General features: G+C 40.4%; 1 protein-coding gene and 3 pseudogenes across 1 annotated transcript; 1 reads left to right on the top strand and 3 right to left on the bottom strand.

Moving 5' to 3' along the window:
- Window positions 1-5,650: 5,650 nt before the first annotated feature.
- LOC101607890 (olfactory receptor 4K2) lies at window positions 5,651-6,604 on the top strand. Its single transcript, XM_004670151.2, has one exon. The coding sequence runs from the start codon at window positions 5,651-5,653 to the stop codon at window positions 6,602-6,604; it is 954 nt and encodes a 317-aa protein (XP_004670208.2).
- A 38,615-nt stretch (window positions 6,605-45,219) lies between these two features.
- LOC101599237 lies at window positions 45,220-46,344 on the bottom strand (annotated as a pseudogene).
- Window positions 46,345-55,265: 8,921 nt separating this feature from the next.
- LOC101598937 lies at window positions 55,266-57,042 on the bottom strand (annotated as a pseudogene).
- A 3,828-nt stretch (window positions 57,043-60,870) lies between these two features.
- On the bottom strand, window positions 60,871-64,293 carry LOC123462865 (annotated as a pseudogene).
- Window positions 64,294-72,089: the final 7,796 nt, after the last annotated feature.

Raw genomic sequence — 72,089 nt, 5'->3', positions numbered from 1 at the left:
GGTCTCTGGAAAAGACCCTCCCCTCTCCCATGTCCTTCTTCCCATGTTGTTATCATTTTCTCTATATGTCTATCCTGTCTCAAGAAGTGCCAGGATAACAAGGCGGTAAGGTATGCTTATTATCTTTGAACCTATGTCTACTTGACCAGAGATGCCAGTTATGGTCACATTATTTGATAAAGCAGAGTCATGTGAAGGTGTCTGTCTTTTAATATTACTGTGATTTTTAAGGCAGAATATATTAGTATAAAAGAGGAGGAAGAAAGGCAGGAAAAAAGAATCCTGAATAGAAGCTTTGCTCCAATAATCTGCCTCTAAATTATATATCTACAATTTATGAATAGCAATTTAAATCTTAATCAAATCACTTAACCCTTTCTCAATTTCTGCATGTGAAAAATGATAATGATAATTATAAACACTTCATGGAATTGTTATAATATTAGTGTCCAACACATACATTTAATTAACTAAAAGATAATATTAATTAAAATATAATTAAGCATTTCTGGTAGAGTGTGAAACATAGTGATTATTAAGTAAGCTGTAATGTTTATTGTCTACTGTCCTGATTTCTGAAAAGCTTCATGGGGCATTTCCTCACAAAACCCAGGGCTACTTGTTAGACCTGTGATTGATTGGCGTTCAGGGGCACTAGGACAATTGTAAGAATAAAAATCCAGTGTGTTGTTGCTTGTTGCTGTGACTGACCTCTTAATGATGGAGTCAGCCTGGTTTCTTACTAGAATAACATTCTCTCTTTTTCTCTCTCTTTCTTTTTCCCTTTCTCTCTCCCCCTTCCTCTTCCCCTCGCCCTCACTTTCTTATAAAACAGAACTGATGATGAGGTTTCAAAAGTATAAGTCTGCCTTTTTTTAAAGATTATTCATGGAAATACTGCCAGTTTTCCTTGCCCTTACCTTCTCACCACTTTTTCCCATTTAGGAGTCTTCTATATGGCAAGTGAGTTATTCCTGAACAGCTCAATTGACTTCCCAAGGACTAGCTTTTAAGAAAATTTAACTTTTAACTACCAAAGTACAAAATGAATTACAAACCAGAAGTTTTTAATATTTTATTTATTTATGTATTAAGGATTATATATATATATATATATATAAGAGAGAGAGAGAGAGAAAATGGGTATGCCAGGGCCCCTAGTCACTGCAAAAAAACACTACATGCATGCACCACTATGTGCATCTGGCTTTATGTGGGCATTGGAGAATCACACCTGAGTCCTTAGGCTTTTCAGGCAAGTATTTAACGGCTGAGCCATCTCTCCTGTCCCAGAAGTTTTTAATACCAGAAAATTAAAGTCCAGGAGCAGTGATGTAATCAGATCAGAGATTTTCATTAGGTACCATGGTTATTGGAAGAATTTGACCAGGACATTTAGCTATCTCTGAAACCATGAACACCTCATTGCTTCTATTAATTCTATTATATTCTATATTCACATAATAATGGGATGACAGTAAGATAACAAAAAGGTATGCATTTAAAGGATAATTACTATAAAAGCATCTTCATTTCCAACTTGCCCTGAATCAAATTTGCTGGCAAATCACAAAACACAGCAGAACAGAGCAAAATAAAACAAATTAGCAACCAAATGAGCAACAATAATAAAATAGCAAAAACAAGCCCAAGCAAATCCTGTCTCAAATGCTTACAAGTTTTAAGAAGAAAAACCATAGGCTTAAATTGCTTATTCTCTGGGAAAAAGAAAGAGGGATCAATGAAAGAGCTGTGGAGACTTAAAAGATGAGAATAAGATTACTGATTTTATTTTTAAGTCATTACATATGTAGAATTGCCTCAAACTTTTATGTAGCCTAGGGTGGCTTCAAACTATAATCTTCTTGCTTCAGCCTCCAGAATGATAGAAGTTCAGCTTCATTGAAAATTTTGTAAATAAATATTATAATATTATTTTCTGAATAGATTCATGAAAAGAAAATCCAAATACATTGACAACTGGCTAAAACATCAATTCTCAAATTATTTTTCTTGTTAAGTTTCTTATAAAGAAGTGTGGTGGTTTGATTCAGGTGCCCTCCATAAACTTAAGTGTTCTAAGTGCTAGGTTCCCAGCTGATGGAGATTTGGGAATTAACTCCTTCAGGAGGCGGTGTATTGTCTGAGGCTGGCTTATGGATGTTATAGCCAGCAACCCCTTGCTAGTGTTTGCCATACTCTCCTGTTCCTGTTGTCCACCTTGACAAGGGGTGATGTCCACCCTCTGCTCATGCCATCATTTTCTCTGCCATCATGGAGCTTCCCTCTTGAGCCTGTAAGCCAAAATAAACCCCCTTTTTTCCCCACAAGCTGCTATTGGTTGAGTAATTTCTACCAGCAATGTGAACCTGACTGCAACAAGAAGTTTCATCAATTCCCAGTTATATTTAAGATGTGACACCAATTTTGAGACTATCCTCAGTTTTAAGATGAGTGGAGGAAACTTAAAATAGGAGCAGTAAGGAGCATGGTTAAGTGATTCTTGGTGTCAAATCCTTGTGTGGTATTGATGATTTGATGCTTAAAGTGCATCCACTCTATGACCTGTCAGTTTTGTTTAGCATGTGTGTTCACTGTGGGTTTTGAACAATATTTATGAAAATTTTCTACATCTTTCTCACTTACACCTGACCTCATCAGCCCATATAAAAGACAACGTTGTGAAGTAGCTCAGAAGAGGTAAAGTACAACAGGAGACTCCACTTAATTTAAAAGGTGTTTAAGAAATTTAATGTATTTGCACTAGAGACCATTTTTACGAAGTCAGATACTCTTGTAAGTAGATATATAGCACCATGAAATTAGGCTTAATATTCTCCTGTTAGTTTCATATTTATAAGGTTTATTGACCCACAGTATTAGGCTATTTCTCTATTGTTGTGATAATAAAATATCTGAGCATGCCCAGACAAGTGATTGACAAAGAAACAGTAAGGAAGGAAGATAAAGGGCTCTATAGTGAAGGAACTAGAAGAGGGACTGGACTACCGGCTCACTCAAGTTGTCTAAGATTTGTGCTTACATCACCTATATAATCTTGTATTGGATTTATTTCTTATGTGTGTGTTCCTATGTTCCTAAAGCTTTTATTAATTATTAATTACTATTTCTGTTTACTAAGTAAATGTCAGTCTGTATCTATCTACTTATCTATCCATTTGTCTATTTACTTATACTGCCCTATACATATCTATTCATCTACCTATTTATCAATCTGTTTGCCCTTCATTCCTATATTGATTTTATTCTCTTTCTATTTGACTTCAAAAAATCTTCTCCCTATATATTCATCTATCTGTAGTCAAGCTAAAAGAATATTATAGAAAATATTATGCAAAATTTTATAATATCATACAGTTATCTAACTATTAGTGCTTAGATTAGTTAAGTTCTATGAGTTAAATGTTTTCTACCTGTAGCTCCCAGAATGACCAGAATTCTCTCAAAAATATGTGGTCCTACTTCAATAGAGGAAGGAAGAGCTAATGAGAAGTTAACTTCTATGCTAGACTCTGTCATCAACAAGCTGTATAAGCTTGAGAAACTAACATTTCCTGCTGCTCAATTTTATTGTATGAAATGGATTTGAGAAGGTGTTCACTAATTTCAAAAACCTGTAGTTCTTAGGCATATCAAAGATGCTGACAGACTTCCATTTCATGGGGTCTCTGAGTCAAATATTATAGTCTTCCAGGAGGAAATGGCTAAGACCCTTTAGGAGCTCACTACAATGTGGCTTTGAGTATAAAAATGATGCAGTAGACATGGTATCAAAGGAACTCATTACTGCTTAGAAAATAAACAAAACCCATACTTATAACTGAAAGATTTACATACTGCTTATAAATAGCATAATCTTGGAAAGGCTACTATATCTTTATGTCTTAGTTTCATATTTATAGAAAGGACTAGGTTATATTTGTTGTGCATGACTCTGTTTCTTGATTCCTTAATGCATGTATGTTTAAATATATATTTAGTATATAGAGAAATCATATATATTAATGAAGTTCCAAGAGTTTAGTGTGCTATTTGAAACTATTGAACTTACTCTATGGAATGTAGTTTAAAACTATAGAATCTACTCTAGGGAAGTAGGGATATACTATATTCTAATTCTAATACAAAACTGGTTTGTAAAGGGGCTGGGGAAATGGCTTAGCCATTATGACATTTGACCGTGAAGCCTAAGGACCAGGGTTCAATTCTCCAGGACTCACGTAAGCCAGACGCACAAGGGGGCACATGTGTCTGGACTTCATATGCAGTAGCTAGAGGTCCTGGCATGCCCATTCTCTCTTTCTGTCCATCTCTTTTTTGATCATAAATAAATAAATAAAATATTTTTAAAAATGGTTTGCAAACATTATGAATAACAAATAGTTTTATTTACCAAAGCTCTCTACTTCTTTTGGATTATCTAATCAAGAAGTCATTTATTAACACTTTATCAGCAATGAAATCCTACTGCAAATTTAGTTCTCAGTGTGTATATATAGTATGGATGCCGGAAGAGAATCTACTCTTTGTTGTCATGTATGGATCGCTCAAGGGGAAGAATGATCAAATATTAGTGATAATAAATTGAATTTTATAAATTATAGGTCCTTACAGAGTAAAATATTGATTGTGGATTTTATTATTCCCTTTAGTAATTGCTATGTTGGCTATATAACAATTGATATAAACAAAACTCACTGACTGCTAATTATTGAGGTTATTTTGAGAAAAATTTTGTGATGAACTAATATATTTCTTGTAATGATGTGATCATATAGACTTACTGACTCAGGAGGGTGAATACTGAAAGGCTATCATTTTTTTTGTGAGAATAGTTGAGGAGTATGATCAGTTTTCCTAGACTTAGAGGCATGGCTATTCACTTTCCTCTTGGACTCTGTGATAACTTTATTTCTGAGAGTATAGGTCATTGGATTCATAAATGGAGTAAATAGAGTATAAAATACTTAGAGCAGTTTGTCTATTGGGAAACTTAGAAAAGGCCACAGCTTTGTGCTTCCTAAGGAAGTTTGCAATAATTTGTGGGTGACAAATGTGGTCAGAAGCATAGAAGATCCAGAGTTCTGAATATCCAGACAGACTACAGAGTATGAATTCAGTCACAGTTGACTAATGTTCCAGCCCACTCCAATTTTTGCAATAACTCTGACATTTCCAGATGAGATGAGAACTGGGGAAAAATACAGCAATGAAACTCAAAGTAAGATTTGTGTATGGAATGAATATTTACTCCAATGGCCTTTCTAGATATTTTAAATGATTCAATTAAATGTTAAGCCTGATAACTTATCAATTGCTCTGACAAAAATGTAAATATTCATAAAAGATAAAAGAGTATTCAAACATTTACTTCTTTGTCTAATACCATTTAGTAGCAAAAAGATTATTCTCCATATATTTTATTTGAAGAATAATTGTGATACCTATAATATTCTATAATTTCCTTTGATATTTACATATCAGATGAGAAGGATGAAAAGAATAGTATGGGTAAGGTTTCACAGGGAAGACAAAGCTTGTGAAACTAGACTCTTAAAAATGGAGCTCTTCAGTTAATCATACTTTCTCATACCATTTTTTTTTTGCAGGCTTCTACCTTTGAACCCAGATGATGGACAAGGCCAATCAGTCTACTGTCTCTGAATTTGTTTTGTTAGGACTCTCTAATTCTTGGGAACTGCAGATATTTTTCTTTGTGGTGTTCTCACTTTTTTATGTGGCAACAATGCTGGGTAATAGCCTTATTGTCATCACAGTTACAGCTGACTCCCACCTACACTCTCCAATGTATTTCCTGCTTACCAATCTTTCCATCATTGATATGTCTCTTGCTTCCTTTGCTGTTCCCAAGATGATTACAGACTATCTAACTGATCATAAAACTATCTCTTTTGATGGCTGCATCTCCCAGATATTCTTCCTCCACCTTTTCACTGGCACAGAGATTGTTTTACTCATGGCTATGTCTTTTGACAGGTATATTGCGATTTGTGAGCCACTGCGCTATACTTCAATCATTAGTCCCCAGGTGTGTGGTGCCCTGGTAATGGCTTCCTGGATTGTGGGAATCATGCATTCAATGAGCCAGGTCATATTTGCTCTCTTGTTACCATTCTGCGGTCCCAATAAGATAGATAGCTTTTTCTGTGACCTTCCTGTGGTGTTCCAGCTGGCTTGTGTGGACACTTATGTTCTTGGATTCTTTATGATCTCAACAAGTGGCATAATTGCTTTGTCTTGCTTTATTCTTCTATTTAATTCATACGTGATTGTGCTGGTTACTATCAAGCATCATTCCTCTGGAGGAGCATCTAAGGCCCTTTCCACCTGCACAGCTCATTTTATTGTTGTCTTCATGTTCTTTGGGCCATGCATCTTTGTCTATATGTGGCCACAAAACAGCTTTGTGATAGAAAAGATCCTGTCAGTGTTTTATATCATCTTTACTCCCATTCTTAACCCAGTGATATATACTTTGAGAAATCAAGAAGTAAAGGCAGCCATGAAGAAAATGAAAAACAGGTTTCTAAGTTTCAGGAGGGAAATTCCTCATTCTTTATAGTTTCAACTTTCCCAGTAGCAAGAGTCATAGATTTTATGACAGACAGCCTGAACAATGCTGCTCCTAGTTTTTGTTTTTGCATTCCATATCAAAGTTTAGTTGCCCAAAATGTTTATTATCAAATATTTTTATGGTAGCATGTATAAAATATATTTAAAATTTTAGAAAAGCAAATTAATGGAAATATTTCTTGCAAAAAGAATGATTATCTATAAAAATATCAGAAATATTTAGGTAGGATATTCAATATGAATAGCCAATTCATTAGAAAAGATAAATAATAAGAGCAAGTACAGATTAGAGAAGAACTGAAAGATAAAGCCAAACACATACAAACAGTAACTGAATTATGAAAGATTGTCCCAAAGTATATAAATTGGCAATACTATATAATCCTTAGAAATTTCAAACTGCTGTAAGAAATTCATGCCTACCTCCCCACCAAAAAAAGTTATTTTCTATAGCCCTAAACCATTCCTACTTCAAATTAAACCAAAGGATGATATTTTACTAAAGAAATCCCTGCATATATAAATATGAAAATGTGGAAATGATGTAAGTACAAATTCTCCACCATCCACCTATAGTAATGCTGCTTGGATAATGCAGACTATATGGACAAGTAGAACAGTTCTCCTAGTCAGAAAATCCTATGAAGTGAGTTCAAAGCTGTATGTTTTGTTTCATACAGGTACTATTGAAACTTAATTCATGGGTAGTTAAAAGCACGATTAAATTAAGAAAGAGGTTATAAGGAATGATGCTTTAATATCTAAGTGTTGTGTTGCTTTATTAGTTATTTCCTTTTTATATTTAAATAAAAACAACCTCTGCCTGCCTCACAAACCACAGTGTTCAGTTGTGGAGCAAACAACACAAACATGAACAAAGGAATGAAATCCACAAAGCTTCTGTTCTCACTGGACATTGAGAAGCCAAACAGCCAGAGAAGAAAAAGCAAGATACCACAGAGACAGCTCGGAACCACCTCCTACTCCCTTTCATGCTGCTTGAGTGACATTCCTGAGAAACATGAAACTAATTGTGATAGTTTGAATAGATTGACCCCAATATATTCAGTGTTTTTGTAGTTTGTAGTTTGCATCTTCAGCCACCTTGCTGGAGGCAGTGTCAATGGGAGGATCTTTCTTTTTTTTTTTTTTTTTTGGTTTTTTGAGGTAGGGTTTCACTCTAGCCCAGGCTGACCTGGAATTCACTAAGGAGTCTCAGGGTGGCCTCGAACTCACAGTGATCCTCCTACCTCTGCCTCCCAAGTGCTGGGATTAAAGGTGTGCGCCACCACGCCTGGCTACAATGGGAGGATCTTAAGGCATGGTGATGGGGGTGAGATTTCAATCTAAAGATATGCAAAGTGTGCCTGGCTAGAGTTCCTGAAGTGTGCTGTGCTGTGCTATGTGGCTTTTGGCTTTTAGGCTTGTGCTTCTCTCTCTGCTTGGATCTGGGAAGGCAAGCCAGCTTCTTCTGCCATTATGGAATTTCCCCTGGATATGTAAGCTTCAGTAAATATCCTTCCTTCATAACTGTGCCTAGTCTGGAAGTTCATCTCAGCAAACCTGAAGCTGTCTGCTACATTAGTCCTTAACATTTTTATTTTTATTTATTTTTGCTATTGTCATATTTTTTATTAAATATTTTATTTCATCCCTTGTTTACTTTTTCTGTTAGTAGCCTTTTCAGAGATTGTTTAAATTGACTTATGAAATTGTACAGAGCAGTTCAAATACATATAACTTTTCATTTTTTCCCTCTCCTGTATTTAAGGTACATTATTTATTGACTAATTTTGTCGACCATATTAGTCTTGCTCTGTTTTCATGCTCCCTTTTTTCATTTCTTTCTATTGCTTCTCATTTTGCATCTGCTCTTTCTTTCTCTTTTATATGTGTAGGTATTTATGTGTGTGAAAGTGGGAATGCATGAATATACATGTGCACATGGAAGCCTGAGGATAACTTTCAGTCATTGCTCCTCAGGAAATCTGACCACCATTTTGGGACAGGGTCTTTTTTTGGCCTGGATCTCACTAATTACGATGGACTGGCTGGCCTGTAAGATCCAAGAATGTTCCTGTTTTCACCTCCCCATGCTGGGAGGTACATTCCAAGCATGTACTTCCACACCCACTATTTTTACATGGGTTCTAGAAAGAAAGAATAGGTCCTCAAGCTTGTTAGGCAAGCACTTCACTAAGTTATCTTCTGAGTCCCATCTCATTCCTTTCTTCCCCTTCCTCTATTTCCTCCATTTCTTCTTCCTCCTCCTCTTTCTTCTGCTTTCTTATTCTCTTTTTGAGGCAGGCTTTCCCTACTGTTTAGATTGACTTGTAGCTGTGCATTCCTCTCCCTGCTTCAATATCCTGAGTGCTGGGGTTGTTTTAAGTTAGCTGACCACATTTCTATTCACTTTCTCATTTCACTCTCTTTAGCTGGCATATCCTTATCTTATTCCTTCTTTACTATTCTTCCTAACATTTGCTTTTTCCCTTTTTACTTTTTTGTCTTTTGCTTTAATACTAATCATTATCCTTATTGTCTTTTTGTTTTCTTTCCATGTCTTCTCTTAATAAGTAGTGTTTTTGTGTAGTGGTTTAAATGTGTGGTCTCATAGACTCAGAATTGAATCTTGAGTCTCAAGTGGGTGAGGTCCTAGTTGGGAAGAGGTATGACACTGGGGATGGACCTCGGACTCCAGCCCTGAGGTGTGTTGGGAGGCAGATCTCAAGTCCAGTGTGGAGAGCAGTTTGAGCTCTGGGGGTTTTAAGCTTGCTTGTGTTTGCTGGCTGTTTGATGATGTCTCTCTGCTATGCATTCATAGGAGTGAGCTATCTTCTTCCTTCATTGATCGTGTTTACCTGGAACTTTTAAGCCTGAAATAAAACTTTTCCTCCCATAACCTGGTTCTCATTGGATGTTTGTCCCAGCAATGAGGAGCTTACTGTAAAACTTAATATACATTATATTGACCTTGACCTTTTATTCCCCAAAAGTTACTAGTATTAAAGGGGAGACTTTTTCATAACTGCCTATTACTATATATTTCATTGCAGGCTTATCTGTCTGCTGTGGTTTTGTAGTGGCGTGCTCAGGGTCCAAGAAAGTCCTTAACACCAAACCATAGGTTCATTTCTAATTTTAATCAAAGAATTGAATTAAAAAGACTGAGAAGGATAATTGTTGAATTATCATATTTATTGAGGAAAGTACAGAGTCAAGGAAAGGCATCCATGTGGCTAGAGATCTCATGTGGAGGGCCTGAAAAAAACTGCAGAAAGAAAATAGAGAAAAGAAAGTTCAAAGTACTGCTGCCATGTGGGGAGCTGGGAGGGATAAAGAACCTAACTGGGGAGTAAGAGCTAGGGGACCCTCCCAGCTAGGGCTGGGCCAAGCCTGCCCTCATCTAGCCAAGGGAAAAACTCACCCACAGCTGGAATTTTCCAAGTGGTCAGAGAGCTTGCCCTCTCCTTACAAGGTATTTATGACCTTATGGTGGTGGGCTCTCTTCCTGCTCAGATGGATTAGAGGGATAGCTGGTTGGTTAGGGCTAGGGGCTAGCTCAGGAAGAGGCTAGCCCTGATACCAAGTTCTGGGGGTTGAATGTCACCAACTGTAATGTTTAAATCCTATTAAAGACCTCCCTCCCTGGGGGAGTCCAGGTTGTTTGTGGAAAAACAAGTCTAGGGAACTAGGCGAGAGATAAGAATTCAGAACATCTTTGATTTCTAGCAAGTACAGACTCTCCTGCCTACCCCCTGTTTTCTTTACTGTCATAGGTCCTGTCACCCTAACTGTACTCCCTTTCATTACCCCCTCTCATGAGAAGACATTAAATGCTGTTAGAAGACAGGGGGTGATGACATCAGATGTTGAAATACTTCTGGCTAAATGGGGGTATAGAAATATGGCAGCCAGAGAGTCTATCTTAGAGAGGGGAAATATTCTTAATAACCTGGAAAGTATATTGATGGAGCGTAGGAAAATAGTCTCGGAAGAAAACACTGGGGTGAAAGAATAAAAGTCAGGGGTTATTGAGAAGTGAGCACACAGTGAACTGGTCACCTTTAGTGCTTTCCTTATTGTGGATTTCTTGGCTGTGGGAAGCATCTGAGGGAACCAAGTTGATGGAGTTAGATTATCTCAGGGACATCTGAGCATGGAGCTGGCTGAGATTTTCTTCCAGAACAGTTTATTGAATGGAACAGTATTACATGACATAACCTAAATCTGTTTCTGTATGGTTTGTAAAACAGATAAGATATTAGCAGAGTTATCAGAAATAGATACACAATATTTAGCCTTGATAATGGTGAATATATCATATATTTTTTTAAATTTTATTTATTTATTTATTTGAGAGCGACAGACACAGAGAGGAAGACAGATAGAGGGAGAGAGAGAGAGAGAGAGAATGGGCGCGCCAGGGCTTCCAGCCTCTGCAAACGAACTCCAGACGCATGCGCCCCCTTGTGCATCTGGCTAACGTGGGACCTGGGGAACTGAGCCTTGAACCGGGGTCCTTAGGCTTCACAGGCAAGCGCTTAACCACTAAGCCATCTCTCCAGCCCAAATATATCATATTTTATATAATAGCCTTTCACAATGGAGCTTTTTAAATTTGTCTTAGAGTTAGCCAGGGCCAAAGTTTGGTACCATTGAGTCATTGGGTGAAAGTAGGGGCTATACAATGTATTTTTGTCTTCAGGACTTATTTAATGTATCCTAGCATAAGTTAGAAGGGACTCACCATTGTTCTCAGTAAAAGGAAGTCTTTTTACATTAAGTGCCCCCTGGTCAGAGTCATCCATATATATTTTAGGTTTGAAAATAACCCTCTTGATATCTATGTTTGATTTTTTCTTATAATAAAACTAGAACTATTAGAGAGGGGATCAACATGTATTAAAGCCTTGTTTGTTTCCCTTTTGGAAAGCTCTTGTTTTGTTACTTAATAGGCCATTCATACAATATTTGAGATATCCTTTTATCTTTGGTTATACATTTCTGAGTGATTAAGACCAAGAAGATAGCCAAATTTTAATCAAAGATTAATTTTGGAGGTCACTAATGGCTCTCCAAAGGAGACGTTAGGGACCCAGGAGTAGCCCTATAGCTTCTCTGACACTAGTGTTGTCTGTTAGAATGAGCCATGGCTGTGATGGCCAAGTAGTTTTCCCTTCTTTGGGAAGCCAGAGGGACTGAGTTCTTCTCAATTATGACTCTCCTGTTTCAGACTGTACACTGATTTTGTTTTGTTTTGTTTTGTTTCTGGGTCTTCATATCCACCCTGATCAGGAAGGCAGGTGACTTGCCAGGAAGCCAGTGTAGAAGTGTCCTATTATCTCCAGTGGCCTGAGAGCAGGGACCAAAATATTGGTTTTTTTTTTTTTTTTTTTTTTTTAAGCTCCAGTGAATCCAATTGGCTTTGGTGTCTACAGAGATTATTAGAGCACTTCAAAGGGAAGTTACACCAATCTGGATGGATGTACATATATAGCACATTTGATTACTGAAAGAGATCTAGTTAAAGAATAACACAAGTAGCTGGGCATGGTAGCACACACCTTGAATCCCAGCACTAGGGAAGCTGAGGTAGGAGTATCGATTGCTATGAGTTCAAGGTCACCTTGAGACTACATACTGAGTTCCAGGTCAGCCTGGACTAGAGTGAGACGCTACTACAGCAAATAAAAAGGCGGGGGGGGGGGGGGAGAATCACACAAGCACAAGAGCTTAAAGTCATTTGTCCAGCCTTTTTAGGTTCAGTTGTCCTTTGGCAGCCTAGGCCATATCTGAAGCATAGAAAGTAGGTACATCTTAATCTTTAAATATCTAGTAGCTATAAACATAGGCAGAACCTGTTACCACTCTTGAGAATAATATACATCTTAACCAATTAATTTAACCTAGAAATTGCCAGAAAAAAGACAAGTAAGACATCATGAATAAAATACATAAAAATAAAACTAGAGCCGGGCGTGGTGGCTCACGCCTTTAATCCCAGCACTCGGGAGGCAGAGGTAGGAGGATCTCCGAGAGTTCGAGGCCACCCTGAGACTACATAGTGAATTCCAGGTCAGCCTGAGCCAGAGTGAGACCCTACCTCGAAAAACCAAAAAAAAAAAAAAAAAAAAAACCACTAAAATAAATAAGAGAAAGACTGATTGAGGGGGGAGGGGATATGCTTGAGAGTGGAGTTTCAAAGGGGAAAGTGGAGGGAGGGAGGGAATTACCATGGGTTACTGTCTACAATTATGGAAGTTATATATATATGCTGGAGGGATGGCTTGGCGGTTAAGGTGCTAGACTGTAAAGCCAAAGAACCCAGGTTCAACTCCCCAGGACCCATGTAAGCCAGATGCACAATGTGGAACCTGCTCCTGGAGTTTGTTTCCAGCAGCTGAAGACCTTGGTGTGCCCATTCTCTATCTCTATCTGCCTCTCTCTCCCTCAAATAAAAGAAATGAATAAATAAGTAATTTAAAAAATATTTCAAAAATCTAAAAGGCTAGAGAAATGGCTTTAATGGTTAAAATCACTTGCTTGCAAATCCTGACAAGCCTGGTTTGATTCCCCAGTACACGTGTAGACCAGGTACAGAAGGTAGTGCATGTGCCTAGAGTGCATTTACAATGGCAAGAGACACTGGTACATGCGTAATCACTATGCTTATCCCTTTAAAAAATAAAAATATTATGGAAAATAAAATAGAAGCTTGAGAGATAGCTCAGCAAGTAAGACTATTGCCTGCAAAGCCTAAAGACCCAAGGTTTTTCCCCATTACCCACATAAAGCTCAGTGATTAAAGTCACTTGCTTGCAAAGTCTATTGATTCTGGGTTCAGTCAATTCCCCAGCCATCTATGTAAAGCTAGACAGACATTTGTAAAAACAACAAAGAAAAGACAAGAAAGACAGTATAAAGCCTTAGCACCTTCATTTAAAAAATCTTTGATTAGGGCTGGAGAGATGGCTTAGCAGTTAAGCGCTTGCCTGTGAAGCCTAAGGACCCCGGTTCGAGGCTCGGTTCCCCAGGTCCCACGTTAGCCAGATGCACAAGGGGGCGCACGTGTCTGGAGTTCGTTTGCAGAGGCTGGAAGCCCTGGTGCGCCCATTCTCTCTCTCTCCCTCTACCTGTCTTTCTCTCTGTGTCTGTTGCTCTCAAATAAGTAAAAATTTAAAAAAAAAATCTTTGATTAGTCCAGATACCTGTGTGGGTACCAATTACCCAGAGAACATTAGAAACAGAATCACATAGCTGGAAATTATTTCTCTCAGATGAGTACCATTGTTTGAGCATGAGGCTGTACCCTAAAATAGTGAATATGCTTTGTGAGTTAATCAATTATGTTATAAGCACTGGACTTGAGATGCCAGAAATGAGGTAGTTACTTTACATATAATAGAGCAGAATCTGGTCATTGTTGAAGCAAAACAGCTAAGCTCTGATACAACCCTTGACAAATCTGTTTTGAAAGAGAAAACACTGTCTGACAGCTAATGATTTTAGCTTAATTTTGGATAGCAACTGATCTTATGTATAATAGGGATTATTATTAACATAAAAAAATTAAATGTCTTACCCATGATTTAAAATTGGTAAAGCTTAGGCAAGCTATCCCAACATATTTTACCTAATAGGAAAAATTAGGGTTCTTTTTTTCTTGTTTTTAAGGAAGAGAGTCAAATGATTCTTTAAAATTTATTTATTTATTTATGTGTGTGTGTGTGTGTGTGTGTGTGTGTGTGTGAGAGAGAGAGAGAGAGAGAGAGAGAGAGAAAGGGCACATCAGGGCCTCTAGCCACTGCAAACGAACTCCAGATGCATACACCACCTTGTGCATCTGGCTTACATGAGTCTGGGGGAATCTAACTGAGGTCCTTTGGCTTTGCAGGCAAACACCTTAATTGCTAAGCCATCTCTCAAGCCCTTTTGTTTTTTGAGGTAGGGTCTCATTCTAGACTAGGCTGACCTGGTATTTACTAAGCTTCAGGGTGGCCTTGAACTCATGGCAATCTTCATACTTCAATCTTCATGTGTTGGGATCAAAGGTGTGTGCCACCATGTCCAGCTGAAATTGAGGTTTTTAAATCCATTTTTACAGGAGTCCTAAACCAATTTTTTTCTGTTTTCTCCCAAATCAGATGGGGTCTATGTGCTTCCTGGAGCAAGTAAGGTCCAAAGTAGAATGTATATTTTCATCCGACAAGGCCAGTTCCCAAGCCTGATTACCCCCAGCATTCCCCCATCCCTCTATATATCTTACATCATGGCAGTGTCATTGTCAAGATAGGCCCAAGTGTGAAGAATCCCACACTTAATCCTGTCTTGACAGCCTAAATGCTCATCTGGGAGGGGGTGTTTTCTGGAACCACTTTTGTTCTCTCCACTTTATGGAAGCCTGGAATATGGATCCCCCACATCTGTAAATGTTTTAGAATGGCCTAGGGACTAGAGGGTCTTGTTTTAAAGATAATCTCTAGTTTTATTACCTTAAATATATGGATCTTTTCCTTTGTTGACAATTGAGAGAGTGATAGAAGAGAGAGATCACTTATTTGATGTCTTTTCATTGTATCTGTTTGTATTAGTCAGGGTTCTCTAGAGGAATAGAACTGTTAGAATGAATTCTCTTAAAAGGAGAATTTATTGGATTGGATTATGGGAGTCCAATAGCAGTTACAGGCCCAAGAATCAGGGAACCCAGTAGCTGCTCAGACAACAGTGGCCAGAAACCTCAGCAAGCTCCAATCTGGCACTGAAAGCCTGGAGGCTTCCTGAAGACCCACTTTTCATTCCACGTGGATCTTCAGTTGACACTGGTCTTCGGTCTGTGCTGGTCTTCAATCCACTCTGGAAGGCAGCAAGCAGCTCTGGCAGCCAAGTGAAAGGAAGGGGCTCTTTCACACAGAGCTTCCTTATATAAAGTCCCCCTCTGAGCGGGCTGCCCGCACTGGGAAAAGGGCTCAATCTGGGGGAAGGACTTTCTCCTTCAGTTACTCCTTCATGGAAGCAACGTCAGAGACCCCCCAAAAGGGATTTTTGTGGATTACTGAACAGATCAGGTTGACAACACCTTACCCATCACAAGTCCACCCCTTATCAACTTGACACCAAACCATATCTCCATACATCATACTTAATTTCCAACTGAAAACAGTAACAAGTTAATAATTCTGCCTAACATGGTATAACTATGACACGTACCAACAGAAATGCAAAATCTTCCCCCCTACACAAAGCAAGGTTCCTTGAGGAATGCTTAGCCTCTAATATAATAGGTCTAATATAAAGTTGACAACAGCTACTTAGTGATATCATCTTAATATTGGTGTAAATATGTACAAACACTCCATATCAAGGTAGGACAGAAACATTACAATTACTGTTCTCATTTTTGTAACAGGTCACATGTCCTTAGTTGGTCTTTGTAACTGCATTCTGCTACTTCCCATTTCATATTTCCTCCACCTTCAGCAAGAACCTCAGCAGGTCTTTGTTCTTTCCCTGGAGAGGTGAGCCATACCTTTCATTCCTGAAGGATCTGTGCCATTTATCACACTACCTCAGTTGCATTGTTGCAGATGTCCATTGACTTTGATAGCAGGGCATAATAACACAAGAGAAGCCCTAAAGGATCTCCTGCACTCCAGATGTACTCTTCCTTACCTCCATTGTGGAGGAGCAGTCCAAATCCCCCTGCTTGGCTGGTTCAATCACCCCTGCTAACAATGTAAATCTTTTCTTAACCTGTTGACTAGAGGTTTTCAGGAGTCCAAAGTGACCAGGGCAAGTCTTAGCTTCCAGTTCAATGGGATGCTCTTTGTGCCTCCTGGCAAAAGCACTCCTCCCTCTGGCACCAAGACATCTGGGTCAGCAGAGCATAAGGTTGCAGGAACAGGAAGCAAAAATTTAGCTAATGAGTTACTTGGGGTGCTGGTAAGTGGGACCATTCCTATTTCCACACCTTGATTCCTAGACCCATGAATCTGGGCTATAAGAGAAACAGTACCATATATAGAATTCTGATTCAGAGCATATATGGCCTGCTGGGGGACACTCCTGAAGCCTTCCAGGCTATTGGCACCTAGTTGGAGCTGTAGCTATTTCTTTCTTTCTTTTTTTAAAAAATATTTTGTGTATTTTTATTTATTTATTTGAGAGTGACAGAGAGAGAAAGAAGCAGTTAGAGAGAGAGAAAGAGAATGGGTGTGCCAGGGTCTCCAGCCACTACAAACGAACTCCAGACGCATGCGCCCCCTTGTGCATCTGGATAACATGGGTCCTGGGGAACTGAGCCTCGAACCGGGGTCCTTAGGCTTCACAGGCAAGCACTTAACCGCTAAGCCATCTCTCCAGCCCTGTAGCTATTTGTTTAAAAGGCCATTCCACCATTCTATCAATCCAGCAACTTCAGGGTGGTGGTGCACATGGTAAGACCATTGAATTCCATGATCATGATCCCACTTGCCATACTTCCTCGGCTGTGAAGTGAATTCCTTGATCAGAAACAATGCTGTATGGAATGCCATAATGGTGGATAAGCATTCTGTAAGCCCACAGATAGTAGTTTTGGCAGAATCCTTACATGCAAGAAAAGCAAATGCATACTAGAATAAGTGTCTATTCTAGTAAGGACAAAATGCTGCCCTTTCCATGATGGAAGTGGTCCGATGTAGTCAACCTGCCACTAGGTTGCTGGCTGGTCACCCTGAGGAATGCTACCATATCTGGGCTCAGAGTTGGTCTCTGCTGCTGACAAATTTGGCACTCAGCAGCAGCCATAGCCAGGTCAGCCTTAATTAGTGGAAGTCCATGTTGTTGGGCCCATGCATAGCCTGCATCTCTGCCACCATGGCCATTTTGTTCATGGGCCCATTGGGCAATGACAGGGGTGGCTGAGGAAAGAGGTTGACCACTATCCATAGAAAGAGTCAGCTTATCTACTTCATTAGTAAAGTTGTTCTCTGATGAGGTCACTCTCTGATGAGCATTGGCATGAGACACAAGTATCTTTATATCCTTTGCCCATTCAGAGAGTTCTATCCACACATGCCTTTCCCAGATGTCCTTCTCGCCAATTTTTCAATTGTGCTCCTTCCATGTCTTGGACCATCCAGCCAAACCACTGGCCACAGCCCATGAATCAGTGTATAAGTACACATCCGGCCATTTCTCTTTCCAAGCAAAATTCATAACCATGTGCATTACCCAAAGTTCTGCCCATTGTGAAGACTTCCCTTCACCACAGTCCTTCAGAGTTGTCCCAGAAAATGTCTGTAATGCTACAGCTGTCCACTTCTAGGAGATACTGACATAATGTGCTGAACCATCTGTAAACCTTTCCCTCGTCCTCTACTCCTCAGTCAATTGATCACAGGACACACCCCATCATGCCATAGGTACATGCCTGGGGACACAAAGCATTGTTATAGAAGTAGAAACCACAGGCATTTGGGTAACTTCGTCATGTAACCTACTTGTGTCTTTAGGGCCTGTTTGAGCCTGATCACATATATACAACTTCCCCTTGATGATGGGCTGCTGCTATGCACATCCAACTTTATGGCCTGGTGGGTCAGATAACACCCAGCTCATAATGAGCTCAGGTCGCATAGCCACTAAGGCCCAATAGCAGGACAAGAGCTGTCTCTCAAAGGGAGAATAATTGTCTGCAGATGATGGCAGGGCCTTGCTCCAAAATCCCAAGGGCCTCCATTGTGATTCACCTATGGGGGCACACCAAAGACTCCAAATGGCATCTCTGTCTGCCACCCACACCTCAAGTACCATCAGATCTGCTGGAACATGTGATCCAAGGGACAGACAGACTGTACAGCAGCCTGGATCTGTTGAAGAACCTTCTCTTCTTCTGGGCCTCACTGAAAACTAGTAGCTTTCTGAATCACTTGGCATATGGGATGTAATAAGACACCTAAATGAGGATTGTGCTGTCTCCAAAATCCAAATAGGCCCACCAGACATTTTACATCTTTCTTAGTGGTGGGTTCGAGTTTAGACTTGTTGCTCGTCAGAATTATTGGACTTGGAGATTTGTCATTGACTAGAGTAAGGCGTTTGACGTTTGCCCTGTTTAAATCTTATATTGGCTGATACTTTGTGGTCATGGACTGAAAGAATTAAGTTTAAAGGGTTTATACTATGCAAAGAGATCTAAAGGTTCCATGCATTCCCTATGAAAATTACAATAACATTAGTGAATTCCCTGTGAAAATTATAACATTCTTCTCAGACAGGATACTCACCACTGCTAGTAGGAGATATTTTGGACATTCTGATGGGTGCTCTTGGCCCTGTGCCCACGCTGTCTATGCTTTCACCTGCCTGTACCCTGCCATCACCTGTAAGCTGAAACCTGCAAAGATTCAGATCATCACACAGGCTGGGACCACTGGTGTGGCACCTCTAGACTGAGGCTAGTGGGGTCTCGGGATCAAGGCCCTGAGGGGACAACAGTGGACGTGAGATTGCATCAGTGACCTTTGTGCACTGTGTTTTAGGGACAGGAGTTTTGATGTGTGTGCATTGGGTGGGGGGGTGCGTGAAGCAAGGAAAGGATGGCAGGAACTTGCAAACTTGTCAGGGTGTGCAGCGGTGCTCCTCCTTTCTGGAAGTTGCTCTCACCAGCTGCTCAGGCTGCATCTCATAAGCCCAGCAGGAGAACAAGGAGCAAGGGTGGTGGAGGAAGGGGAGGCTTGGCGAGGACGTGGCCAATACAAGGGAATGAAGGGCGGTAGGGTGCATTTTTTTCCTGCTACCCACTGTGCACACATGCACACACAAACTCTCATGCACACAAACACACACATAGACACATGCACATGGACACACACACAAGAGCTCACACATACACCCAACACACTTCAGATCCAAAGTACAGGCTTGAGAAATGATCTCTCCCTCTTTTCTCTAGAGAAATAACTACCATTCAGGCAGGCTTCTGCCTCCAGCAGCTTCCAGTAAGGTAGATTCTAGTTCCTAGGTGTTGGAATGGGATTCAAAGCCTCCCCTGTTAACCAGGATCCCTCTTTGCCTGAATCCTATACTTCAAGCAGCATGAGCTTTGCCTAGAGCAAGTTGGGCTACTCATGCACTTATTACTTTTTGAGGAGATAAAGACTGTTCCAAGGCAGAGCCGAGAAAAAGACGCTGCTCTGGTGCAGTGGAGGACTTGCTCTCCTTATAAAAGTGGCTTGTGAATATTGGGCACAGCCCCTAGGCTCAAGGTTTTCTCACTTTTTGAGACAAATCCCTTGCCCAGCTTCCCTGCTGTCACTGGCATCCTTTTCTCTCCTTCCCACCATCCCACCACCCGCACTCCAATGTCTGGGTATCTCATCCCAGTGGCCAGTAGGTGTTTAACCCGCCTCATAAATACAAGCTAGGCTTAAGGAAGTTTGATGACTGCTGCAGTGTTACCCTAGGCTAATTGTGCCTGGCCTGGAGAGGCACCTTCTTAAACCTTTGAGCAGCCTGGGATGTAGTCTGTCTGCCAGGGCCCAGAGAGGCAGGTTGAATTGGCCAGAAGTAGCCAAAGTGGATAGTGACAGAGGCCAACCTGCCCTGCATCCCTGCTTCCCTGCATCATTGGCCAAGGTCCAGGGGAATGTCCTTACTGCAGATCTGCAATATCTGTAGATATGACTGCATTAAGGCTGATAGTGTTGTAAGCCAAAATAACCCAGTCATGACTAAGAAGTGAGGCTGGAAACTAACTCCTGGGAAGGCAGGCAGCAACTGTCTAAATAGATGGACCATTGTGGCAGTTGAGCTATGCTTACACTTGCGTGGACCAAACAGGTGAGGCTTCCTACCAACACCAGTAGTGTCAGTGTTCCCAAGCCGATCCTATAGACACAGGCAATCCCAATGTACCATGTAAGTAACAGGGGGAGCATATACTCTTTAGCCAAAAGAGCAGCAGGGTTTTGTTTTGTTTTGTTTGTTTTTTAAGAAAATTGTTTCCCTTCAAAGTCTTTCTGCATCATCAATGGTGAATTATATGTATGGACAATGAATGGTGAATTATATATATACATATGGACAAAGATAGCACATTTTTTCATTGTTCAATACCAATTTGATAAGAGCATGAAGCTAGCAATTTCATGTTATTTGTTACCTACTGTGCAGAGTGTTTGATTTGCAAATGTAGGACTCTGTCTCCCTTTTATTTCAGAGGACAATATTTTCCTGGAAGACCAAAGGGCAAAAATGAAAAGGTGTGAGGTCTGTTGTTTGACATTTAGAACTAAGTGTCTGGAAGTCTTCTCATGAAATATTATACTATTGTAGTAGTTAAGTGAGCACATTCAACTTCAAGTTTTCATACTTCAGAAAATTAACATGACCACTACTTTCCAAAAATATTCTTTTAAAACAGAAATACTCTAAATGTTCAAAGAAGATTTGCACAGTAGCTTCCCTTACAACACATAAGTTTAGTTTGTTTAATTATTTTACCCTTGTGTGTATTATACAGAAGGTTGGTTTGAATGCACCAGAGATGAACTGCTTGAAGGATCTGCTTATCTTTGTTAGGTTGAAATGGGCTTCCCAAAAAGGAGTCAGCAAAAGAAAAACAGGATGGCTACAGGGAGATATAAGGAAATGGATCATCCAAATTCCTCAAGAATGATGCCCCAAGAACAGGATTTACCACCTCTTCTTTTCTCTTACCAGGTCACTTCTGGTCTCACCTTGACATCAAAGATTTACTGCCCCCTATCTCTCACCAGGTCATTCTTGGTCTCTCCATATGGCTAATGTAAAAGAACAGACATTTACTTCCCTAACAAGAAATTCCTTCCCCTTCCTCACCTTCCCCCAATTGCAAAAACCTATAAAGCCCACTGTCTGTAACCCCAAACTGACTGCTCTGCTCTGGAGAGTCAGTCTTGGCAGCTCATGGTTTTCCCTCGAATAAAAACTTCCATCTTTGCCTCAGAGTGGTCCTTGGTCACTCCTGAACCTTACATGTGGTGCCATGACTCAAATAGGCAGGCTTCTAATTGTCTTCTTGGGTGGCCAGACCTCTTTTTCCCTGACCAGACCACCAAGCTGCAATTCGACCTTCTGAAGGCCTCAGACCATCTCTGCCTGATACAGGCTCTCACACCCATCACAATTCGGCCTCACTGTTCTTCCCTTCCAGATCTCCTCCCTTCTCAGTAAGTGCCCCTCTCAGGTTGGCCTGTTTTGGGGTTCATCCCTCCTCGTGCAAACATATCCTCAGCAAAAGAAATACCTCTGGAGGGATCACCATACCTGATCTAAAGCTATATTACAAAGCCATAGTAATAAAAACAGCATGGTACTGGCATAAAAACAGGAGTATAGACAAATGGAATAGACTTGAGGACCCAGACCTTGGGTCAAGCAACTATAGCTACTTGATATTTGACAAAGGCTCGAACAATATAGACTGGAAAAAAGGCAGCACCTTCAACAAATGGTGCTGCACAAACTGGATGGCCATATGCAGTAAACTAAAACTTGATCCACACATTTCACCATGCACTACACTCAAATCCAAAAGGATCAAAGACCTCAATATAAGACCAGAAACTCTAATACTACTGGAAGAAAATTTAGGAAGTACTTTCCATGATATAGGAATGGAAAAATACTTCCTGAACAAAACCCCAGTAGCTCATGATCTTAAACAGTTACCTAACCTATGGGATCATATGAAGCTGAAGAGTTTCTTTACAGACAAGCATATAATAAGCAAAGCCAATAGATTACCCACAGAATGGGAGAAAATATTTGTGGGTTATCCAACTGATAGAGGCCTAATCTCTAGAATCTACAAAGAGCTCAAAAATCTAAACAGTAAAAAGTGAAACACCCCACTCACAAAATGGGGCAAAGAGCTGAACAGGCAATTCACAGAGGAAAAAATACAAATGGCAAACACACACAGTGAAGAAAATGTTCATCATCCCTAATCATCAGGGAAATGCAAATTAAAACAACTTTGACATTACACCTTACCCCAATAAGGATAGCAAACATCCAAAAATCAAATGAAAATAAATGCTGGTGAGGATGTGGAGAAGCAGGAACACTCATCCACTGTTGGTGGGAATTACAACCACTTTGGAAAGCAATATGGAGATTCCTGAAAAAGCTGACTGTAGAGATACTAACAGACCCAGTTATTCCCTTACTGGGCATCTACCCTAAAACCTTCAAACTACAGGCCAGAGAGACATATTGTGATTTTGTTCTTAGAAAACCTGAAAAATCTCCCCATGTCTTAAAAAATCCACTGCATACAATGTTAATATCATTTATCTAAGCCTGATGTAATAGTCATAAATATTTCTTTAGTTAAGACTTAAAATTGTTCAATGGTAAAAAAGTACTTATTTAAAAAATTACTTTGTGTCTGTCATACTGTCTTTAATGTAACTCAACAATTACCAAGTTTTATTTTATTCTTGAGCTATATATAATCATCCTCAGTCAAGGTTTCACTTAATAATTGTCTCATTTCTGATATCTTAAGTTCATTGCTGATAGAGATATTGATACTTAAAACATGTTTCCTGCCCTAGGAAAATAATCTTAAGCTGTTCTATTTCCAGTTTGGGGGGTAATTGGTATTTACATTGGTATATAGACTAACCAAAGTTGCTTTCAAACACAGATGCTAAGTTTTTATACTGTCTTGTCTTCTTCCTGACATACAATATATAGATTAAATCAATGCCTTAAAGTTGTTGATAAAAATATTGTTTTCAGGGCTACTAAAAAGTTCTACCTATACTTATAACTGACAAATACTTAAAAATAGAAAGTGTATGCTTTCTATGCCCCAGATATAGCTTACACTGTCACCTGACAACTAAACTTAAATATTAATCAGAATGATTATAAACTACTGTGTCATTCTCTAACCAAATCTTCATTGCTAACCAGACTTGCTCTGTACCCTTTTTAACTAATCTTTTTTGCTAGTCAGATATGAACAGTCTCTCTGAGTGAGTAATAACCACATGTATAAGCCAAAAGCAATTAGAAACACTGGAGTCAATAGGATAACCAATATTTTGGTTCCTGCTCCTGGGTCAAGAGGTCACAGGAGATGATGGGTCACTGGAACTTATCTGTCTTCTTGATAGGATAGGATGTGGAGACCCAGAAATGAGTTCCAAGTCAGTGTATTTGTGACAGGAGAGTCATACTGGAGGAAAATCAGTCCTTCAGGCTTCCCAAAAGAGGGAGCCACTTGGTCAGCACAGCCTTAACTTATCCTAGCCGGTGACAATGCTGAGAGTCATAGAACTCCTCACAGGTCCCTGAAAGTCTCTCCTATAGAGCCACTACTGACCTCCAAAATATACAGTTAATTCTGGCAGCCTACATGGTCTTAATCACCCAATGAGAAAAATACAACTACAATATAAACAATAATTACAATATTAGACTCAAACATTAACTCATGCCTTCTGCCTCTGCCTGACCCTGATTAACTTCACCTACCCTTAACCAAGATCCTCCTATTTGCTATTCCTCAGGCCCCCTCTTTCCTTAGCCCTTACTCTATTTTATCTAGGGATAAGTACACTGCCACCTCCGTCACTCTCAAACTTAAACTCTCTTGTGTTCCTGCTCTTCCCCGATTCCAAAATGCCCCTCTGCCTCCTCTTTCCCCAAGACCTCTATCTCTTGCCTCTGAATGCTCATCCTCCCTTTACACCTGATGTTTTGACAAGAATAATAAGCTCTTTTATTCTCCCTTCTGTCTTCTCACAGGGTGCACAGAGCCCATCTCCCTCACCTTCTCTATAACAGGTGTCTGCCAGCAACTACCCAAAATGCCCATATACAGACAGTTATGGACATCAATCAGGCTTATGGTAAGCTCCAGGAAGATCTGCATGACCTAACCTTCTCCACCACCCCATGAATGTCCATCCTTAATTCTCTCTCCCTGTTCAATCAACTCAGTCTTACCAATCACACTACCTGCTTCTTGTGCACTTCTGTCTATTGCCCCCTTGTTATTATAGTCCTTTGTACAATGTCACCTCTACTTCAGATACTCCCTGCTTCTGGAATCCCCTCTCCAAGCTTCCTATCCCACTCTCTCTTCCAAATCACCTTGATTGTTGGCATAAGGACATCTCTCAATGCTGGTCTAGAGCTTTCAAGAATAACTCTATTGTGACAAACCACACTTTGCCTAAGGGAATTTATTTTTGGTGTGACTCCATGCTGTATACTTGCATCTCTCTGAGAACACACTCGGTCCCTTGCACCCCAGTCACTTTGGTACCTAGCCTCTCCATGTTTATAGAGGGAGAGCTGGGAATCCTTCTTCCTAAGCAGGCCTGTGATGATAGGGTAATCCTGGAAGCCTCCATAGCTGCCACAGGACTGGATACAGGAGGCCTGAGCCTCAGCCTAATCTCTTATGAAAGGCTCTCTACAGAACTGAGCATTCCAGTCTGGAGATCCACTGAGACCCTATGACTGCTACAAGAACAATTTACTTCTGTGGCCTCCGTCGTGCTACAGAACCATCAAGCCTAGACCTCTTGACAGCATTTTTCTGAATGAGAAATGCTGTTACTATGCCAACCCATCAGGCAAGGTAGAGGTTGAAATTAAGAAACTAAAAATCCTGGCTGACCAGCTTCAGGTAGGAATACCAATCCCCTCGGAGTCAATGAACATCTTTGGAACAGTTTGGTCCCGGCTTTTGCCACTCCTAGAGCCTATATCTGAACTACTCTTACTACCTCCCTGGCCCCCTGCTGTTGGGAGCTATGAACCAAACCTCCGCCATGTTGACAGAAACCGCCATATAGCAAGTTAAGTTTCTATTTCCTCATCTAATGATCTATTACCAGAAATGAAGGAGCCGTTACGCCTGGGTGACAGCCTTTCCTGGTGCTGCCGGTAATTGATGAAGAAACAAAGAAATTACATTTAACCAGTAACCCTGTGATCTCTGGCCTGGTTATGATTCCTTCCCCCTACAACCCTATAAAAACCTATGTGTAAAAAATAAACTTCGAGACCTTGACAAATACCTAGCTTGGTCTCCTTCTTGTGTCTGTTTGCCTCCCCCATTCAGGTTGGCTTCTCCCCGAGTCCTTGTTCAACTCCCCACTGGCTGGGCACCCTGCTTTCTCAGATGCATCCAAAATCAGGTGGACCAATTCACCCACCTGAGATTCAACCAACTTTTACTACCTGTCCCTCCTTATCTCCTGCCAGCCTCTGGCCACCAAGAGCTGACTCATCACCTGCCCTGAGGGGAGACTCAATTGACCACATCACCCAGCCTGTCCCATAAGAGCTTGTTGACCCCTATGCTCAGCATGAAGACACTATAGAATAAAAGACAATGTCCCCTTGTCATTAACAAAAGGCTAGAATGTTAGGTGAAAATGGGCTTCCCAAAAGGGAATCACCAAAAGAAAAACAGGATGGCTACAGAGAGATATAAGGAAATGGATAATCCACATTCCTTAAGAATGATGCCCCAAGAACAGGATTTACCATCCCTCCTTATCTCTCACCAGGCCACTTCCGGTCTTACCCTGAGATCAGAGATTTACTGTTCCCCTACCTCTCACCAGGTCACTCCTGGTCTCTCCATATGGCTAATATAAAAGAACAGAGATTTTATGCCCTAACAAGAAAATTACTTCCCCTTTCTCACCTTCCCTCAATTGCAAAACCTATAAAGCCCAATATCTGTAACTCCAAGCTGACTGCTACACTCTTGAGAGTCAGTCCTGGCAGCTCATGTTTTTCCCTGAATAAAAGCTTTCATCTTTGCCTCAGAGTGGTCTCCATGATCCTTGGTCACTCCTGAACCTTACAATCTTCATGCTCTTAAGGACTTTAAGCAAAATATAAGTTTATTCTCTCATTAGTAACTCAGATTCATTACTCTGCTCCTGACAGTTGTTTTGAGTATCTTAAAAATTACTCAGGCTTGCACTCAACCAGAAGGGCTCCAGTTAGCATTGAACTGTAGGTTTTCTTATTCTATAGCCTTCCCTCCACCCTGATCTACACACTGGTGCATGTAGTGATGTTAGAAAGGATTGCATAATGTTGTAACCCTGAACTCCCACCTATGATATATAGCAAATACATAATTTGCATTATCATTATTGCTGTCAAAGTACAGATATGCCTTTTGCTTATATAATAAAAAGATACATTCTTTGGAAATTTCATTTTGTTTACTTAAATAGTTTGACTTTGGATTTTAGTATTTGCTGTTAGAAGCTGCCAGTGACAGGTAGGAGACAGAGGGTGCACAGCATGATTGCATCTAATTTTTGCTTTACTTTGGCTAGAGATTTAGAAGAAAAATAATATAGAAGACAGAAATCAGGATACAATACGCAAACAGGAATAAACAGGACAAAATTCCTATATACAGTAAATAAGGGTGAAAATGATTTGCATTGAAATGTTAGACTATGCTGCAATAACCATTTTTTTAAAACAATCTTATATATACAGAAATCCAGGAGGTTTCATTGTAAGGAGAGCCACAAACTAGTATTTTAGCCTCCTGATACCATGTTTTATATTCTGTGGAGGGGTTATAAAGAGAGCAAAATGTTATATTTCTCTACATTTCTTTATACTTAGCCTAGAGAAATAGAGAAGTCAGGAGGGTCTGTTGATGGCAGACAAACAGGAGGCTCTGCCAATGGCAGGTAAACAGAGGCTCTGCTGGGATGAATAGCATTTCCTGGGGCCTGCGTTGTTGAGTAAACTCCTTAACATAAGCGGGACTCCTGGTCACAGGCCTGCCTCACATCCCCCAGGTGGCGCTTCCTCTAACTGACCAATAGATCTGTTTACAAGTTCCTTTTTTTTTTTTTTTTTCACTTTTATGGCTGTAACTGTCACATGTAAGCTGTGATTTAGGGTTTAACTTCCATCCTGTTTTTCTTTTTCTTTTTTTTCCTAACATCATATGGTTATTTCCAATAAAAGCTGACACTGAACAGTTCAAGGCCACCCTCCTGAGATTCCCTCTGAGGCAGATTTGGTATACCAGGCCTTCTTTTTGTTTTCTTTTTTATCCAATAAAACTTTGCCTCACATTCCATGAGTTGAAGGTCTTACTTGTGGGACACCAGACCCCATAACAGGGTTAGATAATTTGATTTAATTGTCCATCTTACCCCACAATCCATATTGAATTCAGGCTCTTGCTGCTAAATTTTCTATGCTATTAGCAGAATCTTTAGACCATTCAAAAGCAAAACAATAAGATCAGGAAAATGAAAAAATAAGATAAACTTAGCAACAGAGTAATTCTTAGTTTTTGAAAAGGGGAAACTGGAATCAAAAAAGCAAATCTGATTATTATTTATTTATAACATATAAAAATATTTCTGAGGCTTTTTCATTCTTAATACTACGTAAGTCAAGCATTGAAATATCTCAAACTATTATGTCAAACTCTCAGAGGACCTTTTAAATATACAGCTAGAAAAACAGAAGGTTTATATAGAAGAAAAGAAATGGCTGTAGCTATTTTTTTTTAACTCAGTAACAGGCAACAGAAGAAAAGTAATTGCTTAGGAAAAAAATAATTTGAGTATAGAAAAATTTAGAATCATATATATATATATATAAAATTATATGTTATTTATAACTATATATAATTATATATATATGATATATAATTATATAATTATAATTATATATAATTATATATAATTTCTGATGACAGTAGATTTGATTTTGAAATTGAAATAATCTGAATTCATAGAGAAGTGATTTTACATTTTCCAATGGTTAAAAAGACATCCCAGTAATCATTTCTAGTTTGTCTTTCCTGTTACTGTCAGTTTAACTGCAACCTTCTTGGAGTCTCAAGGAAATGAGATGGCAATTGAGCCACAGATCCAGAATCCCAGTGAAAATTAAGCTTTATGGTAACTGTAGCATTTGCTTCTCTTGAACTTGTTTCCTCCATAAATATAATCAAAGAATTTTGTTCACTGGATCTTCTTATTGATTGTAAAATTACTAATGTAGGTCTCATTGATTGAAGAAATAGTTAATTGCTTTGAATTAATTTTTAAAATAGGAAAATCATACTATATATTCTATTACATGAATTTTTTATTTGGGAAAGGATACTGTAAATGAAACAAATGACATTATTAAGCATTATGCTGAGTCAACCATTCTGTCTTTATTAAACTGTTAGATACCTTCTCCTTGAGGGATGGTTCTTAGACTTTAGTACACGTCTGAATAAGAAGGGCCTATTACAACACAAATTCCTGGATGTTAACTCTACTGGATCTCAGTCTACAAATGCAACCTCAGAATGGGGACAATAATTTTCATTTCTAACAAATTCCTGGCTGATTCTTGTCTAAGAAGTTTATCTGAGATCCACTGACCTATGCTTATGACAGAAGATTCTGAACACTGACAGGGCTTTAAGTTCACTTGTCTTCAGCTAACTTGCTTATTTTTATTGGCACATATGAAAAAATAAGAAAAAGTGAGCCAGGTATGGTGGCACACACCTTTAATCCCAGCACTTGGGAGGCAGAGGTAGGAGGATCACCATGAGTTCAAGGACACCTGAGATTACATAGTGAATTCCATGTCAGCCTTGACTACAGTGAAACCCTATCTCCAAAAATAAAAAAAAATCAAGAAAATAAAAAAGCATATAAAAGTATTCTTGTGGGCACAACAGATTTATGCGAAAACACACAACTTACAATGGGGGGGGGGGCTGATGTACAAGCATTTGTACATCAGGAGGAGAGGAAGAAAGCATGGACAGAGTGTCTTTATTTAAGTCTGTGTTCCTTTGTTTGTAAATTAGTCATACAATTTTCAAAGGATTTCCATAGGGGTCGATATAAGATATGTTACATACTGAATACTGGTTTTAGGTTATCTAATGAAAGGTGGCCATTCCTGTGAAAACAATCTCTATGCTTTCAAGTTCTCTACCACAGACATATAAAATATCTTGGCAATTTCCCCAACAAGTTATGAAATACTTGTATGTTCTAGTTATGAATGTTGACACTGCTACACATGTATTTATGCCAAACTCTACAGCTTGTGTGTATGTGTGCACACATGTGTGCACATGCATACGTGCACAAAGGTCTCATACTGCTGCAAATGAATGACTTTCCAGTTTTATGTAGGTGGCTGGAGAATTAAACCCAGGCCAGAAGGCTTTGCAAGCAAGCCCCTTTAACTGCTGAGCCATCTGCCCAGCACCTTGTTTTTTCTTTCTTTCTCTCTTTCCTTCCTTCCTTCTTTTTCTTTCTTTCTTTCTTTCTTTCTTTCTTTCTTTCTTTCTTTCTTTCTTTCTTTCTTTCTTTTTTTTTTTTTTTTTGGTTTTGAGGTAGGCTAACAACATATAGCCCATGCTGGCCTGGAATTTTTCCTGTAGAACAGGCTAGTCTTCAACTTGCAATAATTGTCCTGCCTCAGCATCTGAGTTCCGGGATTATAGTGTGTGACACCACACTGCACTAATTATTTTGAGAAGTGTGGAGGATTCAACATAAGGCTTACAGCATTCTAACCAAGAATTCTAAAATTGAACTATATCTCCAACATTATATGTGTGAGTGTGTGTGTATTCTTTCTAACCAAACATTCTAAAATTGAACTATATATTCAACATTATATGTCTGTGTGTGTGTGTGTGTGTGTGTGTGTGTGTGTGTGTGTGTGTTTTAACCTAGATTAAAGAAGAAATGCTTACAAAGGAATAAATGAAAAACCAAATAACAAGCTGTGGCACACTCTTATAAACCCTGAACTGGGGATGTAGAGGCATGAAGATCAAGATTCAACTCCATCTTTGGCTATTTAGTGAGTTTACGACCAGCTTTGGCTACATGATATCTTGTCTCAAAAAAAAAAAAAAAAATCAAAGAAAATAAGAAAACCAACTAATCCTATAAATATTCCAGTATAGATAATAAACTCATTAACCCCAAAGCCCTCACAAAATAAGTTCATATGTTTCAAAAAACAGTTTCAAAGCCCAACGTGGCTGAACAGATTTGTAATCCTAGTGCTGTGGAGACAAAGAAGAGCAGGTGTTTAGGGGCATCTCCAAGTTTGTGACCAGCCTGGACTATATGAATTCCTGTCTAAAAAGTAGAAAATAGTTTGGGGAGATGGCTTACTGAGTAACACAGTAGCAGCACAAGCCTGATACCCTGGATTTGGATGCCTAGATTCCCGAGTTATGGTTGGGCATTGCTGTGGTCAGTAGAAATACAAACAAAGGCTTACTAGATTGTGAAATTTAAAGGAAACTTATGGGACCTGGAAAGGTGAACCTGGAATCTTATTTGTCATCAAAGTAGTGGTGGACTTAATAATCATCAATGTGTATTTTGTTTTTGGTTTGTTTTGAGGCAGGATATCATTCTAGCCTAAGCTGATCTAGAACTCACTCTGTAGCCTAGGCTGGCCTTCAACTCACAGAGATCCTTGTACCTTAGCCTCCCGAATGCTGGTTTATAGGTGTGATGCACTGTACCTGGATTCTCAACTCCTAATGATTATGGTGGGGGAATCCAGTGATAAATCTATCTAAAACATGAATTAAAGCTTTAAAAAAACAAAAACAGTTAATAAATAAGATATCAGGATCAATGATCCTGAAAGGATCATATATCCCAATTTCAAAATATATTTACCACAAAACCAGTGATTAAGACAGTGTGGAATTGACATAAGGGTAAATATAGATAGATGAACTGAATTGTGAATCTGGAAATAAACATCTATGGTCAGATGATTAACAGACTACCAAGCATTTCAGTGGGACAAAAAAATCCTGTTTTGGAATAATTTAAGCAATTAGATACTCATATGTAAAAGAATGAATTTGAACCCCTGACTCTAAGCATGTATAAAAATTAACTCAAAATGCATCAAGCCAGCCTTAGCTATATAGTAGGTTGCAGGCTGCTAGCCTGAAATACATGACACCCTGTCAGAAAAAAGAAGTAATAATTCTAGGACTGGGAGTAAGTTCAGTGGCAGAGCATGTGCTTAGTATACACAGGGCCTTAAAGAGAAGAGTTCTGGGGCTGGAGAGATGGCTTAGTGGTTAAGGTGCTTGTCTGCAAAGCCTAATGACCCAGCTTCAACTCCCTAGTACCCATGTAAAGCCAGATGCAGTGGTGCATGCATCTGGAGTTCATTTGCAGCAGCTGAAGGCTCTGGTGCATCTATTCTCTCTCTTTTCTTACAAATAAATAAATTAAATAATGATAATAAACTAATTTAAAATAATAATAAATTTTAAATAATAATAAAATAATAAATAATAAAATAAATAAGAGTTTTTGAGACAGTGCCTTGGTATGGTACCCAAGGTTGGCTTCAAATTCTTCATCATCCCCCCTCAGCCTTCTAAGTGCTGGGATTATAGGTGTGTATTAGCATGTGTAGCTTGAAGCTGAATTTATTTATTTATTTTATTCCTGAGGATAGAACCTAGGGCTTTGTGCATGCTAAGGAAACTCTTTACCACTGAGAAATATTCCTAGGTCTAAATAACCAATTATATGTGTGTATGTTGTCTGTGTATTTGGACATGCATGTGCCACAGTACACATGTATAAGTCAGAGAGCAACCTCAGGATGTTGGTCCTCTCCTTCCACCTTGTCTGAGACAGGGTCTTTTGTTTTGCCACAGCAAGTCTAGACAGGCTGGCCCACAAATTTCTGGATTTTTCTAACCCTGCCTCACATTGCTATGTGGGCAATCTGATTAAGGACACATTAACCACTTTTTATCTGGTTTGGAGATTCAAACACAGGTTGACAGGCTTGCAGAGCAAGTGAACTTTAACTGCTGAGTCATTTCCCCAGCCCCTAAACAACCCAAATTTAAAAAAGAGTAAGAGGCGGGCATGGTGGAACATGCCTTTAATCCCAGTACTCAGGAGGCTGAGGTAGAAGGATCACTGAGAGTTCAAGACCAGTCTGAAATTACATAGTGACTTCTAGGTCAGTCTGGGATAGAGCAAATGAGACCCTACCTTGAATAAATAAACAAACAAACAAAAAATCAAGAAATCAGGACAGTTCTACAAAGAAGCATACAATTATCAATAAGCACATAAAATTACCCAACACCTGCATGATTGATAGCTGTCATTAAAAAAATATATATCTACTTGACTGGGAGAAAGAAAGAGAAGGAGAGAGAGTGAGAATGAATGGGCATGCCAAGGCCTCCTGCTGTAGGTGCTCTAGACCTGCTCTAGACAGCTCATAGACTATTTTGTATGTGACTCTACATGGATACTGGGGAATCAAACCCTGGCTGTCAGGTTTTCCAAGCAATCATCCTTAATAGATGACTCATCTCTACCCTACAAGCTATAATTTTAATATCTTATAATAAGAACTGCAGATGTAGCCCAGTTGGTAGAGGATTTGCCTAGTGTACATGAAGCCTCACACTTGATCCCCAGCACCACATAAACCAGGCATGGTAGTGTACACCTTCAATACCAGCACATGGGAGATAAGGGCAGGAAGACCAGAAATTCAAGGTCATTTTGGCTACACAGAAAATTGGAAACCAGCCTTGGCTATACTATACACTGTCTCAAAAATAAAACAAAACAAAAATATACAATGTGGTGCCAAGCTTGAAGAAAAACTGGAACTCTTTTTCATTGTTGATAGGCATATCAGATAGTACAACCAGCTTGGAAAATATGTTTTCCAATAGATAGTTATTTCCTGCAGTTGCATTCTAGGGATGCACCCAAGAGAAATGAAAACAACAAAATGTGTACTGAAATGTTTATAATACCATTGCTTACAATATTAAAAAAGTAGAAACAAATGTCCATCAGGTGATCAATAGATAAATGTAATATGGTCTGTTCCTGGCATGGCAGGTTATCTGTCAATAAAAATTAAGTACTGATACTTTCTGTAACATAAATCTTGAAATATATTAAGTGAAAGAAGTCAGTCACAAATGATCACTTTTGATACTATTCCATTATATAAAATGTTCAAGAGCAAATCTTTAGGTAGAAAGGATTTATTAATGGCTATTTATGCTGAGATGAGAAATTGGGGGATGATAGCTTAGGGTATAAAGTGTCTTTTTGAAATAATGAAAATGTTCCAATTCATTTGTGTTGGTGGACATTGTGCAAATACACTGAAAGCTATTGAATTGTATTATTTTTTCCAACTGGATAAAGCATTGGAGCTTATTTGCCTTAGCTACTGAGCATGGATGAGGGGTTACTGACAGGAGCATGAGAGCCCCCCTGCAAATAGCTGCATCACTCCTCCTATCAGGTACATACAGGTTTTTGATGCAATGGGAAAGGAAGAACATGCCACTTAGTGTTGTTTTTGCAACCTCTAAGATTATGGATTGCAAATAAGGCCATAAGAGCACAAGAGGAGTGAGATAAAACACATGGTGTGGGGGGGGGGGATTGTTATTATGTAGTGGAATTGGATGTCCTCCACCTAAGTAGGGATGGTGCAGGTAGTGTATGAACTCACCATACAGAACAGTTCCATCTGGCAGCAGTTGAGAGTAGTGGATGTGGGTTCGAGGAAAGAGGGCAAGCCAGGCAGCCACCCACCAGCCTCAGTGCTTGTGGCCTCTGTCATACATATCTGGGCCACTGAAATCATGGGGGATCATTGTTGAGTCCTGTTCAAAGACTTGGGTGGCATGGGGGAGGGGTGGTACCTCTATGGTGTCAGCTGGTAACATTCCATAGCTGGGATGTGAAAATTCTTACTGGGAACTCCTAATTTTGGGCTGGAACTCCTAATTTTTGGCTTTTGGCCATGCATCATCTGAGCACTTGGGAGGCAAACTCCCTTCGATGATGAAATGGGGTATTAGGGGTTCAGGAAAAGCCCTTGAACCCCAAACCTTGGGTTTGTGCTTGTATTTAACCAAAGAATTGTGAAAACCAAACTGAGAAGGATAATTATATCACAGTTCACAAAAGGTAAAGACCACCATATTTTTGCAGCCAGTTGAGAGTCTTTTTTATTCATCCAGAGACTGAGAAGGGGTCACTCCAGAAATGCTCTCAGTGCAGTAGCCCAGGGGCACAGAGTTTTTAAAGGCAGAAGACCATAAAAACTACAAAGATATCTGTACCAGTTGTAAGTCAGTTTACCTTCAGAACTGCAGGCATTGTTCCACTCCATATCCTGGAATTACCTTGAGTTTACACACCTGGGTCAATTTGTACTCTGTAGTTATCTCGAGTTTATACACCTGAGTCACGCTTGGTGCCATGGGAAGCCCTGAGAACGTTAACAATGCAGACACAACCTTCCTGGGGAGTTAGAGAGTTAGGAACTGAAAGGTGCCCTAGCAGGCAAGAAAGTTTTAACTCAGCTATTTTATTCCCGCAGTAAATGGAGGGCCTAGTGAGGACAGAATGGCATTAACTATTTCAATTATTAAATTATTATATTTATTTAGAGAAGTACAGAACCAAAAGAAGGAAAATGAATACACCCACATGGTCTAAAAGCCCATGTGGTGGGCTTGGAAAAACCATAGGGCAGGAAATTACAAGAGGAGGGAATAAGGAGCGCATGTGGGTGATAGGTGTCAGGTGGTCCTCCCCTCATCACAGCCCAGCCTGGCGGAGAAGAGGGGCAACTCACTAGAACTTGTAGGTTCACAAGTGGTCAGGAAGTCCAGAGAGAGACATGTACCCTAGCACACATCTATTTATAACCTTATTATGGTTGGTTTCACCTTTTGGCTCAGGTGAGCTAGAGAGACAGCTGATTGGTCTGAGCTAGAGGCTGTCTCAGGTAGAGGCAGGAGGCGAAGAGGGAGCACATGGCCACTCAGCCTGGAATGCGGGTCCCACAGCCTGCTGGGGAGCAGGGGACTCAGGCCTGTGCACGGGGGCAGTCTGGAGGCAACAGTAATATACAAAGAAACCTGGCGGGCCTACAGCCTGTTTCAGCCACAAGGTGACAGGGTATACTGCAGGCCTCCGGGAAGGTCTGTGGAATAGGGCAGCCTGAGCATGCACACCCCGACTTGTGGTCAAGAAGCAGAACTCCAACTAGAGGTAAAGGTGCCTGAGTGGAAAGACATCAACTGAGGCCTCAAGGCAACCTGGAGGCTCCCAGGCCCCACAACGACTCCCAGCCCCACAGAGGCCCCAGGTGAGCCTGTGGGAGCTTCAGCTGGGCAGCCCTCTCCTGCAGGCAGGGACTCTGACACAGGTGCATGACACGGCCTGAGGAGGCAAGATCTGCCATCTGCTGTGCATCCCAGGGCGGCCACCTCCCCCATACCTTGGAGAGATCAAGTGCTTCAGCGGCTTTGGATTTGTCCCACATGCCTCTTAGGAAAAGGTGGACACAGCCATGACTGCAAGTCCACACAGGGTAGGTTGAAGAGTTGTTGTGTCAAGAGAAACTTTTCAAAGACAAGGTGCCCACTTCACTGTAAAAGTTCCTTGATGGTGGATGAAGAGAGTCCAGAGAGATTCTTTTGAACAGTGTAAAGAGTTATACTCATAGTTACTCTGAGATCAGAGAAATTACAGTTAGCAGACCATGAGTTTAAAGCAAAACACCCACATGGCAGATCTAGAATGTAAGGCCTAGTTTATTGTTGCAGTCAGGTTCACAGTGCTGACAGAAAAACCCAAAGAAGAGCAGCTTGGTGGAGGAAAGGGTCTGGCTTACAGAAGGGAGGGAAACTATGTGACGGCAAGAGAAAACAATGGCATCAGCAGAAGGTGGACGTCATCTTCTGGCCAACATCTGATAAAACACTGGCAAGGGGAAGCTGGCTGTAATACCTATAAGCCCACACCCAACAATATACTTCACTTCTAGGAGGATCCAGGTCTCAAACTATCACCAGCTGGGAACTTAAGCATTCAGAACACATAAGTTTACAAAGGACAGCTGAATTGAACCATCACATTCTGCCCCTGAACCCCATAAACTGATAAATATATATGACACAAGGTGCAATGCATTTAGATTGATTTTAAAAGTCCCCATAGTTTTTTATAAATCCCAGTGATGTTCAAACATTCCTGTAATCCAAGGTCTTTTAACTGAGCCATAATACAAAAATACCCATAATGACACAGAAAAAATATTCACACTGCAAAAGATGGCATTGGGCATAGCAAAGAAATATTCAAGCAATACAAGATTTAAAACAAATAGGACAAACCAACTCTGTAACTCCAAGTCTGACAACTCTAGCCAGTGACAAATCTCCAAGTCTGATAACTCTAACCAGTGAAAAGTTTCTGGAAATACACATGGTGAATTCAGAGATCAGAGGAAAATGACACATGTAACTAATATGAGAGGTTTCCCTAAAGTATAAAGCAGAGGCAAGCAGAAAATTACCTCAACCAGGAAACAGTGCTCTGATCTCCTCCCTTGCCTCTCCCCCACACCCCTGCCCAGCCAGACTGGGGGGAGGGAAGACTCATATATATCCCTGTGACTAGAGTGAAGAGAGGCAGAAAGAGTAGTCAGGAAACAGCATGGACAGGTCTCTAGAGTTGATTGAAAATGGATTCTTTCATCAGATTCAGGTATGTGAGAGAAGAACCAAATAGTTTGTAGAGTTGAGGGGCAGGCTCCATGGCCAGCCCACCTGTGTAGTGAAGGCCACTCATCTTGGCAGCATGCTGCACTGTGGGCAGCAGGGGGTATTGGAGCTGAGTCTTGATCAGATACAAGTTTCATTTCTTGCAAGGCAGGTGGCACTGGTTCTCTATTTGGGTTTCTGTCCCTAACTGCCCAAAAGAAGCTAGCTTTCTCCTGAGTCTCTTACATTAGAAACTAATTTTGGTAATTACAATAATCAGTCTTCAAATTGTGGCCCACTGAAGAGAGGACATTTGGAGGCAGAAGCTTTGACCTCTGTGGTGATGGAGGCCAATGGTCTGACAAAGCACACAACTGAGGTGGTTAAGACAATTCCAGCAGCAGTTGTAGCTACTGTAGTGGGAGAAGGCTTTAAAACAATTAACAAAGCACATTCCTGTAATGGATGCATCATGTGGTTGTGCCATCTTTTCCCTCCCCATTTGTCCCCATTCTGGTGAGGGACCTATTCACTTCCTCAGTGGGGTTGCTGATATTCCCTATGGCATTGTTGTTTATGAATTGTGGGAGCAGCAGTCAGTTATTGCAGGGAGGGCAACCTCTGGCTCTTGTAATATTTCCATCCCCATTTCTGCAAAATTACCTGAGCCTTGGTGGGTGTGTTTTAAGTCTATTTCAATGATGAACTCTCAGGAGTCTCTGGATTTCTGCTTTGTTAAGTGTTGAGTATCCTCAGTGTCTGTCTCCTTTACTCTGGTATTGATAATCAGGCTCACCATGAAAGCAGCACTCTTGCTCATCTCCCCACCAGCTCTGTGGTTTCACCTGGGCCTTGGCTGAAATGTGAAGGGTTATTTATCTCCTCAGGTCAGCATAGGTTAAACGCAATAAGCATTGTTAATTTAGGGAGATATTGTGGATGTAGGCCCTCTTTTATCCAAAGTGGGAGTTTGTCATTGAAGACCATAATCTGTGTATCCATAGGATTCTGGCCTGGTTTGCAGCCTAGCTATAGGTTCCTTTCCACTGACTAGATCTCTTAGCCAATCAGAAAGCCATTGGTTACACACCAAGGCTGTGTGCCACCACTGTACTGGTTTGTATATCTTGTCAGCAGCATATGGTGTCTTCAGCAATTGGGTATTATTTATTTATTTATTTATTTTTACCTCAGGTAGGTAATTAAGGGCTTGGAAAGAAGCATGTCTTGTTTTATAGAACTCATAGTTTTCTGATCAACAGTTCAATATGGGTAGTAACTGATTTCTGGTATTGGGAGTTATAGGTCAGAGCCAAATATTTTAAGGTTAGGCTTCATCCAAGTCCTTCCTTTCAAGACATTCCCACCATGCTCCTGTTGAGGGTTAAATCTTTTAGTCTATCTTAAAGGAGAAAGGTTTATATGGTACCAGATCATTTTGGGTTTAGTTTTGTGTTTATTTCTCCCCAACCTCCCCTTCCCCTCCCAACAAAACCTTCCATCTCTATTGCCTGGGCTTTGAGTTGCCTATACAGTATGCCAACAACTTAAGCTGATCCAGGCTAGGAACTGCAGATGAGTGGAAACATGCAACATTTGTCTTTCTGTGATTGCATGTGCTTGCTGAGTATGATCTGTTATAAGTCCATCCATTTTCCCACAAATTTCCTTGTATTTTTTTTCTTATTACTAAGTACAATTCCTTCTTGTAAATGTACCACAACTTTGTTATTCATTCATCCAATTATGGGCACCTGGGTTGATTACAGGTCTTAGCTATTATGAATTGTGCAGCTATAAACATGGTTGAGCAAACATTTCTGTGGTGAAGTATAAGGTTCAGGAGACCACATAAACCACTCTGAGACAAAGATGACAGCTTTCATTTGGGATAATGATGAGCTGACATGACTGACACTCAAGAGTGGCACACAGTCAACCTGAGATTCCAGATAGTGGGTGTGATAAGGATCTTCAGTTGGAGGAAGGTAAGGAAGGGAAAAGAACTCCTTTGTTCTTTATGCCATTTCAAGGAGCTAGGGTGTGAGACCAAAACAGTGACTAGGTGACTTACAAGATGAGGGGCAGGAAATCATGACCTGGGGGGGTACATTATTAGGCAAGGAAGAGATAATAGCTGGGCAGTTTTCTGAGGAATGTGGATAAATTTATTGCCATCCTGCTGTCCTCAGTGACTCCATTTTTGGGAGCCTGTCTTGACATAACATTCCAGCCTTTTCTTAGTTAATGATAAGAGATGAAGGTTAATTTTTTTTTTCATGCTAACCATAAGGGTGATGAGTTCTTATGGGAGATGCTGGATAATGCAGTCGATGGGTTTCCCTTCAGTGCAGGTGACAAGCAAGCAGTTTTATGGTGGCTAGAGGTGGCAGAGTGGTGAGATTGATAGCACCAGTGTAGCATGTTGTTATGACTTGGTCCTGAATGAAACAGAGTTCTTTTGTCCCATCTCTGTATTGAGCTGGCTTTGGGGCAGTCACTAGCAACACCTGTTATAGAGAAGGTGAGGGAGATGGGCTCTGTGCACCCCATGAGAAGACAGAAGGGAGAATAAAAGAGCTTGTTACTCAGGTCAATAACTATGACATCAAAATGCTGGGCATAAAGGGAGGATGAGCATTCAGAGGTGAGGGATAGAGGGCTTGGGGCAAGAGAGAGGAAGCAGAGGAGCATTTTGAGATCAGGAGAAGTGTAGGAATACAAGAGAGTTTAAGTTTGAGAGTATCCATTGGGGAGGCAGTGTACTTATTCCTGGATGAGATAGGGTAAAGGGTAAGAAAGTAGGGGACCTGAGAAATATCTCTGGTTCTGGCTAAGGCAAGTGGGAGGAGCTGAAGTCAGGGTAGGTGAAGTCAATCAGGGACAGGCAGAGGCAGAAGGCATGAGTTAATATTAGAGTCTATTATTGTAAGTCAGCATCAGACAGGGCAGTCTATTAGTCTGAATCATTGTTTATATTGTAGTTATATTTTTCTTACTATGCTATTAAGACCATGTAGGCTGTCAGAATTCCCTATATATTTTGGAGGTCAGTAGTGGTGCTGTAGGAGACACTTCTAGGGACCTGTGAGTTCTATGACTCTCAGCGTTGTCATCTGCTAGGATAAGTCCAGGCCATGCTGACAAAGTGGCCCTCCCTCTTTTGGGAAGTCTGGAGGACTGATTTTCCTCCGATGTGACTCTCCTGTTGCAGATACACTGACTTGGAATTCATCTCTTGGTCTCCATATCCTCTCTGATCAAGAAGACAGGTAATTTACCAGAAGTGAAAAGTTACCACTGTCCCATCATCTCCTGTGGCCTTTTGACCTGGGAGCAGGAAACAAAATAGTGGTTATACTTTTAGTTCTAATGTTTCTGATTGATGTTGGCTTCTACATATGGTTATTACTCACTCAGAGACACTGTACATATCTGATTAGCAAAACCAATGTGGTTAGAGAATAACATAATAGTTTAATATCATTCTGATTAATATTTAAGTTTAGTTGTCAGGTGACAGTGTAAGCTATATCTTGGACACAAAAAGTATACAAATTCTGTTTTTAAAGTATTTGTCAGTTATAAGTATAGGTAAAACATTTTAGTATCCCTGAAAACAATATTTTTATCAATAACGTTAAGACAATTGATTTAATCTAGAAATTGTATTCCAGGAAAAGACAAGACAGTATAAAAACTTAGCATTTCTGTTTTATTTTATTATTGTTTTTTTTGGTTACTTTGCGTTTTTTTTTTAATTTTTATTTATTTGAGAGCAACAGACACAGAGAGAAAGACAGATAGAGGGAGAGAGAGAATGGGCGCGCCAGGGCTTCCAGCCTCTGCAAACGAACTCCAGACACGTGCGCCCCCTTGTGCATCTGGCTAACGTGGGACCTGGGGAACCGAGCCTTGAACCGGGGTCCTTAGGCTTCACAGGCAAGCGCTTAACCGCTAAGCCATCTCTCCACCCCAGCATTTATGTTTTAAAACAACTTGGCTAGCCTGTATACCAATGAAAGTACCAATTAACCCCCCACACCAACTGGAAGTAGAATAGCAATATAAGATTATTTTCTAGGGAAGGAAACATGTCTTAAATATCAATATCTCCATAAGCAATGAACTTAAGATACTAGAAATGAGACAATTAATTAAGTGAAACCTTGACTAAGACTGATTATATATAACTTAAGAAAAAAAAAATAAAACCTGGTCATTTTTTTAGTTAAGCCAGCCAGATTTTAACATACTTTAGAGACAGACAAAAAGCAATTTCTTAAATAGTCATCTTTTACCATTGAACAATTTTAAGGTTTAACTAAAGAAATATTTATGACTATTACATGAAGCTTAGACAAACTATACTAGCATTGTTTGTATACGGTGGATTTCCCTAAGACATGGGGAGATTCCTCAGTTTTTCTAAGCCCCAAATCACAGTAAGTCTCTTTTCAGAGTGCTTATATTATAATCTCAATGATACTCACCCAACAAAACCATACTGAACAAGGCAAGAACCATCTTAAAATTACAGAGTTTTAGCCAGGCATGATGTATGCTTATTGATAGTCAAACATCATGGACTTTGTATTAAAAAAATTATAATATCCTAATATCTGGAAAAGTTTGATATTAACAAAAAGCAGAGTTGACATATTTATGGCACATGAGGCTACAGAGAGTAAACTATGAACAAAAGATCTGATGACAGAGTTTAAAATAAACAAGGAATATATATTATATAGTAAAGTTTTTGGCTTAAATATGAAGACATGAAAAATTTTATAATTTTAAGGCTTATCAGAATTGGAATATATATATGCATATATATATTCCAATTCTGATAAGCTTTAAAATATATAATATATATTATATATTATTAATATATATTATATTATATATATACTATGTATATGCCATATATATAGTATATATATATATATATATATATATATATATATATATATATATATATATATATATATGTATGTATAAAGTAAGATATTCATCCAACCTATAAGTCAGTTTTTGAAATTAATTTAGCTATATTTAACATACCCAAAGAATAGAGGAAGTGAATTCAACTGGCATGATCTAGTAAAAAAGGACACAAGTCTCAAGGAAAAGACAAGGAATGGGCATGCCAGACCCACTTGCTACTGCAAACAGTTTCCAAGTGTATGCTCCACTATGTGCATCTGGCTTTGCAAATAAGTACCTTTATCTGCTGAGCCAAAAATAAATATATTTTAATCTCTTCCAAATAAATTTTATAGAACTATATTGAATTTCAAAAATAATCAAAATTTCATGACTTTAATCTTTAACTATTTGAACCTTAACCACCTCTACAATTCTGTGTGTGGTACTTTGGTAAACTTGTTCAGTAATGATGTAAGTTAAATCAAAAGTGTTAAGACTCATTGTTGGAGGAATTACATCTTAAATCACAATATTACTTTGTTTAATTTTCTATTACTGTTCACCATTAAGTAAATAGTTTTTAAGTGTGTGACAGATAAATACTGTTTAATGTTTCAAATGTGGTCTTTTTATCTTATACGATAAAAAAAAAAGAGTAAATAACTTCTCTGTGAATTTTTTTAAAAGTTTCTTTTTTTTTTTCAGGTTTGGATAGTGTTTAATCAACAACAGCAACAAAAGATTTATATTGAGGCCAAAGGAAATACCATGTTTTTGGGAAACAAAGAAATGTAGCTCGGGTACATGGAGTCAGGACAGCCCTGATGTAGTGTTTGTTAAAGTAAGCACAGGATTTTTTTTTTTAAATTTTTTATTTATTTATTTGAGAGTAACAGACACAGAGAGAAAGACAGATAGAGGGAGAGAGAGAGAATGGGCACGCCAGGGCTTCCAGCCTCTGCAAACGAACTCCAGACGCGTGCGCCCCCTTGTGCATCTGGCTAACTGGGACCTGGGGAACCGAGCCTCGAACCAGGGTCCTTAGGCTTCACAGGCAAGCACTTAACCGCTAAACCATCTCTCCAGCCCAAGCACAGGATTTTTAACAGATGATTTTCAGAGTTGTTCCTGGTGGCAGTTCATTGGCTGGGCAGAAATCCTGAAATGAAAATCTATGCTGATTAGTTAGTTAACTAGGATAATTCCAGCTGAGAAATGTTAGTGTGGATGCTGCCTTTGTTTGTTTATCCAAATCTGTGGGAACATTCTGGGTTTTGGCCTTTAACAGATGGGTACTGTCATACAAATTTTCGTTCTCTCATCATTCTTTCCTTTCTTTCTATCTGTCTTTCATTTTTCTCTTTCCTTTTTTTTAACTTTTTTAAAATTTTTTTTTTATTAATTAGTTTTGTATTCAGCAAATACAGTCAGTTTGGTACCATTATTATGCTCATCCATGGCCTACCCCCTCCCCTTGGCCCCTCCTTGTTGATGTATATGGATCATGCATTGTGGAGTTACCCCACAGTTATGGGTAAGATAAATGTCTCTGCATATCATGACCCAACATGTGACTCTGACATTCTTTCCACCCCCCCCTTCTTCAAAATTTTCCTGAGCCATGTTGGGTTCATTTTTGGTCTGCTTCAGTGATTAGGTGTTGGGGGCCTCTGAGTCTGTGGTTCTCTGATTTGGTAGGAGTTGATTTTTCTCTGTGTTGATCTCCTTCCCCCTTGTGCTGGTATCCAGTTCACCAGGAAAACAGCACCCTTGCTTGTTTCACCAATTTTTCTTAGTTTCAGCCAGGGCCCTTTTGAGGTATGATGGGGTGGCTCTCTCCTTAGGATCTACATCTATCTGAAAAAGAGAAGCAGATTCTCCAATATAGAGTAAGTTAGCACCAGGAAAAATGAGATAACCCTTGCTTTTTTTTACAGAGAATTTAGTAGGTGTTGGCCCTCTTGTAGCCCATGATTAATGGTAGCTTGATAATGGACAGTGGGATTATGTCTGGATATGGTTCTGACTTGTTTCCCAGCTCCAGCCATGGGTTCTGTACCACTGAGGGGATCAGTTAGCCAAATCAAGAGCAGTTGGTTTCCCACCATGGCTGTGTGCCACTATTGCACTTGTGTGGGCATCACAACAGGTTATTTTCTGCTAAGTAGGTTAGACCATGAGTTTCTTGGACAGATATTGATCATTTTCCCCCAGTCACCCATGTAGCACCTTCTGGCACTAGACATGCTGATGGTCTGGGGACTGACTCTCTTCCAACTTCCAGCCATGCCATTCCATTTTACATGTCAACCACATAAGGTGTCTTCAGCAGTAGGGTCTTACCACTAACCTTTGGTGGGTCATCAAGTACTCTGACAGAAAACTGTCTTTCTTTTAGGAAACCTTGTCTAGTTTTGGTTATCATGATCTTCTTTTTTTTTTTCAATTAAATACATATTCATTAACTACATATGTGTGATCATACTATTATACAATTTATATTTTGCATAGTAGAAGTCAAAAATAAATAAGCAAATATATCAAAGGAATATAATGTTAAAAATCTGAGTTCTGTTTCTCTTAAAGGAATTTATGGATGTTAAATAAAACAAATTGTGTAAGTCCATTTTGATTTGCCACTATAGTCTGCTGGCATACTGGATTGCAGAGTCTGAGGATTAGAACTCTTGCATTGCCCTAGATCAGCTGTTTACTTTAGAAAAAATTGATGTGTGGAGCTAGAGAGGAGGGCTCAGCAGTTAAGGCACTTACCTATAAAGCTTAACAACCAGAGTTTGATACCCCAGTACCCATGTAAAACCACATGCACAGTGGTACATGCATATAGAGTTTGTTTCCAGTGTCTGAAAGAACTGGCATACCCTTATATGATCTCTTTCTCTCTTTCCTTGTCTCTCTCTCTCCTTGCAAATAAATAAATAAATAATTTTTTTAAAAGAAAACATTCATATGACCTGTTGATGTTTTGATGTCTTCATTTGAGAAATGCAGGTATTATTTCCATCTCCTGGTGTAAATACATTGACAACTCACCCTATTGACCACATGGCACCAAAGAAGCCTGATACAAGTCGCAAAGTACTTAATCCCTCTTCAAGTCCATTTTCATGTGCACAGCTGAGAATCTCAGGGAAGGTGGGGATGATGTTCATCCCAGCAAAGATGCCATTCACAACCAAGACTAGCACCAGAAGCCAGAACTGACTTTTAATGTTCAAGATTGGGACAGGTCCTAAAAGCATGAAGCATCCAGCTGTGATTAAGTTTCTGAAAATAAGAAACCATTTCCTTAGATGAGGCATTTTATCACTTAGCAGATCAAATAATGGTGAAGAAATGGCATAGGATAGTGCCAACCCTAGGAAGACAGTCCCACATATCCAGCTGGTAAATTAAACTTTTCCAAAACAAAGAGAGACAGAATGGGATCCAGGAAGCCAAAGCAGGAGCTGAGCGAGGTGATGAGGAGGGCTATAAGGCTGGCCTTGGGCAAAGTGACAAGCTTCCAGGAGTGTTCACCTGGATCCAACCCATAATTGGGCAAAATACATAGGTTGAGTGGGATCATCAGCAGAACTATGCATCCCAGAAAAATAAAAGGCACCTCACAGCCGAAGGACTGATACAAAAAGCCACCTAAAGGAGGACCTAGCACTAGCCCGAGTCCAGAAAAAAACCTCAAGGCTTCCCAAGATGGTCACCACATTATTTGGAAAGGCCTTTGCAAGGATGGAAGATGAAGCAGTTATGGCTGCACCAAAGCCTAGGGCATGGACCATTCTCACTAGAAAGCACATGGTGATAAATACTGGTCCTGCTGGAAGTTGGTCCAACACACCAAAGAGAACTGTGACTCCTCCTGAAAGAAATATTCCTGCTATAAACAGGAATTTTGCTCAAATATGAACAAGATATTTTCCAAACACTAAAGATGCCAACAAGTTAAATAAAGCATAACTTCCAAAGACCATGCCTATCATGGTATTGCTGGCTCCCTTTTTCTCTGCCTCCATGGGGAAAAAGGGTCCAAGGATGGAATAGGTCATCGAACAACCCAAGTCCAAAGAGGCTGCTGATATTAGCACAAAAAGCTGTTCTCTAGAAAGCTGGGTGGAGGAGGTCTCTCTGGCACTCCCTTCCTGGCCATCACCTCCTGTCCCACAGGAGCCAGGGAGCCTGGCACATCGATCTCGGCTGCTCCCATCCACGCTGGGCTCGAGCCCGCGACCGTGGAGTCAGCTGTCTGCCATTGGCCATGGCGCAAGGCTGGGCATCCTGCAGTCTCCCGAGCTTGGGATGCTGGGCCAGGCCTGGGCACTGGGCACCCGCAGGCTGGGGGTGCTGGCATGGACTATGGGGATAGCGGAGCCATGGGTTCTGTGGGCAGCGGGGCGGGCCATGCCCCATGATCTTCTTCTTGTTAGCTCTTGAGATTGGTTGTTTCAGTCATCTGTGTGTAGTATCCATTGAAGTATTCTCTGTAGGTTTGGCTTTGTGTTCATATAATCATAGTATTGACTTTTTTCATGCACAGTTTTCCTTTCACCATCTATTATAAGGGATACTTTTGCTGGGTAGAGTAGCTTGGATTGAAAGCCATAGTTTTTTATACTTTGAAGTGTTGTATTCGAGGCCCTTTTGACTTTCAGGTTTCCATTGAGAAATCTGAGGTAATTCTGATTGGAATGCCTTTGTATGTAGTGAATTCTTTCTCTCTTGATAGCACTCTCTCTTCTTTTCATTGTTAAGAGTTTTAACTATGATTTGCCTTGGAGTATTTCTGCTTTGGTACTGTTTGTTTGGTGTTCTGCCTTTAGGGCTTCATCTATTTGGACAAATAACTGAACTTTGTATAAGGTATCATAAAGCCCTGTATATTATATATTCTCATTGAAACTTTACTCGTGTTCCCCAAAATTGCATTGCTCTTATTCAACACTTGAATGGAGGCATAAATAAATTCTTCTCCTATGAATACCCAAATACTAAGTCTATGGTTCTAGCATCTAATTCTATTCCCCTGTGCTTCACAAAATTCAAGGATGAAAAGAAGAAGGAATTTGTATAACAAACTTCTCAAATACAGTATCTATTCGTATTTTACATATCTAGCTCTATTCTCCCTTTAGGTCTTCAATGTGTTTTGAATAAATTACCATAACCTTCAGGTAGTACTGGGTGCTTTCAAAGTGCTGCTCACCACATGCTGTGACTTAATTCAAATAGAGGATAGCCTCACTTGAGTGACTATTTACTGTGGAGAGGGCTATCATTTTAAATTTTTCACCATTTTTCCTGTGTGGTAAATGATGTAGAAGAGTCATGTGAGTAGCTGGGTAATTCAAAGGTCAATGTGTCCTCCATTCCAAAGGGTAAGCCTATAACTTTTTCTAAGGCTTGAAAATGACTTTATCTCCTGAGTTCATCTCAATGTGTAAATCTTGACATTAGGGGAAGTGTGAAAATTTATTCTGAGAGCAAAAAGAGAGAGAGACTTTAATGTATTGAGGCTCAACATAATTAAGAGTTCTGTGGTGAATTAAGGTGAGCCTTACTGGGGCATGGTGTCTGGGCACATCCCTGAATAGTCACCAAGAATGAGCATATTGTAAAGGAAGGCAATGCTCAACATCAGTGTTTAGCTGAGTCTGGGGCTAGAAGCTCTTCTGAAGCTAGGCCCTCTTGTATGAGTGTCCTTGGGACTGTGCCCCTAGGAACACAAACTTAGAGAAGACTTTTCCCTTGGAGAATCTCTATAGCTTCTGGAATAATCTGGAAATACACAGTGGCCCTGTCACAAACATATGTGAGGATGAAGAGATAATCAGGAATTGCTGTTTCATGCTGAGAAAATGTGACAAAAGTAGTAAGGTGTGACAGGGGCAGATGCATCAAGAAAAGACCATCACTGTGGCCAACAGATCTATCCTTGCTTATTTTTCCAGACCCTTGGAACACAAAATAGCCCTCTTGGTACTCATTAAGCCTGCCTGCAGCTCTTACTCAATTCAGCATTGAGGATGTGAACTTTACATAAGGCTACCAGATTTATCAGTCAGTCAATCATCAATTAATCAACCAACAAGTAATTTTATTAATTTAAAGCATCTCTTTCTTTTGCTTGATCAAATTGGCCAGGGGGTTGTCAATATTGTTTATTTTTGTCAAAGAACCAGCTCTTTGTTTTGTCAATTTCCTTAATTGTTTTCTTCATTACCAATTCATTAATTTCAGCTCTGATCTTAATTATTTCTTTCCTTCTGGAGCTCGTTGGGTTGGATTTTTCTTGCTTTTCCAGTGCCTTTAGGTGGATGGTTAGGTTATTGATTTGGGGTCTCTCCATCTTTGTTATGAAGGCATTTAGTGCTATGACTTTTACCCCAAGGACCGCCTTCATTGTGTCCAATAAGTTTTGGTACGATGTGTACTCATTGCCATTCATTTCTAGAAATTTCATAATTTTGTATTTTATTTTGTCCACTATCCATTTATTGTATAAAAGTGTTCTGTTCATTTTCCAGGTACCGATGGGATTCTATGTGGGCCTTTTGTTGCTAATTTCTAGCAATATAGTATTGTGATCTGATATCATAAAGGGAATTATGTCAATCTTTCTAAATATATGGAGGCAGGTTTTGTGACCCAGTATATGATCTATTTTAGAGAATATTCCATGGGCTGCTAAGAAGAATGTGTAGTCTGTGGATTTGGGATGGAATGTTCTGTAGATGTCCGTTAGGTCAAAGTGATCTCTGGTTTTCTTGAGCTCCCTTACTTCCCTGTTGAGTTTCTGTTCAGATGATCTGTCTATTGCTGATAATGGTGTATTGAAGTCCCCAACTATGATGGTGTTGGTGGTTATTTCTGATTTATTGTCAAGTAGGTTTTGTTTTGTGAACTATGGTGCTCCTGTGTTTGGTGCATAAAGATTTATGATTATGATATCCTCTTGATGGATCATTCCCTTAATAAATAGAAAGTGGCCTTCTTTATCTTTTTTGACTATTTTTGGTTGAAGTCTATTTTATATGATACTAATATAGCTACACCTGCTTGTTTCTTATTTCTGTTTGCTTGGAATATTGTTTTCCACCCTTTCACCCTGAGGAGGTATCCATCTTTAGTGGTGAGGTTGGTTTCTTGAACCAACAGATTAAGGAGTCTAATTTTCTGATCCATCCTGTTAGCTTGTGTCTCTTGATGGGTGAATTAAGGCCATTAATATTTAGGGTAATGACTGTGGGGTTTGATTTGATCCCTGCCATATTGTGTTGTTATATGTGGCTTGGTGTTTTCATGAACTTTGAAGTTTTCTGTGCCTTCTCTGAGTTTAGTTATTGTGATCTGCTTCTTGTGGGCATTTGAGGTTGATTGTTTGATTCTTATGCATGGAGAATTTCCTGAAATACTCTCTGTAGGTTTGGTTTTGTGGTCATATAATTTGAAAGCTGAGTTTTGTCATGGAAGGATTTCTTTCACCCTCTATTATGAGGGATACTTTTGTTGGATAAAGTAGTTTGCTTGGAAGCCATAGGTCCTTAGACTTTGTAGTGTTTCATTCCAGGCCCTTCTGGATGTCAGGGTTTCCATTGAGAAGTCTGAAGTAATTCTGATGGGGTTACCTTTAAAAGTGATGTGCTGTTTTACCCTAGCTGCCTTTAGGATTTTCTATTTGGTGTCAATGTTTAGAGTTTTAATGACAATATGTCTTAGAGAATTTCTCCTTTGGTCCAATCTGTTTGGAGTTCTGTTAGCATCTTGTATCTTGATGGACCCTTCTTTTGAAAGAGGGGCAAAGTTTTTTTCGATTATTTTGTTAAATAAGTTCTCGATGCCTTTAGTCTGAAATTCTTCTCCTTCTGGTATTCCAATGATCCTGATATTAGGATTTTTAAGGGTATCCAACAATTCCTTCATGTTCTGTTTACAGAATTTTTGAAGTTATTGAAACTTTTAAAACATATTTTTATTTTATTTATTTATTTATTTATTTATTTATTTATTTATTTATTTGAGATCAATAGAGACAGAGAGAGCAGAGGGAGGAGGAGGGGGCTGGGCATTCCAGGGCCTCCAGCCACTGCAAACAAACTTCAGATGTGTGTACTTCTTGTGCATCTGGCTTACATGGGTCCTGGGGAATTGAGCCTTGAACTGAGTCCTTAGGCTTCACAGGCAAGTGCTTAACCCCTAAACCATCTCTCCAGCCTATTGAAACTTTTGAACTCTCAAACTGTTTCTACTGTCTTGTCTTCCATATCAGAGCTTCTATCCTCCACATGGGTGACTCTATTCTTGAGAGCTTCTAGGGTGTCTTGGACTTGTTCAATTTAGGTTTGCATTTTCTACTACTTTTCTATGTATAGTTTCCATCCCTCTGTCAAAGCTCCCTTTTCACATCATTTTCTGATTTTCTTGTTGCTTCTTGGAATTCATCTTTGCATTTCCTTATGTCTTCCTTTTGCATTGCCAGCTGATTTTTGAGGTCCTCTTTTTTTTTTTTTTCACTCTCCTTCATATCTCTTAGCTGTCTTTGAACTCCTTCCACTTTCTTATCTATTAGGTTTAGTCTAGTGATGGCAGCATCCACATGATTATTGTCCTGTGTTGCTTTTCTGCAAGTTCTACCAGTAGTTTGGTCAGGGTTGCATTGTTCATAGCTTCATTTTGGTGTTCTGATCCTAATGTCTCTTGTATGTTTTGATTAGAGATGTTCATTTTAGGAATGAGTAATCTTACTGCATTTACTTGCATTTTAGTTTTCATGTTATTTCTTTGGGCTGTGGTCTGCCCATCACAGTGTATGGGCAGGGAGGGTAGGACTGTGGCCTCAATGGGTTGGGGGGGAAGTGGTGCTTCTTGAGGGAGCTGGCTTGAGCTAGCCAGGAGGCAAGCAAATGGGCAGAGTGCTCCTGAGTTAACACTTGGTGGGTGGATCAGCCTGAGCTCATGCACAGCAGGAAGCTGAAGCAGCCTGGTGCTGGATGCTGAAGCAGTCTGAGCTCTCACTCAGTGGAATGGCCAGTCTGAGCTCCTGTGTGGCTGGGAGGCCAAAGTAACCTGAGCTCTCACATGGTGGGGCACTGAAGCAGCCCAAACTTATGGATGGCTGGACACTGGGAAACTGAGGCAGTCTGAGCTCATGTGCAACAGGATACCAGCAGGCAGCAGCATGGCAGACAGACAGAGGATTGGGCCTGAGCTGGCTTGGGTGGACAGGCAGAGTGAGCCTGGGCTTGTGTGGACAGGTGGAATGGGCCTCAGCTCTTGCAGCAGGCAGACCAGTAAGTGGGCAAATGGGTAGAGCAGGCTGAGCTTGCACAAGAGGAGATGGGTGGTACGCATGTGATGGGCAGACGGACTGATGGATCCTGAGCTTAAGTGGGCCAGAGGGTGGAGCCTGCCCAAGGTCACATGTGGGCAGAAGTAGCAGGACTATCACCCCTGTGCAATGAGGCAAGTGGAACTATGCTGGCATGGGTCCCCTTTCTTACAATAAGTGTGGGAGTAGCCTGAAACTTGTACCTTGGGTATGTTGGCTGCTTGGGGGAATTGGGGAACTGGTGGGCTACCCATGAGATAGGGAATCAGTGATTCCCTTTTTATTTCCCTGTGTGCCCTCCCACTGGTGATCTGTTAGAGATTCCTCTCCCCTAAAAGACCCAGTGAACCTTTAATGCCTTGCCTTTCTTTCCCGGGGAGGTGTGATACAGTTAGGTGATCACCATCTTGACCAGAATTCTCCCAACAAGTAATTTTATTTTATTTATTTATTTTTTAGAATTCACATTAATTTATCTCAAAAGATTTATTTTTAAATAATAAAAAAGGATTGAGGGAAAAGAAAAAAAAAACTTATCTAAGGTATTCCTGATGAACTTCAATCACATCTTCTTCCTCCTTTCCCAGTACTTCTGGAGTGTGATTATTAGCAACGCACCAACCTTCCAGGAAAAACCTGGGCAAACTCATTGGAACCCATGGCCTTTGACAGTATAAGTCTTTGAGTTCCTTGAGATGTGCTGTCATTTTTTCTTTGAAGTGAGTCTCACTTTTATCATGTGTACTAACTTTGAGTTGAACATATTCATCTTCCTTCTCATTTCCCCCTCCCCTGCCAAGTACTCCATTGAAGGGTTTGCTTCCCTTTAAATATTAAGCTTCTGGTTCCATGTGAGTGCTTTCTACTGCTAAGTGGTGAGATTGAACTAGAGGAAAACACTGAAACAGATTTCTGCTAATGGTTACAGGATGGTCCTCAATTATTTTTATTGATTATGTACATACTCAGTGTATAAACAGCCATGTTTGTACCAGTGTTAGTCTCCTCCCTGTCTTCCTCCCTCCAAAGGGACCATTCTTGTTGGGGGATGTGGGTTGTGCATTGTGGGGATAGCCATTAGTTATGGGGCAGAGGCAATGTCTCTATGTATACTGTCCCAACTTACGGCTTTAACAATCTTTCCACCCCCTCTTCTGTGAATATCCCTGAGCCATGTTGGTTTGGTTTTAGGTCCTACTTCAGTGATGAGGTCTTGGGAACCTGTGTCTCTGGATATCTCATTTGGTAGGAATTAAGTGTTCTCTGGGTCTATCTTCTTTACCCTTATGCTGGTACCAGGTTCACCAAGAAAACAACACTCTTGCTCATTTCCCCAATTCCTCTATGGTTTTAGCTGGGGCCCTGTTGAAGTCTGATGGGCTGATTCTCTCCTCAGGTTCTGAAAAAGAGAAAACATCCATCTGAAAAAGGGAAGCAGATTCTCCAATGGAGAGTAAACTCAGAACTGAATAAATGGGATAACCATTATTTTAGAGAGAATGTAATAGGTATAGGCCCTGTTATAGTCAAAGATTTGTGGGAGTTTGATATTGGAGAGTAAACTTGTTTTTTTTTGGATATGGTTCTGACTTGTTCCCCTGTTTCAGCTATGGGTTCTGTTCCACAGAGCAGATCCATCAGCCAGTTCAAGAGCAGTTGGTTACCCACCATGGCTGTGTGCTACTATTGCACTTGGGTGAGTATCCTGTCAGGTTGTTTGCTGCTGAGTAGCTTAGACCATGAGTGGCTTGCACAGATGTTGGCCATTTTCCCCCAGTTGCTCATATAGCACCTTCTGGCACTAGACAAGATAACTGTCTGGGGACTGACTCTCTTTCAGATTCCAGCCAGGACTTTCCATGTTCTACACCAACATATAGTCTTCAGCAGTAGGGTCTTACCATTAACCTTAGGTGGGTAATCAAGTGCTCTGACAGAAATCTGTCTTTTTTGGGGGAACCATGTAGGTCTTTCTGATCAGTTTCTCACTGTGGATGTTAACAGCATCATGGTACTTTCCTTCCCTGCAAGGTGAAGTATAGATAGGCAGATGCCATTTTGACTGGAAGTCCACAAGTAATTTTTCTTTTCGTCGAGGTAGGGTTTCACTCTTGCTCAGGCTGACCTGGAATTTACTATGTAATCTCAGGGTGGTCTCGAACTCATGGCAATCCTCCTACCTCTGCCTCCCAAGTGCTGGGATTAAATGCATGCTCCACCATGCCTGGCTAATAATTTTTAATTATTCCTATTTTGTTTTTGTAGACAGGGTCTCATGTAGCCCAGGTTGGCTTCAAAACTACTATGCAGCTGATAATGTCCTTAAAGTCTAGATCCTCTTGCCTCTGCCTCCAGAGTGCCAGGATTGCTGATATGTGTCTCAACACTTTTTAAAATATGTTCCATGCTATTTTGATCATTAATTCTAATTCATCTAGTTGATGTTTATGTTAGTTGTTAATATCACCACCAATGTGAAATCACTGAATTTTTTGATTTTGTCAGGTGATTTATTAAATAGGGCTCACAGCTGTTAATAAGTCAAAGTAGACCATAGTTAGTGTTATGTCTGTAATATTTTAATGTATTTTCAGTTTATAATTTATTTATTTATTTGTGTGTGTGTGTGTGTGTGTGTGTTTGTATATAGGCACACCAGGGACTGTTGGCACTGCAAGAATATCGTAAGTGATTCAAACTCACTGAAGACCTAAGGATAGAATAGAACTAGATATGTAAAACTTCAACACATACACTCTACTTAAAAACAAATGCAATGCACGTGTGTGTGGTGGGGGTGGGATATTCCAGGGACTTTTACATCTGTAACAGATCACCAGATGCTTGTGCTACTTTTCGGCTTTAGCTTTAGGTAGGTTGCTTGGAAATTGAAACTGGCCTGACAGGTTTTGCAAGCAAGTGTTTTGAACTGTTGAGCCAGCTTCCCAGTCCCTTTTTCTATAATCTTGTAGTATCTGTGTCTACCACTATTATAATAGGCAACATTTTGTTATAAGCACTGGTTTTCTTATCAATTTTCTCAAATTTTCTGTGAGTTATATAAAGGAAGGTGAGTGCTTTCCCCATTTATATATCTAAAAGCTCAGCATAATACCCGAGACGGTCACAAATATATGTGGAAAGCTATATGCATTTGTATTTGATTCCAGTTTCAATGAACTTGGGCAAATTATTATTACATCCATTAGACGGCAGCTGTGCACACAACACTGTAGAAAACAGTCCATATACTAGGGCCTAGCAGAACAGGTTTGAAAAGATCACTCTTTCAGATCTCTCCACCACTCCCACCCTCCCCAGGTCCATATAAATATAGACAGAGTCAACACCAGAGAGGTGGAGGAGTGCCCTCAGTAGAACAGGAGTACAGAGAGGGGTTATAAGAGGATAACATGAAGGGAATGGGATCAGCACACAACTTGTTCATTCAGTACTGTTCATAAATAATAAAAATAAATATGAAAAGTACAAATAATAATATAAAAAAGACTCCAAAAATATTCTTACCAGCTTCCCAGCTTTCTACATCTCTCCCATTCTAGCCCACATGTATACTAATATACACAGACACACAGCCAGGGAGTCCATGTAAATATTTTTACTATTCTTCCAGCTCTCTAGGTATCTCCCACCCCAGTTCTGTATCAATATACAAGGGAGACCATGTGAATTCTTTTTTTTTTTTTGAAAGTTTTGAGTTTTTAATGAACTTGTAAACAAAAAGCTCCCATTTCAAAATAAAACAAAAACCTAGATCATATACATGTTTACAGTGAATACATTTATCTAAGCAACATACATACATGTTCAGTTATAAGATGTTAACTAAATTTGTGGCAAATATGCTTTTCTTTAAATATCAAGAACTTTATAGAGATAATGCAGAGTCCTAAGAATAATCTAGTAGTCACTATGTTTTTCTTAAGTCTTCACTTTAGATGCTGTTATTTCTAGCACAGGTAAGCAGGCAGTCTTTAATATCTTTGGTTGCTACCACATCAGCTAGCTTGCAACAAGAATACAACCAGTTAAAGAATGTTTTAAGTGAACAACTTGCAAACCCCAGGGATGGCACAACCCTAAGAAGACACAATTGTGAGCATTTACAACCACCACAACTGTGGCTGAAGACTGTTCATGCCATTCTCTGAAATGAGATCTCAAAGCAGTATAGTTCGAAGAAAATAGTTAACAAAAATAGGCATATGCACAATTTCCCCACCGATCTGTGTGCCAACCATTTAGGTAACTTTTCCACTTGAAAAAATGCAATAGAAAATCATGTTTCACTATCTCAGTTAATATTCACAATTACAGAGGCTACAACTCAGGACACAGCATCACCAATGCCGCCCAGAGCCAGTTTATACTGAAATTAAGTTCTTTACACCAAATAAATGGTTGTCCACAACCAATGGCTAGTGTACATATGAACTAAAATGTCTAGATTTGGGGAGAAACAAATGCTGCTCCATCTGTTCTGCTTCTTCCGTTCCTCAATTCATGCTTAGAGACCTTTCATGTTATTCTTGGGTTCTGTCAGCTTGCTTGCCTGTGAGGGTTTGGACCTGCTGACCCTGCCCACTGGAAGAGGCTGCCTGCTGTGTGGCTTTCTGCTTTAACATTGTCCAATCAAAAGTGTCTTATTGGTGGTTCAGGGTCCGGAAAAGGATGCGGAATAGCTGCCTCAGATACATGTAATCCGGGGCTTCATCAAAGCGCAGCCCACGACAATAGTTTAAGTACATAGCAAATTCTGCAGGAAACCCCTTACATAAAACTTCAACAGGAGTGGACATCTTTTCACTAATCTTTTCATATTTCTGCTTCTTTGTTGCAGCCTTTAGCCCTTGCCATGGCAGACTGGTTAAAATACATCAAAACATATCCTAATGATTCCATATCATCTCGGAGGCTCTGCTCAATACCAAAATGTGTGTTGATGCTAGCATATCCGGCAGTGCCAGTGAGATTTTTACCTTCTCTGTATGGTATGTGTTGCCTTGTCCTATAGTCTCTGTACTTTTTGGCCAAACCAAAATCAATAAGGAATAACTTATTACAGCGACGCCCAATACCCGTTAGGAAGTTATCTGGTTTAATGTCTCTGTGTATAAAATTCTTTGTATGCACATACTCAATTCTACTGATCATCTGGTCAGCTAACATGCCTACAGTTTTCATCGTGAATCTTCTTGAACAGAAATTGAAGAGATCTTCCAGACTGGGTCCCAGAAGATTCATGACTAGCACATTATAGTCTTTTTCCTGTCCATACCACCTTATGTGGGGAATGCCCACCCCACCTTGAAGAATCTTATAGAGTTTGCTCTCCTACAGCACCTGGGGATGCCTGGCTTCTGAGCCTCGAGCTTCACTGCCACCTCCTCACCGTTGGTGACGTTGATCGCCAGGTAAATGTCCCCGAAGGAGCCGGACCCATCTTCCGCACCAGTTTGTACTTCCCTCCGACGACGATCTCGGCCCTGGAGCCGCCGCTGCTCGCCATCCTGCGCGGCGAAGACGGAGGCTGGGGCCAAGCCCGACACCTCTGAGCGGGGATGGAGGCCTGGCGGGCCCGCCGGGCGAGGCTGCGGGGGCGGCCGGAGCGGGCGAGGGCGGCCGCTCCGGCGTCTCGGGCCGCGATCGGCCAAGGGGAACGGCCCGCCGACCGCTCGGCTTCTTCGGCCCGGGCGTCTGGCGAGGCGTGCGGCTACCCAGGCGAGAACGCTCGTCGCGGGCGGCCGCCGTGCAGTCGCTTTCGCGGCGACGTGGCGGGCTGGCGGCCGCGCACTGAGCTGGGGCGGCGCTGCCGCTGCCTCCGCCGCCGGCTCCGGGCCGAGGGTCACTCAGCCGACGCCGCCATCTTGTCGCTGCGGCTCCCCCATGTGAGTTCTTTGTTGAATAGTCCAATCAAAATCTCAACCCAGGGCTGGAGAGATGGCTTAGTGGTTAAGCGCTTGCCTGTGAAGTCTAAGGACCCCGGTTCGAGGCTCGGTTCCCCAGGACCCACGTTAGCCAGATGCCTAAGGGGGTGCACGCGTCTGGAGTTCGTTTGCAGTGGCTGGAAGACCTGGAGTGCCCGTTCTCCCCCCACCCCCTCTCTCTGTCTGTCAAATAAACAAAAGAAAAATTAAAAAACAAATCTCAACCCAGTACCCTTTTCTTAGAAATGGACAACTCTTTTACCTAAAAACATTGAAAAGAAGATCCATGAAGGTGTTCGTTTTCTTTTTTGAACAATAGCAGATAATTCGATACTTTATATGGACTTATTAATATTCTAGGAAGTACCATAATTTTCTAATCTTAATATAATCTTAAAATTATTTCCTATGATTATGTGGCTGATGGCAGAAAACAAAACATGAAGAAATAATATCCATATGATTGCATGGAGGAACAAAACACAAAGCTACACCTATTGTATTACATTTTTATTTTATTTTCCTGAAACAAGTGTCCTTGTTGCTTGTTCTATACAAATATGAGGAAGAAAAAAATTCAGTAGGAATGAGGCAGAACTGTCAGAATAAAACACACAAAAAAAGCAAAAAAGGCACTTCCCAAACCATCTCTAGCCTACCACTAGCCCCAATGACATTCTGTGTATTGAGTAGTCTAGGAGATGAGGTGGAGAGATCAAAACAATAAAAAGTAAGTTGAGATGGAGGAATGGCTTAGTTGTTAAGGTGTTTGTCTGCAAAGCCAAAGGACCCAGGTTCGATTCCCCAGGACCTACGTCAGCCAGATGCACAAGGGAGTACATGTGGCTGGAGTTTATCTGCAGTGATTGGAGGCCCTGGTGTGCCAATTCTTTCTCTCTGTCTCTCCCTCTTTCTCTGTCAAATGTATGTATATATATATATACACATACATACATACATACATGTGTGTGTGTGTGTGTCTGTGTGTGTGTATGTATTAAGCTTCCAGATATATGTGTTGCAAGAAGTGGAAAGATGACACATAGAGCAGCAGGTAGTTTCCTGTCCCCACTGTGTCTCAGGAGATTAAAACCTCAAGTCAGAAGTTAGTCTCCAACCCATTCACACCACCTATATGAATGCACACACGACCATCTCACTGGCATCGCAAGACACACACAGGACCCCACAGCACCTACATGGACTTTTGTTCATGTTTACCTTAAGGCTCCCAAACAGGGGTCTTGGAGATGGGGACTGGGGAGGTCTCACCCCAATGCATCCCAGGGAGCCTGGCCACCATCTAAGACCTCAGTCTACAGGGACCAATACTGTCTCCAGAGGTCATGTGTAGTAGCCAAGGCTGGCGCCCTTCTGCCCCAGGCCGAAAAAAGAGCAATCTTCTCTCACCTTGCTAAGGGGTCTATCTAGCACAAGTGAAGGCAGGCTGGAAAAAATTCCTAGTAAGATCTGGATTAGAGCAGTTGGGCTGGTCTTAAATATTTCTTCTGGAGCATCTACAGTCAGGAGAATGGCTTGAGGAAAAAGGGAGACAGGCTCTAGGCAAGCTCCTAGTCCTGGCTCTATTTAGAATAAAGGACCTGGCACTGTTTGTGAGGGGAACCTAACCCAGGTTTGATAGGCTTTGAAATGTTCTTGCCTGTAATGGGTTATTATTGCTATTCTACCCCCAGTGAGGAGCAAAGGCGACCAGACACTAAAGGAAGCTGCAGTGTTGTCTGCTAGGGTTCTCCATTCAGACTCAGCCTCTGTTTGGAGCCTCAGCACCACAGGCTCTGCCTACCTGGCACCCTTCCCTGAATCCAGGCTGTTTCCAGACTTCACCCTTGGCATGGGCATGGGAGGGTTGTTAGTAATTAAGATTCCTGAATCTGAGTCCCCCAAAGAGCCTGTCCTTGGGTAGAAGGTGAATAGGCCCTAGGGACTATTTGAGGCATGGAGGGAGGCTTGAGTCAAAGCTGAGTGTGAGTCAGGCATGGTGGCACACGGCTTTAATCCCAGCACGTGGGAGGCAGAGGTGGGAAGATCGCCATGAACTCGAAGCCACCCTGAGACTACATAGTGAATTCCAGGTCAGCCTAGGCCAGAGTGAGACCCTCCCTTGAAATTACACACACACACACACACACACACACACACACACACAAAGCTGAGTATCTTCGGCCAAGGAGAAACTGAAAGTGGGTGAGGAGGAAAGGGAGAGGAGCCAAAAAATTAAGGTTATCTTTTTTTTTTGTTTTTTTTTATTAATTAATTAATTTTTTAATTTTTATTAGCATTTTCCATGATTATAAAAAAAATATATCCTACGGAAATTCCCTCCCTCCCCCACACACTTTCCCCTTTGAAATTCCATTCTCCATCATATTACCTCCCCATTTCAATCATTGTATTTACATATATACAATATCAACCTATTCAGTACCTTCCTCCCTTCCTTTCTCTTCCTTTTATGTCTCCTTTTTAACTTACTGGCCTCTGCTACTAAGTATTTTCATTCTCACACAGAAGGTTATCTTTTTAAAGCCACCTAAGTGGTGGATGACAGTGGCGATGTGCACTTCCCTTTTCAGTGGAGGACTGCTCACTGACAGATGCTAGCTGAGAGTAAGAGAACTGGGAAAAGTATGTCCACTTGACCAACTCCAATGAACATGAGATATCAGAGCAGTTTGGGTATAATTGTGATGGACTGTGGGGTGAACTCATCATTAAGGTTATGTGTGTCCATCTTGGGAGTGACCAGAGATTTGAATGAGCAGGAGCTGCTTCTGTATTCATCTCCATAGTTGGTGCTGGGCAAGACCCTGTGCCCTAGGACCTCATGTGCATTGAGACCTCCTGTGATGGTTTGATTCAGATGTCCCCCCATAAACTTAGGTGTTTTTAATGCTAGGTTTCCAACTGATGGAGATCTGGGAATTAACACCTTATGGAGGGATTGTATTCTTGGGGGAGGGCTTATGGGTGTTATAGCCAGTTTCCCCATGCCAGTGTTTGGCACACTCTACTGTTGCTATTGTCCACCTGATGTTGGCTAGGGAGTGATGTCCACCCTCTGCTCGTGTTGTCATTTTCCCTGCTATCACGAAGCTTCTTCCTTCAGCCTGTAAGCCGAAATAAACTTATTTTTTTCTCACAAGCTACTCTTGGTTGGGTGATTTCTACCAGCAATGTGAACCTGACTGCAACACCCCCTGCCAAAAGCCTCCCCATGGGTTCCTTCTGTAACCCAGCCAAGAAGGACTTGCAATGTTAGGGTGCATGAGAAGTGGGTCCCTTCCCTCATGATGATCTCCTATAGGCACTTCTGCTCCTGGTTGCACAAGGGCAGGTGGCTGCACATCTCATTTATGACTGCCCAGCCACCAACAGACTATAGCAAAGCCCTAGTTGCCCTTGAGCACCTGGAGTGCCAGACACTCTGGGGTCCCACAAAAGGTTTTCATGTTGGCATTCTTTGCACAGGCCAAAGTCAGTGATCTTGATATGTCTATTTTGGTCCAGCGTGAAGTTTTCCAGCTTGATGTCATGGTACACCAACCACATCCCTCCTGTGTAGGTCACAAGTGCTGGGGCAAGCTCTGCATTATAAAAGCATGTTTGATCCTCCATGAAGACTCATTCTAGGATGGTGGAAGAGCAGCTCACCCCTGTTGGCATATTCCATCATGAGGCACCTGAAGTAATGGGTCTGGAAGTGTACTTGGGGCAGTGAGGAAGAGGTACCTGGAAGTCTGGGGGACCGAGTGCTCGGTGACCATGCAAGCAACTTCATTCTTGGCAGTGACAGTTCCTGCCACAGGATCTTCAAGGTGTAGTGGTCAGTGGCCTTCTCCCTTACAAGTATGACTTTTTCCAACATGTGCCTTCAAAGTAGTCTGAAATTTTCAAAACCATTCATGGTCACTTTGGCGTGTCCATTGCTGACCATCATACCCATCTTCTCAGATGTGGAAGAGTCTCTAGAAGGCCATGGGATCCTAATATGGGTGCTACGTCCACGGCGACCTCGCCTGTGTAGCAAGCAGAGATGCTTCTGCACTGGAAGAGAGCTGAGGACAGAGGGCCAGCACTCCTCGGAGGGATGCCCCCGGTGACCCCTTGGCAGTCAGTTACTGTAAAGGTTCCTGCTGCCCATGAAGTCATGACGACCTAATTGCTGGCGCCAATGCTGTTTCTTTCCTGCTTTCTTCTAGCTGTTTGTCTAAGAACAGCTAATTCAACACTTATTAGTAATCATGCACGCAATCAGAGTACAAGAAACAATCTAAGCATTGAATGTGCCCCTCCTATGATTAGGGCAATGGAGAGAATGTATAACTCTACTAGGAATAAAAAATTAACTCTAGAACAGTTTTTAGATGGTGTAAAGTAAAAACAGCTTATGATGTTTGAGAACGATACTGAGCCTGAGAATATGAAAGTAGAAATGTTGATCGGTAGTGTTCATAAGAAACATGACAGTTCTGCAGAAAAGGAGTTACAAAACTTAGGTATTCCCACCAGGAAACTTCCTGGGGGATATGTTCAGTACTTGATCAAGGGCAGATGGTGGACTCCTAGAGCTGGAATCTACTTAGTTCCACTCCCCTATGAGGGAGGATATGATGAATTCGGTAATAGATGGGTGAATTATGAAGTAAAAAGGAGGCTATGGCATTCTCTTCCATTTATGGGAACGCTGAACAAGGAAGCGTAAGCCTTGGTGTTTATACAGTCCTTGGGGTATAAGAAATAAGTAACCTGTTATTCACCTTACACCTAGTTTCTGTTTGTATAATGTTGTGGTCAATGATACAAGGCGCCCTTCTTAAAAAATGGGTACAGTTCCTGCCTGATCAACATCACATGTATGCTTACAATAGAACAATACTCAAGATTGTTTAGATTAATGATTTCTGAGATCACTTGTTGGCTTGCTAAGTTTCTCTGTTCAATCTGTATAAAATCTTCATGAAACCTTCAGTAAATTGCAGCAGCATATTCTACCTAGAGTGTGTCTGTCTGTCATTTCCTCGCCGAATCCCGAGTTCTCCTTGAGCCTTCGCCCTTGTTCTCCCTCGGTCCTGATCTCCCCGAGAGTCAGTCCGCGGCATATGGGCTGGATTGCTTCAGGTTGTTTTCCACTGTTTAGGTCTCCAATGTCCATTGTCCCCTCTCATCTACAGAACATACATGGAAGGCCCTTTTGATGACATTGGTCAGGTGCAGGCAGCATATGACAAAGCTGTTGAGCTCTTGGTCTTGATCAGCTGGCATTTTGCTATGGAAAAGTTGTTTAGGGCAGTGAGATCTGATCAAAGGCCTTGGGTCTCTGCTTATACCCAGTGAAGGAGCCATCAATCTTCAGACCAAAATACTGGGGGTCTCCTGATTTTGATGTATTTTTCTTCTCAGCCAAGATATATTCTCAGTTTCCATACCTGGAGGTGGTCCCAGAATCCAAGACCTTTTCTGAGTCTGGCCAAGTTGAAGGACAGAGAGATGGGGATGGGAGAAGAGAGCTCTGATACACTTATAGTAGTAACACGTGCCTACGATTCCAGCATGAGGGAGGCTGAGGCAGGTGGACTGCTATGAATTAAGGGCAGCCTAAGCTATATAGTAAGTACCATCCCAGAATGGGCTACATATAACATCTTCTCAAATAAAAGAAAGTTTCAAATGACATTGGTGGACCACAGGTATAGCTCATTAGTAGATTGCTTGTCAGGCTGAGGCCCTTGTTTTGAGCCCCAGCACCATATGAAACTAAACTAAACTAAAATAAAATAAAATGACAGGTGAACTATATAGACATAATTCTAAGGTCATCTGTGAGTTGTCTGTCAGAATAGTAGGAAACAGTCAAAAAAGGATGAGGACTTCCTATACCTTGGCAGCTAGCTAAATAAAGGAAAATAAAAATGTACAATTTTATTATGCTCCCTCCAACACATAATGATAAAAATGTAGAAGTATTCTATCTCTGTAGGGTTTTCTTAGTGCTCCTATATACACATAGCCAGATTTTATGACAGAAAATTTTTCTTTCACCTTTTATTTTGAGGGATATTTTTGCTGGTTTAGAAGTTTGGGGTGGCAACATGGTCTTCCAATATTTGCTATACTCCATATAAAGCCTTTCTGGCTTTCAGAGTTTCTATTGGAAAATCAAATGTTATTCTGATGGGCTTACTTTTGTAAGTGACAAGTTGTTTCTTTCTTGAAGCTTTTAATACTCTTTCTTTGCTTTCTGTGTTAAGTGTTTAAATATAATATAATGTAGGGAATTTCCTCTCTGGTCCTGCCTATTTGGTGTTATGTATGCTTCTTGTACCTATGTTGGCCTCTCTTTCATAATATTTGGAAATTTTCTTATATAATTTATTGAAAATATTTTTCTTTGCCCTTGACTATAGGTGTTCCCTTTTCATATGCCTATGATTCAAAGTTTTGGTCTTATTTTAAGGTTTTATACATTTATGCCATGTTCTATTTGTGTGTTTATTTGAACTTATCATTGATTTTGTTTTACAAATTTACTTCCTCTGCCTTGTACTCAAGTCCTGATACACCATATGATATATTCTTTTGGTAAGGCATTCTTAGGAGGCTTTAAAATTGAGTTATTTATATCTTTTTTATTTCCATTAGGCTTTCCTGCAGCATCTATGTCTCTCCATTGTGTTTAATTTTCCTTTCTTGCTTTGATTTTATCTTTGTATGTCTGTGCTTTCTTGGTACTCATTCAGGCATTTGATTGTGTCCTCTTTGAACACTCTGAATTCATTCAGTTTTATCGTTTTGTTGATTCTCTTCCACGTCATTCAGCTGTTTGTTCATATCCTCTTCAAGCTTATTGTATGTGTTTATCATCACTGTAGTTTGGAATTCTTTGGAGTTTCCTCCAAGCAGTTTTTATTGGGGGCTACGACTATGGGACTAGGCATTCTTGTTGGGGACATTTTGCCTCAGTTGCCTATGTTACTGGCTTTTCATTGGGGTTTGCCCACCTGAAGATAATTTCTTTTTCTTGCAGCAACAATAGCAGCTCTACAAATAGCAGGACTGTTTTGTGTGCAGGAAGAGTGCTTACCTTGAACCTGAGAGACCTATTCTACCTTTTTCAGGATGGGCATGCATAAGTGTTCTCCCCATAGTTCTAGAATGGGCAGACTATGAATAGTTACCAGCCCCAAGAGGGCCTGATCCCTAATCTGGATGGACATGGGCCTTAGGTCTAGACCTAGGACTGATTTGGGTGCAGGGGGAAGCTCACCTTGAACCTGTGAGGCCAACTCTTCCTTGCTCAGGGCAAATGTGCTTGAGAATCTCCCCTGGGATCTCAGTAGGAAGGACTGGGGAGTGAGACCAGTGCCAAGTGGGCCTAGTCCCTGGTACTGATGGGCACAGCCATCAGTCTACACGTGGGACTGATTTTGGCTCAGTGGAAGAGCTCACCTTCTAAAATACACTTTAAAAATAAAGAGTTAATAGTGTATTTAATGGAAAACTTTCTTTGCCCCAGTTTCAAATTCTTGTGATTCAAATATTCTGTATTCAGAAGATCTGATAGTATGGCTTTTTCTTCAGATTAATTTAGAACCGAACTAAATGGAGAAAATAAACCAGTTTCAGGTGTCTGAATTCATTATTCTTGAGCTTTGTGATTCGTGGGAGTTCCAGGTCTTTATTATGTCATCATTATAGGAAACATTTTCATTGTGGTCATGATTATTATTGACCTCCATCTCCACACTCTATGAGCTTACTGTTGGCTAATCGCTCATTCATTGATTCTTTCTGCAATTAGTACCCCCAAAATAATCACAGACTTTCTAAAAAAAAAACAGATTATCTACTTTGGATGGAATATGTGCCAGATTTTCTTTGGATACTTCCTAACTGTGCTTAGAATAATTAAGCCCTTATTTATTATAAGTTTTTTTTCTTTTTTAATTGACAATTTTTATACATGTAAAATTGTACTTTGTACATACTCTGTTCCTATTACCTTCTCTTGTCCCCTATTCCCCATCCCACTTCCACTGAGCCCCTTCTTTCTAAGCAGTCCTTCTTACACTTTGATGTCTTTTTGAAATATATATATTGTATTTATTTATTTATTTAATTGAGAGAGAAAAACAGAAAGAGAGAATGGGCACACAAGGGCCTCTAGCCACTACAAACATACTACAGACATATGTGCCCCCTTGTGCATTTGGCTTTCATGAACCAGGGTCCTTTAGCTTTGCAGGCAAATGCCTTAACTGCTAAACAGTCTCACCAGTCCCTGATTTTTCTTCTATTTTGCACTCTAACATCCATGACACCCATGTTGCTGGGCAAAATATTATGCAGGTTTTGTACAGGTAATGACAATTGCTGTGGGGTCATACATGAAACATTCACTTTAGGTCTGGTATATATTGTTATAAAGTTCTCCTACCCATCTTTTCCCTCTTGCATTCTTTCCACCCCATCTTCTGCAATCTTTTTCTGAGTCTTGAAGGGGGTATTATCAATGTCTCATTTAGCACTGAGCACTCAACAGTGATTTATTTACACAGACATTGGATTAGTGTGGCTAGGAGAAGAATCTGACCATATGGATTTTGGTTTTTTGAAACTTTTGTTTTGGAGTAATGGGCATGGACTTGGCAGTTGCAACTTAAGATGCCTTCCAGAGTGTTAAGCCTAGTTTTCTGGGCAATTATGGTGACAGTTTGAACATGCTACAGAGAGAATTGTATTGGCTTTGGAACTTTCAAAGAGGAAGAAAAGACAGCAGAAAACTTTGTTGAAACCAGACTACTGGCATAAGGGCTGGCTGCACTCTTCTGATCATTCCCAGAGAGTTTACTCAAGGTTGAATTTGAAAGTAATTTGATGGGCTTAGAAGAAGACATGGTGAGAGACCAAAAAGAGATAACACGTAACTAATTAAACAATGACACTGCCATTGTAGGACAAACCATTGTGAATAAAGGAGGATCCCTGGCTTGGCTCAGATAAGGAACTAACTGATTAAAGTGCCGACCTTTGCTTCTGTAACTCATGCTCACTTGCTCAACAGGACATTCCAGAAATACTTACCTGTGGGGGCCTCCGGCCCCTTGCAAAAGATAGGATCTACAAGCAGTCTGCTGACCAGAGATGAGCAACTAGAAATGTTCCCGTGCACGCCCTCTTGGAACCAATCATTTTAAAAGATGCTATGTGATGTAACCCCTTTTCCCCCTTCCCACTCTTTTCCTTTATAAACCCCTACTTTTAGAAGGTCGGGGCTCTCTCCCACTCCCGCTGCGTCGGTCTGTGTGGATTGAGTCCCTGCTTAAGCTTGACATTAAAAGAAACCTGTTGCTTTTACATTCGAGTGTCTTGGCTTCTGTGGCAGTCCTCTAGGTGACTCCTGGGTGACCGGGGGTCTTGGCTCCTGGTCAGGGGTCTTGGCACAACAATGGAACTGACAGATAAAAAAGTTAAAGTTGGAAAACTCATTCAAGTTTAAAATTAGTGGATCAGAGACAGTTTTTAGGTTATCAAAGCTCCTATTTTTAAGGATGGAGAATTCCTTTACATTGAAACAATGGAAAGATGCCTGGGGTGATTTTGCCAAGGAAAGACTGAATGAATAGGTATGAAAATTCTTTTGAAAGGAGGTAACTGAAAGATCACCTACTCTTTTAGATCACATTTATTTCATCAAAGTTGCTGTGTTACTGCATACTTGGTCTTGGTTTTGGAAATATGAAAAATGTGTGAATGCAGTTCTAAGAGCCACTGGTGAGATGTGGAATATGGAACAAGGAATGATGTCCCTGGTAGTCTAGTAAAGCCGTGAGAAGATGGGCCATATTTTGCAATGGAGACTCAAAGATTCTTTGAATATACCAGGACTATGCAATGTAGGCTTGGGATGGAAGTCTAACTTAGCTACTCAGCCCAGTTGAAAGGGTACAATGAGAAAATTCAGTAACTGTCATCACTAGGTATGGATATTGAAGTTGAAATGAAAATGTGTGATGTTTACCTAATGGTTTTTGAGTTGCATTAGTCCAGACTCTTCTTGTTATTTCTTATAGCCATTTAAATGTTTGCTTTGTGCCATTATGTGTTGGAAATATTTAATTTGTTTTGATTTTACAGCACTCAGAGTTAAGAGACCGTCTTAAAGTTGATAAATATTATGGGGCCTTTGAAATTGGATTGAATATAATTTGCAATGTGAAATGGTCATAAATTTATTTGGGACCAGGGAAAGATGTTGTTAGTTTGAATATATTTTCCTCAGACTTAGTTGTTCTATTAAAACTGAGTTTGCAGATTCTGCTGCTAGCAATCAGACTCCGCTGCAGGGGAAGGGGGGCAGTACCCTTGGTGGAAGATCTAAATTCTAGCCTAAAGGTAAGCAGAGAGTTTCTGAGTTCTGGCTGTGCTTGCTTGATGTGTTGGATGTTTGGTGGTGTCTCTGCTTGGATTTATGAATGGGAGCCACCTTCTTCAATAATTTGATGGAAATTACTCGGAACTTGTAAGCTTGAAATAAATACACAAACAACCAAAAAAAAAAAAAAAAAAGTACAAAGAAAAGGAATCAAGCCATCCAGAAAGTAGGCTATGTAACTGAACAGAGAGTTTTCAAAGGAAGAAATAAAAATGGGTTAATAAATATCTATAAAAGTTCTCAACATCCTTGGTCTTTAGTGAAATGCAGATTAAAAATGCTTTGAAATTTTATTTTATTCCACCAGATGGCTGTCATCAACCCCCCCCCCCAAAAAAAACAAAAAACAAATGACAACAAATTCAGATGAAAATGTGGAGGAAGAGAAGCTCTTATTCACTGTTTACAGGAGTATAAATTGTAATAGTCTCTATGTAAAAAATGTAGAATTCCTAAAAAAGCTAAAAGTTAGACCATCATATCACCCAAGTATATAACTCCTGCCATATATCCAAAGGACTCTATCTCACACCATAGAGAACTTTGCACATTACTGTTCACTGCTGCTCTATTTCTAATAGCTAGAAAGGGGAACCAACCTATATGTCTGTCAACTAATGGATGAATAATGCAAATGTGGCATACATACAGAATGAAATTTTATTCAGATATGAAAATGAAATTATTAAGTTCGTAGGAAAACAGAAGGAACTTGAAGATTTTGTACTAAGTAAAATAATTCAGGACCAGAATCAAAAACAAAACACCATATGTTTTCCCTCATATGTGAATCCTAGCTCCAAATATCCAGAAGTGTGTGTTTAATTTATAGTATCTATAGAGACCAGGAAGTTAGGAAACATCAGAGTTAGGATGGGGTAGGTAAGAATCCTCAAGGGGAGGACATGGAAAACAAGTGTTAACAAAGTATTGGGGAATGGGATACCGGGGCTGTAACATGTTAATCAGGGATGAGGGTATGGAGGGGATGTGTGAAGAAAGATAGTGGGAGGAGCATTAATTAAAATGTAGGAGATATGAATCATGTGTGGTGACACATGCCTTCAATTCCAGCACATGGGAGGCAGAGGTAGGAGGCTCTCTGTGAGTTCAAAGCCAGCCTGAGACTACATAGTGTATTCCAGGACAGCCTGGGCTAGAGCGAGAAGCTACCTTGAAAATCAAACAAACAAACAAAACAAAAAACCTCAGGAGATATTAACAAAATCCATATGGAAATCAACTACCTTATAAACTAATCAAAAATACAAGTTAATAATAGAATAAATGGAAGTACCCTGAACAGATGGATAATTCTGCTCCCAGAAGCCAAGGATACCTCCTTATGAGTCATTGGCCAGGGAAGTTCCAGAGTCCCCAAGATATCATTGATGTTCTTTGATGCCCACCAGAGCTGAACAGTAAAAAAACCATATTGAAAATACTTCATATCCTATTGTTGCAGGATGTAGAGAAATCAAACTGGTACTGAACTAGAATATACCTCTTTATTGGCTAGTTCACATAATGCCTGAAGGTGCTATGCAAGCTGCTAGGGAAGAAAAGACATCCAAGCCTCATCCAATGGTGGGTCCTGTGTGCTACAATACTGACCTTCCAGTCAGGGGGTGCCCAATAGTGAAATGAGAACTGCTGTGTTAGAGGGAATGAGCCTTATACTGTAAAATAGGTCAACAGCACATGACTTGAGAGGCCACAGGCTGTAGGCCAAGGATCTTATACTGTTGTTTAGGTTAATAGATGTGATGTTAAATTGTCTTATTACCACATATCAGTGCTGGCTGCAGCCTTGAACAGAAAAAAATAAAACACAAACTACTTTTTTCAATGGCCTGTGTTTAATACAGAGTATCATTGTGGTTACTGGTAACCCTGGAGCCTCTGTGCATCAGTTTCCAAGGAGTGTCCAGGCAACTGTGGAGCAGGGTCTTGAGCAGCTGTAAGTGTGTCAGTAAGAAACACCCAGGAGACAGCTTCAGAGCAGCTCATTTATTTACCAAGGGAATGGGTTTATGAGCATGTGTGAAAGGGTGGGAAGGGGACTGGCTATGTGAAGGCTGCTGGCTGATACCTCATTAACATATAGGGATGTGCTGGGCTATTGGCAATAGGTCACAAGCCAAACCTATGTCTTATCAGGATATCCAGGTGCCCCGGGCTGGCGGGGAGGGAGCAGCCTCACTCCTGCCTGTCTCAAGGTAAGATCTAGGCTTGCTGCAACCTCCTGGGGGAGGAAGCCTGCTGGTCTTGAGGTAAGATTTATCAGGGTCTAGGCCTACTGCTACCTCCTGTAGCCTGGGGCCCTTAGCCATGCCTGACAGTTCAGGCTTGCTTTAACCTTCAGTGGCCTGGGACCCTTACTTGTGCCTGACATATCATAAGTGTTAAAAATGTTGAAAATTAGTGACTACTAGGTGCTCAGCCTTACATGGGCATCTATATCATCCTACCTCAAGCATGCCTCAGGTAAAGCATGGAAGTGGAGGCAAAAAGGGCCTAAGAGCTGGAAGGTGGGGTTGTGGGCTATGAAACTCTCACCTGAACATGACATGCCATTGTACTCAAAAGTTGACAACAGCTGTGCTTATCTACACAGTATCTATACAAGGTAGGGCCAAATCACCATTATGTCATGGGTGGGGGTGGAGCTAATGAATCCCAATCCCTTCTTCATGTGTGACTAACAGTAAAAGATTACTAAGGAGTAGAAGTCATCCTCTTTAAGGAGGTATACACTTATAGGTGGAGGAGCAGAATGGCTTCAGAGGGCTTGAAAGGGAGATGAGAAGACAATAGAGGTCTATATGATCAAATTACAATATGTAAGTTTGAAATATAAAAGAAAAAGAAAGTTACTGAGTCATATACTTAGAATATATACAGTCTCCCACATCATATGTACCAGAGTAAAGTTACTGTAAAATACAAGATGACAAAAGAGTGTAAGTACAATTGAAATGACTAATAGCAGTGGTTCAAACCTCATAAGCAGAACAGTGAGCTGACCAAGATTACATGACTTTTTGGATGATGCTGACACAATTAGGCTATTCTTTCATATCTAGACTTTTTATTGTTATACATCTATTATCATAAACATGATATGATTAGTTTTATAGTTGAAGTGAAATGCTAATAATGATGGAGCTCAAGCTCAAGTAAACACAATTTACTAGTATTATAATCAAAGAAATAACTTTTACTTATTTGTTTAGATGCACATGTGCAAGCAAATCCCAGATTGCTTATGACATTTCCTGTGTATGCTTTTAGACATTTTATTTCTTTCAGGGAAACTACAGCTAAGTGTACACTGTATTTGACACCATTTTTGTATTTCGTACAACAGGTGGCATTTCTCCACTCAGACTGTATTACAGGAATAAGGGACAGAAGCTAGATTCCAGGTGACACTGTGATATTTTGTTAGGATTGCACCATATAGTACTTCTTGCTGTGTTTCATATGGTGCTATTTATTGCATGCACTTATATGTCCAAATTTGTGAATAAATGCAAACATGTGGGAAGGCAGACACTAAATTGCTAAAATTATCTTCAGGGAAGAGAGTGAGATTGGGGCTAGCTATTCACGGCAACCCTACTTCCTTACTCCTTCTTGTAAGAAGAGTACACTCATAATAAACTACCTATATAGTAGTCTCACTTTAGGCTATGCTCATGGAAAGTCCATCTTGGTCATTTAGTTTCATCTGGGGGCATCACCATATACATACAGATACACACACACACACACACACACACATATACATATGTATATATATGACAATGATTTTCTTCATAATTAATTTTTTAGATCTAACATGTAGAGCTAAATTTCAATGTAAATAATGAATTCTAAAACTTAAGAATACTTTCTCATCCCAATAATCAGTTGTTTATTATCTCAGGTATTTCAGATAAATAAAATGGATGGAGGAAATCAATCTGTAGTATTAGAATTTGTGCTTCTTGGACTTGGTCACTCACAAAATATATACATTTTACTTTTCATAATTCTTTCTGCTCTACCTGATCATTGTACCTGGAAATATCATCATCATAACCTTAATCATCATTGATGGCCACCTTCATACACCCATGTGCTTCTTGGCCAACTTGTCCTTTGTGGATATGTGGCTTTCCTCTAATACCA

The sequence above is a fragment of the Jaculus jaculus genome, chromosome 8 (genome assembly GCF_020740685.1).
Source record: "Jaculus jaculus isolate mJacJac1 chromosome 8, mJacJac1.mat.Y.cur, whole genome shotgun sequence".
Lineage (NCBI taxonomy): Eukaryota > Metazoa > Chordata > Mammalia > Rodentia > Dipodidae > Jaculus > Jaculus jaculus.
Note: the sequence above shows the minus strand (reverse complement) of the source record. Positions and strands in the feature narration are given on the sequence as shown.

Excerpts from the sequence above, each read along its gene's own strand:
- LOC101607890 (XM_004670151.2), top strand. The coding sequence starts at position 5,651 with ATGATGGACAAGGCCAATCAGTCTACTGTCTCTGAATTTGTTTTGTTA.